The 72,089-nt window shown below is 41.6% G+C and overlaps 2 protein-coding genes across 5 annotated transcripts; one reads left to right on the top strand and one right to left on the bottom strand.

Moving 5' to 3' along the window:
* Positions 1-21,746: 21,746 nt before the first annotated feature.
* aar2 (AAR2 splicing factor) lies at positions 21,747-24,198 on the bottom strand. 3 transcript variants are annotated; one of them, XM_060937143.1, is made up of 4 exons: positions 24,149-24,198; positions 22,861-23,625; positions 22,476-22,705; positions 21,747-22,264 (listed from the first exon to the last, which is right to left on the bottom strand). In XM_060937143.1, the coding sequence occupies exons 2-4, from the start codon at positions 23,621-23,623 to the stop codon at positions 22,097-22,099; spliced, it is 1,161 nt and encodes a 386-aa protein (XP_060793126.1). In that variant the 5' UTR covers positions 23,624-23,625; positions 24,149-24,198; the 3' UTR covers positions 21,747-22,096. The 3 variants fall into 3 exon arrangements, with proteins under 3 accessions (XP_060793126.1, XP_060793128.1, XP_060793127.1); XM_060937145.1 differs by having other exon boundaries at positions 24,121-24,192; XM_060937144.1 differs by lacking the exon at positions 24,149-24,198 and adding an exon at positions 23,798-24,114.
* A 9,637-nt stretch (positions 24,199-33,835) lies between these two features.
* Positions 33,836-63,085, top strand: zgc:113278 (Translocating chain-associated membrane protein 1-like 1-like). 2 transcript variants are annotated; one of them, XM_060937142.1, is made up of 12 exons: positions 33,836-33,920; positions 34,603-34,889; positions 44,919-44,979; positions 45,080-45,198; positions 50,250-50,366; positions 50,457-50,515; positions 52,623-52,707; positions 53,525-53,595; positions 53,836-53,940; positions 54,487-54,630; positions 54,835-54,995; positions 62,244-63,085. In XM_060937142.1, the coding sequence occupies exons 2-12, from the start codon at positions 34,770-34,772 to the stop codon at positions 62,285-62,287; spliced, it is 1,086 nt and encodes a 361-aa protein (XP_060793125.1). In that variant the 5' UTR covers positions 33,836-33,920; positions 34,603-34,769; the 3' UTR covers positions 62,288-63,085. The 2 variants fall into 2 exon arrangements, with proteins under 2 accessions (XP_060793125.1, XP_060793124.1); XM_060937141.1 differs by having other exon boundaries at positions 33,838-33,920; positions 59,103-63,085.
* The last annotated feature ends 9,004 nt before the right edge of the window (positions 63,086-72,089 follow it).

The following is a 72,089-nucleotide window of genomic DNA, read 5'->3' as shown; positions in this document are numbered from 1 at the left end:
GTTCGATTCCGGCCCGAGGTCATTTCCCGATCCCTCTCTCTCTCTCTCTCCCGCTCATTTCCTGTCTCTACACTGTCCTATCCAATAAAGGTGCAAAAATCTTAAAAAAAGAATGTGATTTTTAGATTTATATTCTTTTCGCTTATTTAACCCATAAGGGGCTAAAGTAAACAATTGCGACATCCAGTACGCTTCCCTATTTAGAAGCACGTTGTCTAAACTATCTTGAGCAGCGTTAACTATTGTTTCTATACAAATTAATTCAAAATCATTCAAATTATGGGGAGACTGATTAAAATGTTTGGCTACTTCGCATGGTTTTTTGTTGTTTTTCATACTAGAACTAGTTTGAATTCATTTGTATAGAAACAATAGTTAACGCTGCTCAAGATAGTTTAGACAACGTGCTTCTAAATAGGGAAGCGTACTGGATGTCGCAATTGTTTACTTTAGCCCCTTATGGGTTAAAAAGTGAAAAGAATATAAATCTAAAAATCGCATCCTTTTTAATAATATTTAATTATTAAATTTTGTAATTAATAGTTTATTTTTGTCTTTGTCTTTTATTTTGAAGTGTTTAGAATTCACAATTGTATTGAGGTTTTTCACCCACGTGACCAAGTCATGTGATGCATCGTTAGGCTGCCATTGTGGACGTCAGGGCTCGAATCAGTTTGAATGCGAGGAAGGCGACAAACGAAAAACATAAAAGAAAAAGGAGCGAGATGCAGAAAACACCTTCACTATCCAGCGACGTAGGGCATTTACAGGGCGAGCAGAGGGAGAGGGATTTGCAAAAATTGAGGTTAGCAGGCTTAGAGAATGACGTTTACCTGCTTCCACCAGGATTGTTCACTGACGTACGGAAGTACACGAAGCCCTCGTCTTTACCTGACTTCGGCCCACATGATCTGTATACCTATGTCGTTAAAAACCCATCGCCATACACAGGTATTGATCTGAAAGCGTATAAGAGTTTGGATGCCTACAAATATTTTGTGTCAGGCTGGGTAACATGCCTACATCAGCGGGTCGTCCCTGGAGCCGGTGGTCGCCATCTTATTACAGCTAAGGTTTGTTCACATTTTCATTTACTTTCGGTCCTCAGGATAAACAAAATGTTATTAAATGTCATTGAAATAACTTCTTAGTCTGTTGAGACATGGCCCGTTATAAATTTGCTGTTACCAGGCAATGACCAAGAACTGTATTATTAGGGTCGGTGTCTGTGCTGTAGCAGTGTACTAGCAGCTAGCTGTTAGCACTAGCTAATGTCAACAACATAGTAGCTAGTATGTTACTGTAGCAATGTTTATGTTCAGTCATTTGGATGACTGTTAAAACCTTTCAGTCTCAAGTTTTTCCTTTACTGTATTTACTAGTTTACTGTAATTATGATCCGGCAGCTATTTACACCGGATCCAGTGTAAATAGCTGCCGGAGTGCGCTCTGGCTTGCTCCCCCTCAAATTAAGCAGCGCGCCCCGGCTTGCTCCCGGAGCACTCCGGGAGCAAGCCGGAGGGCGATGCTTAATTTGAGGGGGAGCAAGCCGGAGCACGCTCTGGAACCTTGGCCGGAGCACTCCGGGAGCAAGCCGGAGCGCGCTGCTCAATTTGAGGGGGAGCAAGCCGGAGCACGCTCCGGCAGCTATTTACACTGGATCCGGTGTAAATAGCTGCCGGATCATAATTACAGTAAACTAGTAAATACAGTAAAGGAAAAACTTGAGACTGAAAGGTTTTAACAGTCATCCAAATGACTGAACATAAACATTGCTACAGTAACATACTAGCTACTATGTTGTTGACATTAGCTAGCTTGACCTTCAAAATGGCAGACACCGGGGCGTCACGTGACCCTGTGATGTCAGGTGAAATACCTCAATATATAAGACCACACCCATAGCATTATGTAGTTTTTTATGACACTGAAAAAGGCCGAAGGCCGAAACGTTTGTCGAGAATAAATTTTTAATAATGTTCAAAAGTTGGGTGTCAGAGTGAAATTTTTCTATTCTACATTATCTATATCTACACTGCTGGGACCCGTGGTATCCTCTGGATCCTTTTGGACAGACTGGTTGTTGGCTGACAGAGACTTTTTACTCTACTTTATATATATATATATATATATATATATATATATATATATATATATATATATATATATATATAAAATCAGAAAAAATGAGACTGCAATTAATAAAATAGATGAGTGGTTGTCTTTCCCAGCCAAGGTCAGGGTCCTGAACCCCACACAAGCAGATCGTGATCACGCGCGGTCATGTCACATCATTTAGCGGGCATAGACAGACCGTTTAACAATTTCACCAAAACGCACCATGGCGAGTATGAAGAAGAGAAAGGTAGATGCGGAATGTTGCGCTTTTCAGGAAAAACGGACAAACGATTATTTTTTTGTAGAAGTAAAAGGCAAACCAGTTTGCTTAGTTTGTAGGGAAGCACTTGCAGTGATGAAAAAGGCTAATTTGGAGCATCATTACAACACCAAACACGCCAAACTGGACGAGTTGAAAGGACAAGTGCATGTGGATAAAATTAATGCTCTTCAGCGGAGTTTGGGCGCCCAACAAGCAACATTCACAAGACCTCAAGGTAACCAAGAAAACGTTACACAGGCTAGTTTTGTGGTAAGTGAGCTAATTGCTAAGAAACTGAAACCACATTCAGAAGGGGAGTTTGTGAAGGAGTGCCTTGTCGCTGCCGCGGAACTGCTCGCATTGGACAAAGTGAAACTTTTTCAAAGTGTCAGTTTGTCTCGAAGAACCGTCTCCAATTGGATTACTGACATGGCACAAGACATTGAGAAAACACTGAAGGATACCGTGAGGGATTTTCAGTTTTTATCATTAGCCTGCAGTGAGACAACAGACATCACAAATACCACCCAACTCACCAATTTTGTGCATAGGACTACAGCAGAGTTTAATACACGGGAGGAAATGCTGTCTTTGCAAGCCATGCATGGCACTACCAAAGGTGAGGACTTGTTTGAGCAAGTTGTTTTGGCTATGAACAAATTCGACCTGCAGTTTGACAAGCTAAGTGGACTGGCTACAGACGGAGCCCCAGCCATGGTTGGCACACAGAAAGGATTGACTGTGTTGGTTAAAAAAGAAATGAGTCATCTCAGTCTGGATCCAAATGAGTTGGTTGTGTGCCACTGTATCATACACCAACAGAGCCTGTGTGCACATTTCCTGAAGCTCAATAATGTGATGACTACTGTTGTTTCCACCATCAACTTCATTGAAAGCAGAGGACTTAACAGCCGCCAGTTTAAAGAGCTACTGAGTGAGCTTGAGTCAGAGTATGGAGACCTGGTTTACCATTGTGAGGTACGGTGGCTGAGTCGTGCAGATATGCTTGCACCCTTCTACAACTTGAGGGAAGAAGTAAAGTAGTTCTTGGAGATGAAGGGCAAACCAGTCGCTGAACTCAGTGATAGCAAGTGGCTGTGTGATTTGGGCTTCATGGTGGACCATACCAAGTACCTCTCAGAACTGAATGTTAAGCTCCAAGGTCCTAACCAGCTTTTCAGCTCACTGTTTTCAAATGTGAAATCATTTGAAGCTAAACTGAAGCTGTGGCGAGTACAACTGGAAAGGGGAAACACTATGCACTTTCCTACTTTGCAAGAACAAAAGCCTGCTGTGACATCTGAATATGCTGGGGAGTGTGCAAAACTACTCCAGGCCTTTGGAGAGAGGTTCCAGCTGATGAGAAGTTATGAGAAGGACCTGAACATATTTGCAACACCATTCAATGTGGAACCAGCTGATGTGCCTGACAACCTACAGCACGAAATCATTGAGCTGCAAAGCAACAGTGAGGTCAAAGCTAGGTACAACAACCTTCCTCTGCTTGAGCTCTACAAACTGTATGTGTGTCCTGAGGATTTTCCCACTCTGAGGAGACATACACTGAAGTTTGCATCACTGTTTGGGACAACCGGCTGCTGTGAGCAGTTCTTCTCAAAACTGACCCTTGCGAAGAATCGGTTCTGCTCAAGACTGACTGACCCAAACCTGGAAAACCAGCTGCGAGTAGCATCGTCATCTGTACCATCTGACATCAGACGCCTCGCCAAAGAGAAGCAGTTCCAGCCTTCACATTAGGTCGGCCAGATATAATAATAATAATTGGTAAAATATTATTATATTATAGCATCTTCATTACATAAAATGCTCAAAGTGCTTTACATCAGTACATATAAAATCAATAAGAACACAAGACTGTTAGGACTGGGACTGTTTTGGCCTCTAGAGGCCACTGTTATTTCCTTTACGTGTCATGTTTGTTTTGGCCTCTAGAGGCCGCCACTGTTCCTGTGTTTTGTGTTTGTGTTGATTGCCTGTTTAGTCCTGATTATTTTCACCTGTGTTCAATTTAGTTTGTGTATTTATACCCCCTGAGTTCAGTCCTCTTGTCATGGAGTCTTTGTGCTGTTATGTTTATCTCCAGTTTCCTCTGTACCGTGTTCTTTGTTTTGCACTTTGCTTTTCTTTTGGACCTAGTAGTGACTGTGTTTTTGGCTCTTCTGAGCTTTGGTATTTTTGCCTTTTCTTTTCTGGTTTTTTGGCTTTTGTTTTGTACTTTTGGATTTTTTTATTTTTTCCCTTATATCTTCTGAGCGTTTTTGGATTATTACTTTTTGGATTTTTTTGTGTATATATTGTAAATAAACCTTTTGATACTTTTTCTACTTCCGCCTCATGCCTCTGTATTTGAGTCATCCCCCTGGTGGCCTAGTCGGGGTTTGCTGGATTATCACACCAGCCAACCAGGTTTGAATTCCAGCAAAACCCTAACAAAGACTAAAAACAGAGCATTAAAACAATGAGGTGGATAAAATTTAAAAAGAAAATGGGAAGATTAAAAAAGGATAAAACAAAGTTACACCAATAAAGTTGCTTTATTTGAATAGCATGAAAGAAAGCTAGAATAAATGGACTGCATCTTAAAATTTTCAGCAGAGGTTATGGGTTAAAAAATTCAATTGGGCCCTCACAGGATGTTATAAAACTCAAAATGGCCCTTGATAGGAAAAAGGTTCCCCAACCCTGCTCTAGAAGAACCCTTGAAAGTTTCTATGTTCAACAGTTTTTCCCTATCAGCAACAGTTTTGATAGAATCCTTTTAGGAGGCTAAAAACCTTTAATTATTCTTAAAGAACCCTTTTTTAGTAAGACCGTGCCAAGTACCAAGAACCTAAATGTTAAGCTCCTGGCAAGTTCTAAATATTAAGAAGAAAATAATGAGCAATAATTAACCCCGCCGACAGTAGTCGGAGGGGTTATTTTCACCTGTGTCAGTCTGTGTGTGTGTGTATCTGTCTGTCTGTCTGTGTGTCTGCAAGATATCTCAAGAACCAATGGATCGATTTGGACCAAATTTTGTACATGTGTTGCCAATCACCCAGGAAGGAAACCATTAAATTTTGGAGGTCAAAGGTCAAGGTCATGGCAGAACTTCGAAATTTTCGCCCAATGTATTTTAATAGGGAACAGGCGGGGTTTGCACTCGTTAGAGTGTCCCTGTCTAGTTTGGAGTTTGTACCACATCCTTAGAAACAAAAGGTTCTTGAAGGGTTACTTAGCTAATTATGGGTTCTTAGCTTGCAAAATGGGATAACTTTGGGATAAAGTTCTATCAAGGACCTTTAAGGTTTTGCCCAGAGAGACAGACAAAGAACCCTTAAGGATGCTATGAGATTAAAGTAGCATTGGAGAACCCTTAGAAGTTATCTGTAGATTCACACAACAGCATTTTCCTATGAAAGAGTTCCAACACAGGGTAGAAGAACCTTTGGTCCTAAGATTTTACAAAGTTCCAAGAAGCTAAATGGTCCTGACAGGTTCTAGAGCAAATATTTGGAATTTGAACCACAGATTTTAAACAGTTAATGCATACACTCTTAGACAAACAGGTTCTTCAAGACTTCTTCATTTGTTCTCCTTGGACAACCATGAAAATATTTATGTAGAACCAGAAAACAGAATGTTTCTACATCAGAAAAGCTGTTAGGACTCTCAGAACCCTTACTTAGACAATGAGCCACTGAAGAACATAATTTTATGCCTGTTGGAACCACTTTCATAAATGTTCATGTAGGCTTAGATCAGTTGTCAGGAAGGGTTTATGTCAGTTTTATGTCGCCCGATGAACATGTGATCCAAGTAACACTGAGGAGACAAAAAAACTTGGTTTAGTTTCACGAGGCCAAGTATGAGCCCAGCCTCTTAAACCGTTGCGCCACTTTACTTTTCTTCTCCAAATGTAATAAAGAGACAAAGACAGATGGCGTCTCGTCCAGATGATCACATCCACATTCACAGAACATCAACATCATCCTCCAGATTGTCTGGAAAGTTGTCCAGAATTGTAATCTAAAAAAAACCCAAAAAACTGATGATCTTCTCTCCTTAAATCAGCTCCAGTGTAGAGTTTCGTGTCATCGTTTTTTACTCAGAAGGTGTGAACAGAGCTGAGGGTTGATTTATAATCCTGAAGATGAATTAGCTTTCCGTTCTAATGTCACTGTAGTGTGTGTATAGTATGACAGGATAATTAGCTCCAGGTGTTAAAGGAGCTCCATCAGTGTGTCTGCATGATGATGATGATGGACGTGATTCCTTCATATTGCAGAAATGAACTGTTAACCACTTAATCCCTTTTTCCAGTGTAGTTTTAAGTGCTTTATTTCAGCAGAAAAGTAAAGGAAGAACTTTAAGAGTAATGTTACTGCACCGATAATCTAAATAAAGGCTTCGACTCAGAAATATCACGATGAAAGCAGACAGTTGAGCCTCAGTTCGAAGTTCACTGTGAACAGCAGGAGCAGAATTTGAAGCAACACATCAAACAGTGTGTGCGTGGCAGCCATTTTGTGTTTGCGATGGTAGGATGAGAGAAATAAATGTGATTTTATGATCTACGCTGCTGCATAGCATAGCGTTCTCAACACCTGCCATGTTCACTCTTTACATTAGCGTGCAAAATCAAAGGACATGGTCAAAAAAGCTATCTCGGTGCTGGTGAGGGAAGTTTTGATCATGCTGCCCCTTAGTGGACACAACATTTAATCCTCCAGATGTACACAAGGTATGCAGGTGAGCATCTACATAATGAATGCTTACATAAAAAGTAAGAGCTCCTGATGAATTTATGAGCAAAATATATTTTGTGCAAGAGCACAGAATCCCCCTGAATAGAATAATAATATTACAGCACCATGAATGCATAGTTCGAATTATGGGGGGTACTGGGGGGTACTATACCCCCCAATGAAGACCCAGTACCCCCCAAAGAGACAAAAATATAAGTTTTGGGGGGGGTCCGATATTTTTTCTGATATTGTGAAAAGGAATATATAATTTAAACCAACTCCAATTCGGCATTCTTATTGTAGGAACATCTCATCTCATTATCTCTAGCCACTTTATCCTTCTACAGGGTAGTCAGCTATCCCAGCTGACTACGGGCGAAAGGCGGGGTTCACCCTGGACAAGTCGCCAGGTCATCACAGGGCTGACACATAGACACAGACAACCATTCACACTCACATTCACACCTACGCTCAATTTAGAGTCACCAGTTAACCTAACCTGCATGTCTTTGGACTGTGGGGGAAACCGGAGCACCCGGAGGAAACCCACGCGGACACGGGGAGAACATGCAAACTCCGCACAGAAAGGCCCTCGCCGGCCACGGGGCTCGAACCCAGGACCTTCTTGCTGTGAGGCGACAGAGCTAACCACTACACCACCGTGCCGCCCTTGTAGGAACATTTTAATGTAAATTGATTTCAGACAGACACCCCTATTGTGGACCGTACCATTTTTAGTCACCGCAGCGCTAGAACGCGCTAGAGCAGGGGTTCTCAAAGTGTGGGAGAGTCAGCCCCGCCCCCCCACAGAGAGCAAATAAACAACAGCGCCCCCCTTACAATTTTTGTTGTTGCTATACTTAATGTTCCATTCGTATTTAAAAAAATGGGTGCTGTACACATTTTTATTTTTTTCTTTTACACATTTTAAACATCTGTGCTTTTTGAAAGCATCTTTTTTTACACATTTAAAACATGAGCTTTATTAAAACATCTTTTTTTACACATTTTAAACATCTGTGCTTTTTGAAAACCTCTTTTTTTTTTTACATATTTTAAACATCTGTGCTTTTTTTAAACATCTTTTTTTACACATTTTAAACATCTCATAGCATCGTTAGCGAGCACCTCTTGGCAGACAACACACTGTGGCAGTGGAGCATCTTCAGATCCAGTCCATGAAAATCCAAACTTTAAATAATCGTGGTCAGACTTCCTTCTTTTTTTGCTTGGCCCAGACTCTGTCTCCTCACTCACTGTAGCTTTAGGTACTAAAAATCAATCCATTTTGTCTCTGGCAAAGGCTAGCTGAAGTTCGCTAAATGTCCGCAATAGTAACTTATTCTGCTTTATTTTTCCTCACGTTGCGCCCCCCCCTGAAGAACTCTGGCGCCCCCTAGGGGAGATGCGCCCCACACTTTGAAAAGCCCTGCGCTAGAAGCAATAGCTTCTAGTCCACACCGTATTCAGCTGATTCATCAGATACAGTCCATGGGTTTGCAGCAATTTATACAGTCTGTGGTTTGCAGCAGAAGACGTACATTGGTAATGTTAGTTGCTAACCAACTTTTAGCCTGTTGAAAGTGTTATTTTACAACTTTCATTTATTAAAGTGATTTGTTCTTTCAGCTCATGTCACATCTTTATACGTTGAATTACTTACCCACTGAGGCCAGAAGGCTACAGTGGACGGACATTAACGTTAGTTACCAATGTTAGTTAGCAAGATAAGCTAAGTCTCTATTTAAATCAAGCTTATTACAGTGTGGTACAGAAACGATTCTCATTTCAAAGGAGAAGAACTCCATATGTTTCCATTCTCATTTTATCATGAATAAATTGTGGCCTTCTGAAATTCATTTGGCACATAGGCCCATCCTGTGTGTGTGTGTGATTAGGCACAAGAAGTTCTGATGTAGGCCTCGCTAAGTCTATGTAAAATTACAATCAGAACCTCTGGGGACTGGGGGCAACATAAAAAGAGCCAGGTAGTAGGCTAGCCTAGGCAAAATAGCCTAGTACATGGATGTTTTCTATTGTTTTTACTTACATTCCTTTTGTATTATTTTTAAGATAGTAATAGTTTCATCTGAGTACCCTGTTTGAGTTTATTCACAGAGACAGTAGGCCAAACATGAGGAAAAGAAAAGGGCCAGACATCAGGCATTTTTTTGGTGCTAAAAGAGTAAGTAGTAAATATTAGCACTAAGATCTACAGACAATTACAGTACAAGTGTAGGTGCAGTTCGGTTTTATACACTGTTCATGTGAATAAAGAAAATGGGTTCCCAGCAGACAGGAGAGGCACAGCAGGACGAAAGAGAGCAAGACATTCAGCAGGACTGTTCCGCATGTGTCTATATACTGTATGTGACTCATTTGTAGTGTTGATACCCAGTTTGTTCTGACAAAGAAGGTTATCAGGTTGTACTGCTGTTTTTCTTCTGTGGTAGTACTGTATGGTTTGTCGTGCTTCTTAATGACATTAAAAATTATTGTTCAGAGTTATTGTGTTGAGTTACTGACACCGACTTCCATAGACGAGACGGGACAGGACTGGGGGGGGGGATTGATATGATAGTGGACCATGATGGTACCCCCCAATTATGGTGGGGTAATTCGCACTCTGCATGAATGAACCATTGAATTGTGTCGTGCCATGTTTTTCACCTCAATAAATCGCTGGATTGTCTTGTGACAGTGAGACCAATAATGAGAGACGCATCGCAGTTACGATAAATATTTATTCCTTTCTTTGACACTGCATGCCATGCACCAGAAACAGCACCAGCACATTTATTATGGTGAGACTCTGCTGGGTGCCTGGGGGACAGCAGTGAACCAGCGTTTTCACTTTACACCACTACTGTAGAGTTACCATCCAATATCACACTCTGTACGCCACACAGCTGTCTGGTTTCATCTCTCACATCCACACAGCACCATTAGGACTAATCCCCATGCACCTGTTCCTGATTAGAGCTCAATCACAGCGCAGACATTTATATAAGGACTCTGAGTAACACACAGACTTTGTGAAAGCCTTGTATTTTGTGTCTCTTTTCTGGTTTTGACCCTGTTTGTGTTTTTGGACTGTGAGTATTGTATCCCTCTGATATCCTGTCTGGGCCTCACTCCACCACTGCCTGGTTTTCCACTCGGCCTCGGTTTGTCTCCGTTTTGGATCTTTACACGACAAACTGTCAACTGTCCAACAAGTGAGTGGACTAATAAAATTGTTTTAACTCATTTTATATGAAACTGTCATTAATATTTTCCATAAAATGTGTTAGTAAATAAATAATCCCACGTTATTTTTCACAAAGCAAATTAAAAACAAGCACTGGATAAAAACCCATCTATCTTATGGAAATAAAGATACAAATTTCATTGTCTGATGGTCAAGTGTTTATGAGATACGTTGCCTTGCACTTACGATCGGGTTCCCTGTGATGGGAAACGTTCATATGGAAGTCGTATGGTCGCGAAAGCCATCAAAAATCAAGTTGATGCTTTACCATATTCTCTGAAGTATGAGCTCCTCTAATATGTAAACTTTAAAAACTTTCACCTATTGCTTGGTGCAACATTCAGCACCATGTATGGAGTTATAAGAGCTGTCGCATTGACACTAGTGCTTTTTTATTGTCTTTGCTCTCTTGCAAGCCAAATCTTTTGCATTTGCTAAAAGTTTCATCACCAAATATGGTTAAAACCCGCCTACTTTCACAGAAACATGTATCACGCGAGATTATCTTTACTTCTCCTTTACCAACTTCAAACAAAACTCTTTAAAATATTTTAAAGCAATTAATTTTGTCAACTTTTTTCTTTTTTTAAATACAGTCATATCATAGACTAAAAAAAAAATTGTCACAGTGTTGAAAAGTTTATTTTCCCCTGAAACCTGACATGTGGAGATCCAAATTCAGGTTGAGAACCTCAGGATGCTGAAGCTTGTGGGCCAGAAAAGTGAGCAAAGCATTTGGATGAAGCAAGTGTTCACCTTAATCCTGTGCTAATTTTACACACGGCTGCTTTAAGCATAATGATAATTAAGATGATTAATCTTCCTCAAGTGTTAACCTCAGCACTGTTGAGAAGATGTGCCGTACAATCGTAATCAGAGTGGAAGAGCATGGTCTATAATAATAATACGCTCGAATCGCTACGGTGACTCCACCGTCCCTCCTGTAGAAGCGTTTATTGATCCAGGCTTCATCGCAAAACCCTCCAGAGCTCAATAAGCCCCGTAACAGCAGCAGCAGCTGTCAATGTACGAAGGCAGACAAGAATACAGAACACTGAAACAAGTGAAAAACAAAATTTAGTCACATGGCCGTTCTGGAGTTCCACCACGGCAAATGTTTATAGTGTGTATTTATGATTTAATGACAAGCAGAACAAATCATTATTTAACTAAAACTGCATGAACGATCTGAAAAAAAAATAAAAATGACACAGTCACAGTGAGTTTACAACATAAAACCCTGCTGTGAAGGAAAATAAAATCAGCAGTTGTCCCACGGCGTCTCCATTTCCGTGACTCAAAGTATAATCACAGGGACATGGTCAATTAGGGTGAAAACGCTACATCCTGACAACACATTCGTTTTCATTACAAGCTGTGCTCTGTCTTAGGAAAAAACGCAGACAGACTCAGAGAGGGGACGCCGTCCGACTGAAAACACGCTGGTGCTGATGGATGTACATCACAAACACTCAAACACTCAACACAAAGCCAAAGCGGCATCTCAAGCCCTGATTCTTTTTCTCGCTTCTTTTCTTCGTGGTGTTTTGTGTCTTTTTTACGCTACCCATGTTTGCTTTGGCCATCTGTTCTCCTGCGAAACCTCGCAACCTCTGAACCGCAAGTGGAAATCTGATCGTGACTGACAAAGACGGGGAAAAAAACAAAAGTGAAGGAGATGAAAAGGAAAACTGACGTAATTCCACCATTTTGGATCGTAGCCAAGGGAATGTCGGAGCAGACCGAGGGTGGCTGTTTTTTGTTTTGCTGTTTTGTTTCTAAACTTAAAAAAGAAATCTTCATTCTCAAGATTAACGCACTACCGTAAACTGTAGCCTAAGATTTCAAGCAGAAAGGAATTCTGGGTAATTCATACTTTTCCAGGGGCGGATCTAGAAAAATATTTATGGGGTGGCAAGAGGGGGGCAGGAATTTTTGAGGGGTGGCAATGTATTACAGACGTATATATACTGAATTTAATCACAGTTATCACAGTTTGATGACAAATAGTATGTACCGTACACACTACAAAAGGGCACGGGCTGCCATTTACAAACTCATACAGACAAACTTAATCTCATGCTTTTATTGTTCATGAAGAACACACATTCTCAGATGAGGTCTATACCGTTTCTGGACAGTTTTATACTGTATATGCAAAAGAACAGACACTAAAAAACAACAACAATAACGACACTACTTCAAGTTCAGCATGATTTAAACCATTTACACCAGTGTCACATTTTATAGTTTTTTTTTTCTCACGCTTTGTAAAGGCTCACCAGTGAGCATAACATGAACTTGTCATGCCTACAACAGCTGAATGTGGCGATTTCCATGTTGCTCAGCAAAACGCTTCACAAATTCCTTGACAGACGTTGAATCAATATTAACTTTTGTGGCTGACTTTACACAAAACTAATGTCAGACCTAGCTAACATTACATGTATAGTTAGCTAAATAACCTTCTCCAACCTGATTTTTATCCTCTCAAAATCAGCATCGCAACTATGCTAGCACTGTTCATTCATTATAATTTCATTTCTTGATAGATAGTTAATCAGCTTTTACCTCTTTCCTCCCGTGTCTCCTTTCCTCGCGACTCCTGGCTCCCTCGCTTCGCGCTTCTCAATTTTCCAAAACAACTAATCTCTGGCGTTATCTCGTGCTGCGTTCGCCGCAGTCGGACATTGGAAATTCGCGCACGTAAATGTCAAATTGGCCGTAATTTTTCTTTGAATTCGTCGCTGCCAACTGGGGTGGCAGCAGGGGTGGCAAGGCTTTCTTTTAGGGTGGCATTTGCCACCCTATGCCACCCCGGTAGATCCGCCCATGTACTTTTCGCACACTTTTCACAGAGACTCAATTGAGACCAAATGCACGTGGATATAGACCTTTTTAAAGTTTTTTTTTGTCTACTGTCAAAATAAAGACAGCTTTTGGAGTCATTGTTTTTGTGTGGACGGGAAAAACAACAAAGCGTCAATGTGTTTATCGTATGTTATGAACATATTCGCTCAGTATCATCAAGTGGGTCAAGTCCGAGACCAGATCGAGACAGAAAAATATATTTTCTGTTTTCTAGAACAGCGTTTCTCAACCTTTTTCCAGTCACGGCACCCTTCAGAAGTATGCAAATTCTCAAGGCACCCCCATATAAAATATACGCAGTTGTGCTGACCATACGCTGACCCCGGCAGTGACGTTGTGACATGGGAAAGGGGGCCGTGAGACAAATTTTGATGATGCATGAGGCGGCGACGATCTGCATTAGTGTAACTATCGTTTTTTGGAATTTTAATTCATTTTATTTATTTCAATGTTAGAATATATAATTTTTTGACGGCACCCCTGTTGAGAAAGGCTGTTCTAGAAGAAGGAAAACAAATTCTCAGGTGAGATCATCGAGTGGGCAGCACGGTGGTGTAGTGGTTAGCGCTGTCGCCTCACAGCAAGAAGGTCCTGGGTTCGAGCCCCGGGGCCGGCGAGGGCCTTTCTGTGTGGAGTTTGCATGTTCTCCCCGTGTCCGCGTGGGTTTCCTCCGGGTGCTCCGGTTTCCCCCACAGTCCAAAGACATGCAGGTTAGGTTAACTGGTGACTCTAAATTGAGCGTAGGTGTGAATGTGAGTGTGAATGGTTGTCTGTGTCTATGTGTCAGCCCTGTGATGACCTGGCGACTTGTCCAGGGTGTACCCCGCCTTTCGCCCGTAGTCAGCTGGGATAGGCTCCAGCTTGCCTGCGACCCTGTAGAAGGATAAAGCGGCTAGAGATAATGAGATGAGATGAGATCATCGAGTGGACAAAACATGGACGTTGTGTCATTAAAAAAGTGAATCCACTGCAGGTCTAGCGCCCCTGCTGGCTGGCTGCAGTATAATCTTTAGCCCCGCCCACCCATGTGTTTCAATGACAAAACACATATAAGCAGGTGAGTTTACAGTGAGCTCGGAACAGCCACGTGTCCCAGATAAGGAGTGATGAACTCTCCGCTGATGATAAACGGGTGACGTCAGTCACATCAGTGTCAGAGAACTTACACTTCCTGTGATAAAAGTCCTGAGACGCATCTGTATGAATGAAATCTCTCCAGCTGAAACTGTTTCATCTCTCAGGATCGACGCAATAAAGAGAATGTGAGAATGCGCCCGTATTCATCTGATCATTTCAACCACTGTGTGTTGATTAAAAAAGGGGTGGGGCTAAGAAAAGAGTGGGTGGACCTGACTTCAGCTCTCGTCTCTACTGCGCAGACTCGGGCTCCGAAGTCGACACCACAGTGGAGGAATTTTAGCTTCATTCCTGTAGAATGAAGTCCATGTTTTCTCCAGTTGATGGTTGAAGTTCATGTGAACTTTCAGGGTAGAACATGATGAAATGGAGTTTCACGTGTTCTTCACGTGATCAAATATCACTCGGTGTGAAAAACGTATGATCAGATACAGGGTTAGGGTTCTTCAGGGGTTCTTTACTGATTCAGTGAATAATTAGCTAAGGGTTCTAACTGGAATGCTGTCTGATAGAGAAACACTCTGCTGTCACGGTTCACACCATGAGAACCTTGACGGGTTCCTCTACAGCAGGGGTTTTCAAAGTGTGGGAGAGTCAGACCCCCCTCAGAGAGCAAATAAACAACAGCGCCCCCCCTTACAATTTTTGTTGTTGCTATACTTAATGTTCCATTCGTATTTTTAAAAAATGGTTGTTGTACACATTTTTATTTTTTTCTTTTACACATTTTAAACATCCGTGCTTTTCTTTTTAAAACATCTTGTTTTACACATTTTAAACATCCCATAGCATCGTTAGCGAGCACCTCTTGGCAGACAACACACTGTAGCAGTGGAGCATCTTCAGATCCAGTCCATGAAAATCCAAACTTTAAATAATCGTGGTCAGACTTCCTTCTTTTTCCAGTCCCCCCAGGATTCCGCGGGCCTTTTTTGTGATTGTTGCGGGCTAAAATGTCTGATGTTGCGGGGGGGTTTCCAAAAAATTGTGATGAAAGTTGCGGTGTTTTTTAGGTTTTTGTTGCGATTACATTGCGGGAGGAAGTGAAAGTTGCGAGAAATTGTTGCGATTTTCTCTTTTTGTGATTAAAATTGAGTGATATGTTAAATATTAAGTTATTACTGAAAAACTATTGATTAAAAAAACAAAGACACTGAGAAATGGTCCTATAAACAACTTTACCAATATAAAAGATTACCAGGACTACAAAAATGCAGAAAAATAGGCTTTACTTATCCAAATGCACCTGTTGGTTCAAAAGTTAAAGTGCAGAGAACCTCACAGCACAACATGAAGTTACCTTAAAATATAATATAAATGCCTCAGCTTTCATGTAAGAAAAAAAACTATTAATACTAGTACTGTGTGCAGGCAGTCTCTCCTGAAGACTAAATTAAACAATAATTATAAACTAATAAAATAAATGGCTCAGGCTTCATAGAAGAAAAAAACAATTTGAACAGAATCTCACAGTATGATGCTGAAGCTGCCTAAACAATGGAAAATAAAATACCATTTTGGCAAAAATGTTGGCATCCATTAATTTCTTGTATTAAGTAAAAAAAAATAATGTAAAGTGCACACAGTCCTTCACTGTAAACATAACACACTTTCAGTAACAGAATTTAAGCCTATATAAACACTGACTCACACTGCGCGCATGCTGCTTCTCTTGAACGTATACACGGAAGTAAGGCGGAAGGTAGTTTGTCGACGTCACCTCAAGACGATGCCAATGATTGGTCAAATTTGCGGGAAGGTTGCGGTGATTGGATATAATTGCAACACCACCCTGAATTCGCGGGGTTTGGTTGAATTTGCAAATCGTGAAATCCTGGAGGCTTTGTTTTTTTGCTTGGCCCAGACTCTGTCTCCTCACTCACTGTAGCTTTAGGTACTAAAAGTCGATCCATTTTGTCTCTGGTAAAGGCTAGCTGAAGTTCGCTAAATGTTCGCAATAGTAACTTATTCTGGTTTATGTTTCCTCACGTTGCGCCCCCCCTGAAGAACTCTGGCGCCCCCTAGGGGAGGTGCGCCCCACACTTTGAAAAGCCCTGCTCTAGAGGGAGAACCGAAGAACCGTTCCTGCTTCATCTGAGACTTATATGAAAGTTGCAGGCATAAATATAAAGTGTGTAATTAATAAACTGCACATTTCTTGTCATTTAGGTTTCAGTTTAATTGTATTTTTGTGCTGGTATTTTACAGCGCTGATGATTTGTTGTTTTTCATTTTGTGTAAAGTTTCACAGACAATATGCTGGGGGTAACAGCAGGGGGCGCTGACACTGACACAGCATTTTCTCCATATTTTCTTTTTATTTATTTACTTTTAGTTAAAATTATACTTCATCCTGTTTCTTCTACAGTAATCACATATTCAGATGTGTTTATTTATCTGCCGTACTGTCATACTTCGTCGAGACCAAGATTATATTTAGCCACAAGTCCAAGACAATACAGAAAACGTCCTGAGACTGGACTTGAGTTCGACAGCCTTCTCGGCTCCGGACCAGGGTTTTAATGGTGGCATGGTGGTGTAGTGGTTCGCACTGTCACCTCACAGCAAGAAGGTTCTGGGTTCGAGCCCAGTGGCTGACAGGGGCTTTTCTGTGTGGAGTTTGCGTGTTCGCCCCGTGTCTGCATGGGTTTCCTCTGGTTTCCCCCACAGTCCAAAGACATGCAGGTTAGGTTAACTGGTGACTCTAAATTGACCGTGAGTGTGAATGTGAGTGTGAATGGTTGTGTATCTCTGTGTGTCACCCTGCGATGATCTGGCGACTTGTCCAGGGTGAACCCCGCCTTTCGCCTGTAGTCAGCTGGGATAGGCTCCAGCCCGCCTGCAACCCTGTACAGGATAAGCGCTTATGGATAATGGATGGATTGACATGCTTTCCATTTAATTTTTTGTTTGTGTGTGTGGAGGAATAGAATAGGATCTGTGCTGTACTGCTCCTGAATCCACTGCTCCGGCACTATAGACTGATAGATTTTGGATCAGAACCAGGAGGATGATCAGTCTAGTGAGATGATTTGAATAGTCTCATCTCATCTCATTATCTGTAGCCGCTTTATCCTGTTCTACAGGGTCGCAGGCGAGCTGGAGCCTATCCCAGCTGACTACGGGCGAAAGGCGGGGTACACCCTGGACAAGTCGCCAGGTCATCACAGGGCTGACACATAGACACAGACAACCATTCACATTCACACCTACGCTCAATTTAGAGTCACCAGTTAACCTAACCTGCATATCTTTGGACTGTGGGGGAAACCGGAGCACCCGGAGGAAACCCACGCGGACACGGGGAGAACATGCAAACTCCGCACAGAAAGGCCCTCGCCGGCCACGGGGTTCGAACCCAGAACCTTCTTGCTGTGAGGTGACAGCGCTAACCACTGCACCACCGTGCCACCCGATTTGAATAGTGTGTTACTGAAATTTTCCTTCTCTATCACACAACACACAGTTCTTAGTGCTATTTTTGAGGCATTTGATGTAACAGTGTATGACGCTCTGTACTATCACCCCCTGGTGTGCTCATGTGAGTGAGTTCAAATTGGGTTTGATGTTTTTGAAAAAGGGGAGGAATAAAAACTACAGTTTCAAAAATATCCATACATGTGGACGGAGCCTGAGTCCCTTACTAAGCTGATAGACGGTGTGTGTGTTACCATACAATCAGTTTGTTACTGTACTTCAGTCTGGTTTTTATTTTTCGCATCATTCATTTATTTTCACATTCATTTTTTACATGTAGGGCATTTAGTTTCATTTTCACATTTACTCACATTCTCATGAACTTCTTATTATAATATTATTCACTTTTTTCATGTTTTCCTCCTATCAGGAGTACTAACCTTCCACACCAGGCATGTCTGGACTGATCAATGAGATGGTGTTTATTTCATTTCTGACTGAACTGCTCCTTTAAACTTGGAGGACATGCCGCTCCATTTGCATCCATGAATTCCTGAAGCACAAAAGCTTCAGATGTCAATCCAATTTGCAAACCAAAACTGGACTATTCAGTGCTTCACACTGAAGGACATTGAGGCCGGAGCACAGAGAGCAGGATGAGGTGTCGGAAGTGGACATGAAAGGAGGGACACAATAGAAAAGTCTTTTGCTTTTCCTCATTTGCTCATTCATCAGGAATGAATTGAGAGTTTGGGGTAATTTAGCAGGCGGTGTGAGTTTCTCTTGCATACACACCGTGACGGAGCTCATGACAGCCGTTACGCTGCTGCTAAATCAATCCTGCGCGATAAGAAAAGGCATGAGGCTGATGGAGATGACATCTCTATTCATTCGAACACTCAGTGTGAGAATCAAGTGGTGGAAACGAGGCCTGATTTTAGGTTTAAAGACGGTTTTTGATCTCCTCGGATGCACTGAGGCCTTCATTCCCAGACACTCGTGTCAGGATGTGGGAACGGATGCAAATGAAGAAGGGTTTGGAAGGTCAAAGACGTGTCCAAGTTTCCCAAAAACACTCTTTATAACATATTTGTAAATACAAACAGTTTTGTTCAGATCATATTGTTTAAAATGCCATAAATTGAGTAATTCTAAATCTGCATACCCTTGTTAATGTATCTGCTCTGCCCTCTAGTGGACAAACGGTGTACTACCTTGTACAAGATATCAAATTTATTATTCAGAAATTGAATTTCTTTATACATTATATTTCTTTTATCTTTTTTTATTTAGTTTATGTTTGCAGTTGCTTCCTTCGCATTAACACATATTTACACACGTTAAACACAAACGCATTTAAATTTCTATGCTTTATTAGCGATTATAATTTATTAGTGAGCCCAAGTAATCGGGTAGTCACTGTTTCTTGTTTTTATTTTATTTTATTTTATTAGGTTAAATTCATTTTCCGGACTTTGGAACAGACTTGACTCGTTACTTCCTGTGTGCTGCTGTTTGTGTCCCGATGGTCAAACTGAGTGCCGCATTATAGTTCCGCCGACGATTCCACGGACTCCGTGTCATGGGGGAGGGGGTGGTGGATTTTCAATATTTATCTTGTAATAGTTTCTTGATTGTGTATTTTATCAACATTTTAACGTTAAAATTATAAAGAAATAATTTAATTATTTTGAAGCAGGGCAACATATCTTACGTGTGTGTGTGTGTGTGTGTGTGTTAATAGTGTCGTGATGTGTGTGTCGTCCCCCCCCGTATTCTGTTGGATTGATCTCCTGGTATAAATGTCTCGTGCATCATCATGTTGAGCTCATTTAGCTTGTTGCTAACGCGCCGCTCAGTTTGGTTTATTAAAACATGTTTCGGGAAATTACTCACTTAACACTTAAAATGTCATTTTTAAACACTGTCATTTTTTATTTAAACCTCCACTCCTGTGTAGTTGCTTTGTCCCCTCAGACACAGACACGAGGAATAATAATGAGGAACAACTTGACTTATTAACTGTTTAAAAAAAAGACTGAAAATATGTTTAGTTTGTAAAGTTAGTGTGGCCAAAAATAAAATTGACACTTTTAATCCCTTTTTTTTTTTTACCTCAAATACAGAAGATTCAATCAAACAACTTATGTCTAATGTCTGAATCTTGCATCTTTAACATGGCAGAAGCTAATGTGGCTAACAACTAGCTAGCAGTTTAGCATATCAAAATCCTCACACTTCATAACATTCATAATTAAAACTTTTCCACAAGTGTGCAGTACAAACTCCAAATTCTTGTTCATTATTTTCTTCTTAAGACCTGCTCAGAACCTGCCAGGTGTCCAACATCTAGCGGCTGGTAAACCCTTAGCGATCTTCTTGAAGACTTGGATTGGGTAATTACTGTAGAATGGTTAAAAATGGTTCTCTCTGGTATAGATAGTTTTCACATGACGTCACAGAGTCGGGGATTCCCTAGTGGCGGCCATCTTGCGGGTCAAGCTTACCGTACTGGTGACTGAGCACACATTGTAACGTGCGAGTACAAAGTCTTCAAAAGAACCCAAGCAGGCTATTTAAAGCTAGCAATGGTGCACACCTGTTGTATTCACGGCTGTCGTAATAGGTCAGATGATGACGTCAAGCGGAGCTTTTATGGAATTCCCACTGTACGGGAGCACGAAGGCGAGCAAACAAAGAAACTCAGCATACAAAGGAGAAATCTATGGCTTGCGAGAATCAACCGCAAGGATTATCAGTCTTCCAAACACAGCAAAGTCTGCTCCGATCATTTTATAAGTGGTAAGTTGTTTAAATAAACAATCAATTGTGTTTGTTTTTGGAAACCAAAACATCGTGTAAACAATCTCTGGAGAATGCCTAACTGGAACCGCTGAGTGTACGTTTACATTGTAATGTACACTTAATATCGCTCGTTTGTCACGTTTTCTATTTCTATTTCCAATGTTTACATACCTTGGCTGTAATTAGGACACGACTGTCACTTGTTTTTATATGGAGGACTTCACGGACCCAGCCACAGACAAAATAATTGTATGACTCCAGCGACTTGTATGCTTTGAGGTCGTCAAGTGTGTAGACACTTTTACTATTCATGAAATAGTTCACAATATCAGGGTACGATATGGATGGCAGCCCTGCATAGTCACTTGAAAATGCATCTTTGTCCACTTCATAGGGGTCAATTCCCCCAATCAAGGCCAGTTTGGCTGCATACCGTTGTCGTGAGATGTCGTCTAATGTATCTATATACTTCCGTTTGCTTGATTTTGCCGACATTGATCTTTATTTTAGAAAACTGACTATATAACTTTATAAATTCGTCCGAGCCGGTAATAGCGATGGTCCGTTTTGTTAGCCCCACAAGATGGCGGCTGGAGGGCGTTCCCCGGAATGCCGTGACGTCAGTGAAAACTATCTATTGGAACCATTTCTGAGAGAGAAACATGATTGTTGCGTTCTACAAAGAAACTTAAAGTTCTCCTCGTGCTTTCTCATAGCTGCGATTAAAACAAGCTACAATGCTAAGGGTTCTTCGGTCGTTCCTGTCAGGAGCCCTTAATGGTCTACGTAAAAAAACTATAACAAAAAGTGTATTCCTAGAGGAATGGATTCCGTGTACAGTAGAACCACTTTTGGAAGCTAAAAACCCTTAACTATATCAAGAACTCTTAAAGAACCCTTGCTTCTAACTGAGTATGTATTAATTGTGTAGGTGTACGATACAAACTCTAAATTATTGTCTTTTTGATACCTAGAATCTCTCAGGAGCTTAGCATTCTCTTAGAAAATAAATATTCTTCAAAAGTTCTTTCAGGGGTTTACTGGATACTTAAAGGTTTTTAGCCTCTTAAATGGGTTCTACCTGATACTGAACCCCTTTCTGAAAGGGAAACACTGTTGTAGGGTTTTAGGTTGAGTGTTTAAAGGACTGAAAATAACTTTTATTGTAATACAGAGTCAGAAACCACATCAACGAGCATGTCTAAGAGACTAATCAGCTCCATACAGCTGCTTGAGGAGATGTACGAAACTGATGGCTACACGCTCCCATTACTTGTTAGCCTCGAGGCTCCATTGTAAAGTAGGATGTTGCGTTATTTTATTCTTAGCCTTTCTGCTAAGTGTTTAAATTACAGGCACTGATTACAACGATGAAGGATAAACAGTTCAGTCATGTTCACGTATGAACCAGGGACCTTCATCGTCTCCTCAGCAGGAACTGAAGCACTTGACTGTCTCTCTGGTATTTTCCAGAACATCATGCCAGGCTCAGTCCAGTGTGACTCCTTCTGGAAGCTCCACTACCACCGGAGCACATTCGTCCAGGTCGACGTCAAAATCCCAGCGGAACTTCTTGGTCAGATGGGCTTTAAACTTCTCCGCTCTTTTGCGTAGAGTAGCGTTGACGCCTGGAGAGCCGGCAAACTGGAAGAAATCCTGAACAGCACGAAAAAAAGAGTGAATTAAACGGATCACGAACAAACATGTGTTGGTGCTACATTTGCATTTCAAGCTTTATATACACTGTGTGTAAATGTTTTTGTGGCCAAACTAAATAAAAACCTGCTGCCATCTAATTGTCCAATCTGTTCAACCTGACCACCAGTTTTAACTTGGTGATGGCAGAGCGTACGTCTCCTCTCCATACCTGTAACGTGGAGGTGAGGAAGTTGTTCTGGGACACGATATCGACGAAGAAGTCAGGGGGAATTTCTCCGAGCTGGTGGTAGAGGACGCTGATGAGGCCCAGGTAGAGATCGGAGCGCTCCCTCATGGCCTCCTCACTCCTGCAGAGGAGAAGCAGCAGCTGCTTCCAGTGTTCAAACGCTTCGTACACATTCCCGATGAGGAAACACACAAAGGCAAACTGCAGCTCACCTAACACACACACACACAGGAAATGTGACATAAACAATCCATTCTGTACATGAAACAGGACGAAAACTGTTTTAAATCTGTTCATCACCACTACTTTGATGATTTGCGTTGCTTAGCAACAGATACTTTACAGTGGAAGTGTAATGAGCGTGTACCGAGGACATTGAGTGGCTGTTCCTTGTAGTGGTTCTCGAGCAGGAGGTTGAGGGCGTAGCTGAGGTCCATGCTGTACTGTGTGATCTGAGCGGGCGTGGCACCTGGAGGATATGGGTGTTGAGGGATTTGTGAGAACCGGAATTCTGTTCCTTCTCTCTGCTTCATGCGCGGAAGTCTATCCAGTCCTTCCTTCATGCTCGTGCACTGTATGTCGTTCCACCTCAGGTTATGCTCGGTTCTGTCTTTGGTGTGTGTGAGCTGCAGCTCGGGAACCACGTCACAGAAGGCGCACACGCGTCCGTTCAGAGGCTGCAGCGCGCTCGCCACTTCCGGGCTCAGCTTATCCGTCAGAGACACCCATTTCCTCAGCGTGTCATACGGATACGGCCCCAGGAACGAGTCGAGCTCACGAAGGCCAGCTCTCACACGAGAAACCTCATCTGCGTTCTCCGACGCCGAGAAGTCCAAATCCTCCTCGTTTTTGTCCCAGTGAGCCAAAAGGATCTCGCGAGGCTTCAGCGAGAGGAACAAGCCCCGTTTAGGACCCAGTTCTCCTCCGTGACTCTTGGCATTCGCTGGGCTGTAATGGAGGAAGTGGATTCCTGGAGGGATCATTTTAATGCCACGGAAACGTGGACCCACCCCCCAGGTCTTGTAGTCCAGACCGAGCTCGGTTCCTTCAGGAACACCAAGGAGAACCAAGGTGGCTCCTTCTTCAAACAGTCCTAAAGCCACATCGGGGTCCATCTCAGCTCCAGCCATCGCTAAGGAAGAACACGATCCAGAGTTTATTAAGAGTTTACACAGTGATGTGGTTTATTTTCAGACAACATGAAGCAAAATCTATATTCTGCCAGCAGGAATGTCATTTTTATTTGAACAACTGGATGAATGTTCTTGTTGGTTAATTTGAAATAGCTGCAGGATGTTCCTTACTTTTATTTAGCTTTTTATGACTGTATGATTTATTATTTTTAACACATTTGCTGGTTGTTGTTTTTTAATGGCTGCATGAGAGCCTGATAATTTATCCAAACTGAGGAGCTTCTTATTTTACACTTTCATCACATGAGGAATAAAACACGAAGCTCACAACCGAGTCCCAGCTTCAGCTGAACCACAGCACCGACAGACCTGCTGTCTTCTGCCTGAGCTCAGGCTTTTACTAACAATCCACAAAGCGGAAGAAGAACGGCGTTTATATACTTTTATGAAAAAGTGAAATTATAAAATTCAGTGCAAAAATCCAAAATATATACTTTTAAAGCAGAAGATGAAGTTACATACGTCCAGAGATAGAACTGTGAAAACGACGTGTTCGTTAACGCGGACAAACATAAACTTCCGGTTCAAAAACCGGAAATATATCAAAATAAGAGTCCCATGGCGAGAAACTATTAATATTATTGTGACTTAATTTGAAATAGATGACAGTTATGAGTTTTTATTATTATTATTATTATTATTATTATTATTTACTTCTGCTAGGAAAACATTTTTAGTCTTCTTTTTTTTTAGTAATTTTGATTAAACAGGTAATGGGATCATTTTTAATACAACCCCAATTCCAAAAAAGTTGGGACAAAGTACAAATTGTAAATAAAAATGGAATGCAATGATGTGGAAGTTTCAAAATTCCATATTTTATTCAGAATAGAACATAGATGACATATCAAATGTTTAAACTGAGAAAATGTATCATTTAAAGAGAAAAATTAGGTGATTTTAAATTTCATGACAACACATCTCAAAAAAGTTGGGACAAGGCCATGTTTCCCACTGTGAGACATCCCCTTTTCTCTTTACAACAGTCTGTAAACGTCTGGGGACTGAGGAGACAAGTTGCTCAAGTTTAGGGATAGGAATGTTAACCCATTCTTGTCTAATGTAGGATTCTAGTTGCTCAACTGTCTTAGGTCTTTTTTGTCGTATCTTCCGTTTTATGATGCGCCAAATGTTTTCTATGGGTGAAAGATCTGGACTGCAGGCTGGCCAGTTCAGTACCCGGACCCTTCTTCTACGCAGCCATGATGCTGTAATTGATGCAGTATGTGGTTTGGCATTGTCATGATGGAAAATGCAAGGTCTTCCCTGAAAGAGACGTCGTCTGGATGGGAGCATATGTTGCTCTAGAACCTGGATATACCTTTCAGCATTGATGGTGTCTTTCCAGATGTGTAAGCTGCCCATGCCACACGCACTAATGCAACCCCATACCATCAGAGATGCAGGCTTCTGAACTGAGCGCTGATAACAACTCGGGTCATCCTTCTCCTCTTTAGTCCGAATGACACGGCGTCCCTGATTTCCATAAAGAACTTCACATTTTGATTCGTCTGACCACAGAACAGTTTTCCACTTTGCCACAGTCCATTTTAAATGAGCCTTGGCCCAGAGAAGACGTCTGCGCTTCTGGATCATGTTTAGATACGGCTTCTTCTTTGAACTATAGAGTTTTAGCTGGCAACGGCGGATGGCACGGTGAATTGTGTTCACAGATAATGTTCTCTGGAAATATTCCTGAGCCCATTTTGTGATTTCCAATACAGAAGCATGCCTGTATGTGATGCAGTGCCGTCTAAGGGCCCGAAGATCACAGGCACCCAGTATGGTTTTCCGGCCTTGACCCTTACGCACAGAGATTCTTCCAGATTCTCTGAATCTTTTGATGATATTATGCACTGTAGATGATGATATGTTCAAACTCTTTGCAATTTTACACTGTCGAACTCCTTTCTGATATTGCTCCACTATTTGTCGGCGCAGAATTAGGGGGATTGGTGATCCTCTTCCCATCTTTACTTCTGAGAGCCGCTGCCACTCCAAGATGCTCTTTTTATACCCAGTCATGTTAATGACCTATTGCCAATTGACCTAATGAGTTGCAATTTGTTCCTCCAGCTGTTCCTTTTTTGTACCTTTAACTTTTCCAGCCTCTTATTGCCCCTGTCCCAACTTTTTTGAGATGTGTTGCTGTCATGAAATTTCAAATGAGCCAATATTTGGCATGAAATTTCAAAATGTCTCACTTTCGACATTTGATATGTTGTCTATGTTCTATTGTGAATACAATATCAGTTTTTGAGATTTGTAAATTATTGCATTCCGTTTTTATTTACAATTTGTACTTTGTCCCAACTTTTTTGGAATCGGGGTTGTACTCTAACATTAGAAAATATAAATCAGGATCAGATATACACTGATCAGCCATAACATTAAAACCACTGAGAGGCGAAGTGAATCTTCTTCTTTTGGTTGCTCCCGATTAGGGGTCGCCACAGCGGATCTTTCATCTCCATTGCTCCCTGTCTTCCGCATCCTTCTCTACCACACCTGCCACTTTCATGTCCTCTCTCTCCACATCCATGTATCTCCTCTTTGGCCTTCCTCGTTTTCGTTTGCCTGGCAGCTCCATCCTCAACATTCTCCTTCCCACATGCTCTGCATCTCTTCTCAGGATGTGCCCAGACCATCTCAGTCTCATCTCTCTTAGCTTCATTCCCAAGCTCTCCACATGTGCTGTCCCTCTGATGTGCTCGTTCCTTATCCTGTACAACCTCATCACTCCCATCGCAAACCTTAACATCCTCAACTCCGCCACCTCCAACTTTGCTTCCTGTCTCTTCGTTAAGGGTCCGGTCTCCAATCCATACATCACAGCTGGTCTCACTGGGACCTTGACCTTGACCAGGACTGAGAGGTGAAGTGAATAACATTGATTATCTCATTACAATGGCACCTGTCAAGGGGTGGGATATATCAGGCAGCAAGAAAGAGACCAGTCTGGTCTTGAAGTTGATGTGTTGGAAGCAGGAAAAATGGGCAAGTATAAGGATCTGACACCTTCCTGTTTTAGCCACCATTCACTTTTTCAGCAGTTTGTGCTACTTCTGTGGGATTGGATCATATGGCCTTCGTGCCCAATGCGAATCAATGAGACTTTGACATCCATGACCCTGTTGCCGGTTCACTGGTTGTCCTTCAGATCCTCAGACCACTTTTGATAGGTACTAACCACTGTATACCAGGAACACCCCATGACATGTACCATTTCGAGATTCTCAGACCCAGTCATCTCACCATCACAATTTGGCCCTCGTCAAAGTCACTCAGATCCTTGCACTTGCCCATTTTTCCTTCTTCCAACACATCGACTTCAACAACTGACTGTTCTCTTTCTTGCTGCCGAATATATCCCACCCCTTGACAGGTGCCACTGTAATGAGATAATAATAATAATAATAATAATAATAATAATAATAATAATAATGGATTTTTTCATGGTATGCCAGATATACCACAAAAAAAGCCATTATTACCTCGCCCGGGACGGAGTCTACCAGGGGGCGAGGTATTGTTTTCGGCCAGGTTTCTTTCTTTCTTTCTTTGTTTTTTTGTTAACGGTATTACGGGAAAACGGCTGGATCAGTCTTCATGAAAGTTTTAGGATAGATGGGCATTGGTCTCAAATAGAACCTCCAACATCTTGAGGGTCATCCAGTCAAGGTCAAGGTCATGGTGACCAAAAAGGTAAAAAAAAAAAAAGCTCTGAGCTCAGACTGCAGGAGCACTGCTTCGGAAAAACTCCTCCCACAAATACGCTGATTGGATCACTACCTTGCATACACTGTGCTGTCATTGGATAATTTCTTGGTTTGTTTACATATACAAAGGAAGGGGGTTTGGCCACACCCACTTTTAAAACCCACTGATAAAAACTTCCCTGCTCTGCTGATTTATTATTATAAATATACAGTAAATTATAAATTATAAATAAATGGACTAGACTAAAGAAATGGCTTTCAGACATGTTTATGCTTATTACAGAGGGAAAGTGAGCTCTAGCGCCGGGCCATTTCCGGGAAATAAGAGTTTGGGTCATGGTGACAGCATGCGTGTGTCAGCCTCGGTTCGGAGGTTTCAGTTTGGAAAACTGTAAGAGGGAAGAGTTGAATAATATAAAGTACAGACACTTGGTATATTTTACTTCTGTGATTTTTAAATTGTTCATTTTTGGATTACGCTTTATTTTTGTGGCTACTGACTCATAGAGTAAATATATATGCTACATTTACTGTATTGACATGGGATTAGAAAACTATTTTATTTATAAGCAGGAGCCACATGGACCCATAGGGGACTGATTTTTTTCACGATATCTTCCTTCATATTCATCATACGTGCTACCAGGCAAGGTTTGTTTTGCCTGGCAACACTTGTTATTATTATTATTATTATTATTATACATACACACTCTCTTCATATCTTCATATCAGCTTTCTCGAAGGCCAACGTGAGCTTACCCATGAGTCAGCGCCATTAGCACAGCAGTGAAGTCACCTTCCAGCCAGTGTAGCACTCATCAGTTGTGTTAGTAAATGCTTATAAAGCGGTCAAGCCAGTGCTATTGAGAGCAAGTAGCACAGGCTAACGACCAATAAACTAAGATTTCTGTTTCCAGACTCTTCTTCCACGCTGCACGCTCACCACAGTATTTTTCACTCAGACTTAAGGATTCATTTCCCTGTGGAATTCACTGAGTTACTTTTAAATCCACATCGGCAGCTACACACAACGGCACACAGCGACCTGGCAGCCTGACACTAATCCCTTACAAAATCCTTTGCCCTGTTGCTTTTTTGGTGTCTGGCTCAGGTTTGGCTGAGATCAAGTCCCAGCTCTAATCGTAACGGTTCGCCACTGCTTGTAAATATACGTGAAGAATATCTAATGAAGTTTTGGAAGCCTTTCAGGTGTTCAACATGTCTTTCTCTTTCCCGGCGAACAAAGAAATGCTTCTGCACATGCACAGCAGAAAACTTTCTCATTGGATATTTGCATCAGCTCTGACATGTGACACCATGTTGTCTTGACAACCATGCAATATCATAAACCATATTCAACGCTCATTCTCCATTGGGTAGAGTGACATAATACATATAGGCTAAGCGATATGCTAACAATATTATATGCTATTGAACCAAATAAATGAAACCTGCTAGAAGGGAATAGAACACATGCTTTTATTCCATCGAAAAAGTGTCCTGTATGTATAATAATCCTGGAAAGAAGTTCAACATACACAGTACCCTGGGGATGGCTGAAACTCGCTCAATGTTCATTTGTTACCCGGGAATGAGGAGTAGAGTTTTACTGTAGAAGTCATCAGCTTTTTATATCATGACTTTAAAAATGGAAATGAATCTAGTATTTGGGAACTTGTTGATGTCTGTTGATGGATTCTGGTAGCAGGTGTAGCTTTCTCTCTGAGCTACATCCAACCAGCGTGAATACAAGTGTTCATCTCCTCTGGGTAAATCTCGGGTTCAGATACAGAAATAGCGTAAAACAATCACACCAACAATAAGTACCTTTTTATGGACTATTTTGAAGCAAAAATGTTCAGCTGAATAGTATAAATATTGTTTTGAGAAGCTGGAAATATTTGCCAATTAAAACCATAGGAGCTAAAAGAAGGCAATTGGACTTGTTTGAAACTCTTGAAGATGTTTCACCTCTCATCCAAAAGGCTTCTTCAGTTCTGTCTGACTAGTGTGGAGTTCCAGGTATTTATCCTCTAGTGGACCAAAAGCAACCCTAAGGAGAGTCGTTGCAATCACATGGGTCGTTGATCCTCTCAGTCATCCTGTAGGTGTTAGGGTCACTGGGGGCCAGGTGTGAATGGTGTTTGCAGCCTAGAGGGTTGTTAGGGTGATCTGTGGGTCGTTGGTTCTCTCTCTCTGTCATCCTGTGAGTCACTGACTACGTTTACATGCACATCCAAATCGAGCTGCTGTCGGTAATCGAGCTGAAGGTCCCAGCAGGGTGCCAGAGAAATCCAATCCTACATGCACACAATGAAATCGGGCTATTGTGTGAGGTGCATTGTGCACCCGAGCCACAGGTGGTGCAACACGCCCCATCGTGTTGGTACACTTCCGGTTGTCGTCATGAAGAAGAGCTATTCAAGAGTATAAACAAAGTTATCAGTTCCGTGTTCTCCATTGCGCGTTTTTCTCCCGTCCATGAATTTTAATATATTCAACTCCTTAAGCTGAATGAGCATGAACTCTGTCTCCTCATTGCTCCAGAAGTGCACGTTTCTGCTTGCCTGTGGCAGTGGGGGCGTGGTCAAGCGCCGGTCTGTGACAGGAGGGCGGAGCCAGGGAAGGTGAGTGGCAGAATCACTTCACCTGACGGTAATTAACCTGTGTTTGTGTGTCTTCCCAGTAACCGCGCCCTATTTAAGGAGGCAGAGGGAGCGCAGAGGGGAGAGCTCATCCCGGGACTAGAACACAGCGCGCGCGTGTGTGTGTGTTTTTCTCTCAAGAATAAAAGTAGGCTGTTAAACTGAAAAGTCTGACAATAAAAAGCCTATTAGTACCAGAAGCTTTGTCTTGCCGTCCTCTGTGCTCCACCCACACTTCAGAGAGCTCTACATCGCCATTTTCTCTTCTTCGTTTGTTCCTCCTGACCTCTTCTGCTGCTCGCTACTACTGTTGTCATGCCGACCGAGGCTGTTGTGTTTCCCGCTTGTGGTCTCGTCACTCGTCACTTCCGGAAGTAGCTCGACAACTAGCTCGATAGGGTATACATGCACAAAGTAGCTCGGCAGAAATCGCATAAACTAGGTCGTGTAGCTCGATTCCGAGAAATCAAGTTCGGTTCAATTTCAGCCGAATTAAGGTGTATACATGGCATTTTGAACTTCGATTTCAGTCGAGCAACGGCAGAAATTTGATTCTCTCTATGTGCATGTAAACGTAGTGAGTGAAGTCAGCTGAGTCTTGGTGTGGATGTGTACTCAGTTTTCTGAGAAGTGTGCCAAGGACTGCATTGTAGGTGGCTGATAAGTGGTGTCTCAGACCACCTTGTCTGTTCAGTGATGGTCGTTACAGGTTGCCCAAGATGACCTTTTTCAAACCACCAGTCTTCTCTGGCTAAAATGCATACATCGCAGTCCTGAAACGAGTGTCCTTTGTTATTGAGATGAAGATAGACTGCAGAGTCTTGGCCTGAGGAACTGGCTCTCCTGTGTTGAGCCATGCGCCTGTGAAGTGGTTGTTTAGTTTCTCCAATGTAAAGGTTCGTGCATTCCTCACTGCATTGAATTGCATACACTACATTGTCCTGTTTGTGTCTGGGTATTCTGTCCTTAGGGTGGACCAATTTCTGCCTCAGAGTGTTGCTGGGTCTGAAATGTACCAGAATGTTATGTTTGTAGAAGATCCTCCTGAGTTTCTCAGATAGTCCAGAAATGTAGGGAATGACAATGTTCTTGCGTTTGTTGCTGTTTTCTTCCCTGTCTGTTATATTTCTTTTTCTGGTCTTGACGAAAGCCCAGTTGGGATACCTGGACTTCTGAAGTGCTTCCTTGATGTGTTTTTGCTCCTCCTCTTTTCCCTCTACCCTTGTAGGAATGTTCTGAGCCCTGTGGTGTAAAGGCCAATTTATGCTGACAACGCAGTCCTCGCAGATGGCGTCGCAGATGGCGTCTGCGTAGCCCCCCCCCTTCGCAGACGCTCTGCGCACACCTCCCAAAAATTGTGACCACCGCAGAAGCCTCGCAGACAGCGTCGCAGACAAGAGGGCTCTGATTGGTCCACTCTACATCCGCTGTACACGCACTTCCGCTTCCCTACTTTCCCGGTTTGTTTTGTTTTCACGACCGCCATTTTTAAAAACACGAGCGAAGCTGGAGCAGCACGAAGAGCGGTTGATCGAGGAAGTGAGGAAGTACGTACATCTATACGACTCCAGTTCTAGCCATTATAAGTAACCGGAGGATAAACACTCCACTAACCACACCCACCAACTACTCCTAGCGATTTCGTGACTTCATGCCCCCTTGCGTTGTGGCGGTGAATAACATCGCGCACGCCTATTACTCCCCGCTCAACGATAAATAACAACTGTCTGCGAAAAGCTATCTGCGAAAGCCTTGTCGCAAGAGCATGCAGAGGCCCTAAGATCCTAATGACCCCCAATTTGTGTTCCAGTGGGTGGTGAGAGTCAAACAGTAAGTACTGGTCTGTGTGTGGGGGTTTTCAGTAGACCTCAATGCGAAGGCTTCTGTCTTGTTTGATGTGCACACTGCAGTCCAAAAAGGCTAGGTTGTTTCCCCTGACGTCCTCCTGAGTGAACTTGAGGTTGAGATCCACTGCATTGATGTGCTCTGTGAAGGCTTCCACCTCATGGGTTTTGATTTTAACCCAGGTGTCATCCACATCCCTGAACCAGTGGCTGGGAGTGACTCCTGAAAAAGTGGTCAAAGCTTTGTTTTCCACTTCCTCCATGTATAGATTGGCCACTATAGGGGACACCAGTGAGCCCACGGCGCATCCATGCTTCTGTCTGTAGAAACGTTCGTTGAACTGGAAATAGGTGGTGGTTAGGCAGAGGTCAAGCAAGGTGCAAATCTGGTCTGTGGTGAGGTTCATTCTATCCAGTAAGGTGCTGTCTTGAAGGAGTCGTTTCTTAACAGATTCAACTGCTTCTGTGGTGGGAATGCAGGTGAAAAGAGAAGTGACATCATAGGAAACCATGGTTTCATCTGAGTCTAACTTAAGGTCTGCAACTTTAGTGGCAAAATCCTGGGAGTTATTGATGTGATGTGGCGTGTTTCTGACAAGAGGAGCCAGGATGGTGGCTAGGTGTCTGGCAATGTTATAGGTGACCTACCCTAATGCGCAAAGTAGTTTCTGGTGTTACTGCCACTTAAGTACAAACTACCCCAAGAAACTTTGCATGTTGTAGCAGTGATAGAGATGTGTGTGGTTTTCATGCTTGAAACTGGTACAGGTTGTTCTGATTGCTACTTGTTGTGGTTAGTTAAATCCTCGAGATTTATCTTCACTCATACATCTGGTCTCTGTTTCCATTCTGACCAGTGATGTTATGCTCCATCACCCATTGATGTTACTCTGTCACACACAATCACTACAACAGAGCTACAACACACTCTTGAATGTGAATATATCCTCATGTTTGTCCAGTAATAAACTGAGAAACATCTGTAAGAAGCTGTGTCTGTGTCAGTGACTGTTTGCTCCTGGATCAATCCGTGTGGCAGAGTTCTACATTCCGAGATCATACTTTGTCAGTTTGACCTCCTTCAGCAGAGACAGATCAAAACCCAATAGTTTTGGGGGCTTGTCTGGGATCGTCTGCATTTAACCCATCTGAAGCAGTGAACACACACACACTCAGAGCAGTGGGCAGCCACACCAGAGCGCCCGGAGAGCAGTCAGGGGTTCGGTACCTCACTCAAGGGCACCTCAGCCCAAGGCCGCCCCACGTCAACCTAACTGCATGTCTTTGGACTGTGGGGGAAACTGGAGCACCCAGAGGAAACCCACGCGGACAACATGCAAATTCCACACATTTTATTTATTTCAATGTTAGAATATGTAATTTTTTGATGGCACCCCTAACGAAGCCAGACGGCACCCCAGGGGGTTGAGAAAGGCTGGACTAGTGTCTGAAAGTGTTTTTGTTTGTTTGTTTTATCAATGAGCTCACTATATCCCCTTTGGACACATGAGAAAAGGCGATGGAACTTCAACTGGACACATTATGTCCGAAGTAACTCCCTATATAGTGAGTAGTGGATGAGTGAGTGATTTCGGACACAGCATGTCATACATGTCAACCTATACGGAATGTCCGTATTTTATACGGATTTGATTCAATAAACATAGTATATGGGCATACAAATAAAGTTATACGGATTCTTTAAAAAAAACTTCAATATTTATTTAGAGCTATAATCAATTCCCACGATGATAAAAGAGCACATAACATTTACAAACGTACTGTACACCACAGACAGCCAGTAAAGAGTCTTATGAAATCGCGCGTTATCTTGTGGTAGCGAGACTTCATTCCACTTCTGATCATGTGCACACTGCATTGCAAGAATCCCGCCAAACAGGAAGTAACATTTTGTTTGAAACGCGTATTTCCACCTGAGCGACTTTCACTAGCGACTGAAAAGATTCTGAATGGGCACTCCGGCAAGATCAACACAGACACTTGCTGTGACATGCAGCCTCGTGAGGTATTGGTGCAGAGCGCTAAAAAAGCTGTCATGGAGTACAATTCAGAACATTAGAGTGACACTTTGTGTTTTTGTCAAACATTGGAGCTTTGTATTCATTCTGAAGGTTTATTGTTATTGATATTGAATAAAAAGTCTCATCTCATCTCATTATCTGTAGCCGCTTTATCCTGTTCTACAGGGTCGCAGGCGAGCTGGAGCCTATCCCAGCTGACTACGGGTGAAAGGCGGGGTTCACCCTGGACAAGTCGCCAGGTCATCACAGGGCTGACACATAGACACAGACAACCATTCACACTCACATTCACACCTACGGTCAATTTAGAGTCACCAGTTAACCTAACCTGCATGTCTTTGGACTGTGGGGGAAACCGGAGCACCCGGAGGAAACCCACGCGGACACGGGGAGAACATGCAAACTCCACACAGAAAGGCCCTCGCCGGCCACGGGGCTCGAACCCGGACAGCGCTAACCACTACACCACCATGCCACCCCTGAATAAAAAGTAACTGGGATATATCATTGTTAATTATCATTCAAATTTTAGGTAAATTATTTTAATTTGCATCTTATACGGATTTTATAAGGGAAATACGGATTTTGGAGGTTGGTTATACAGGTTTGATTGACCAAAGGCTGACATGTATGGCATGTCTTTTCTTTTTCTTTTGTGAATGCAAGGCACTTCCGGACTTTTAAAATGAAAGCGAGACTTTTGTTTTGGAAATCGTGACTACTGGTGGCTTCCGGTAGCGGGTGTCGAGTGCTCGTCTCCTCGGAGAGAAGTTGGAGTGTAAAGCTCGGCTGGTGCTGATTGTAGAGGAGCTCGGGTTGATTTCTGCACAGACATGGGCTTCAGGAAGAAGAACAAAAGTCCTCCGCTTCTGAGCCACGAGTTTGTGATCCAGAACCACGCAGATATGGTTTCCTGTGTGGCCATGATCATCCTGCTGGGGCTCATGTTCGAGGTAGAACACACTCACAGCACACCAGCAGCAGAACCTCCACAGGGGATGCGATCTACAGGCCTCAGGGCTTGTTTACTCACTCTGTTTACCTTCTGGAGGTTTGTTTGTTTGTTTGTGTCGTAAAATCATTGAGAGATCACAGTGTGCAAACTCCTAAAATCAACACCAAATATATCAAACATCCTGCACATCTCTCTCTCTCTCTCTGCAGAATAAATACATACACACAGGATAGGTCAAAAGTTTGTGAACGCTTTAGAATTTTCTATATTTCTGCATAATGACCTAAAACATCATCAGATTTCCACATAAGTCCTAAAAGTAGATAAAGAGAACCCAGTTAAACAAAGACAAAAATATTATACTCGGTCATTTATTTATTGAGGAAAATGATCCAATATTACATATCACTGAGCGGCAAAAGTATGTGAACCTTTGCTTTCAGTATCTGGTGTGACCCCCTTGTGCAGCAATAACTGCAACTAAACGTTTGCGGTAACTGTTGATCAGTCCTGCACACCGGCTTGGAGGAATTTTAGCCCGTTCCTCCGTACAGAACAGCTTCAGCTCTGGGATGTTGGTGGGTTTCCTCACATGAACTGCTCGCTTCAGGTCCTTCCACAACATTTCCATTGGATTAAGGTCAGGACTTTGACTTGGCCATTCCAAAACATTCACTTTATTCTTCTTTAACCATTCTTTGGTAGAACGACTTGTGTGCTTAGGGTCGTTGTCTTGCTGCATGACCCACCTTCTCTTGAGATTCAGTTCATGGACAGATGTCCTGATATTTTCCTTTAGAATTCGCTGGTATAATTCAGAATTCATCATTCTATCAATGATGGCAAGCCGTCCTGGCCCAGATGCAGCAAAACAGGCCCAAACCATGATACTACCACCACCATGTTTCACAGATGGGATAAGGTTCTTATGCTGGAATGCAGTGTTTTCCTTTCTCCAAACATAACACTTCTCATTTAAACCAAAAACGAAACATTTTCCAATAGCCTTCTGGCTTGTCCACGTGATCTTTAGCAAACTGCAGATGAGCAGCAATGTTCTTTTTGGAGAGCAGTGGCTTTCTCCTTGCAACCCTGCCATGCACACCATTGTTGTTCAGTGTTCTCCTGATGGTGGACTCATGTACATTAACATTAGCCAATGTGAGAGAGGCCTTCAGTTGCTTAGAAGTTACCCTGGGGTCCTTTGTGACCTCACTGACTATTACGTGCTTTGCTCTTGGAGTGATCTTTGCTGGTCGACCACTCCTGGGGAGGGTAACAATGGTCTTGAATTTCCTCCATTTGTACACAATCTGTCTGACTGTGGATTGGTGGAGTCCAAACTCTTTAGAGATGGTTTTGTAACCTTTTCCAGCCTGATGAGCATCAACAACACTTTTTTTTTTTCTGTGGTCCTCAGAAATCTCCTTTGTTCGTGCCATGATACACTTCCACAAACATGTGTTATGAAGATCAGACTTTGATAGATCCCTGTTCTTTAAATAAAACAGGGTGCCCACTCACACCTGATTGTCATCCCATTGACTGAAAACACCTGACTCTAATTTCACCTTCAAATTAACTGCTAATCCTAGAGGTTCACATACTTTTGCCACTCACAGATCTGTAATATTGGATCATTTTCCTCAATAAATAAATGACCAAGTATAATATTTTTGTCTCATTTGTTTAACTGGGTTCTCTTTATCTACTTTTAGGACTTGTGTGAAAATCTGATGATGTTTTAGGTCATATTTATGCAGAAATATAGAAAATTCTAAAGGGTTCACAAACTTCAGTCCAAGATATGCATAGAACCACTTGATTTTTTTGTCCCCCCCCCCCCCCCCAACTGAACATGTGTAACAAAAGAAAAAAAAAACACCACATCAGGGCTGTCCCTGTACATACATAATACTAAAGAAGAATAAGACAGAGACAAAATAATAATAAAATAAAATCAAGACAAAACAACAACACCAGGCTGACATAATTACATCTAAATTACTAAGACGTGCTGTAGTCAGGTCCCAGGTTACTAACTGGGTAAGACTAAGTTCAGTCCAGCAGGGTCCACTGTGTCCAAAACTGGTTGCCATGTCTTGATAAAACCCTCGACATTGACATGAAGGGTGTAAGTCAGTTTTTCCAGTGGAAGTACTCTCTCAGTACGTCCTTATACCAATCGTCCAGTGCAGGGGTGTCCTTAGAGATCCAGGAATTAAGAATGGTCTTCCTTGCTATGTAATGAAGTGACTTTTAATTCATAAAAATAAAAAAAAACCACTGAATTTGAATTGTCGGAAACTTTGTGTATATATCTCATCTCATTATCTGTAGCCGCTTTATCCTGTTCTACAGGGTCGCAGGCGAGCTGGATCCTATCCCAGCTGACTACGGGCGAAAGTCGGGGTTCACCCTGGACAAGTCGCCAGGTCATCACAGGGCTGACACATAGACACAGACAACCATTCACACTCACATTCACACCTACGCTCAATTTAGAGTCACCAGTTAACCTAACCTGCATGTCTTTGGACTGTGGGGGAAACCGGAGCACCCGGAGGAAACCCACGCGGACACGGGGAGAACATGCAAACTCCACACAGAAAGGCCCTCGCCGGCCACGGGGCTCGAACCCAGACCTTCTTGCTGTGAGGCGACAGCGCTAACCACTACACCACCGTGCCGCCCGTGTGTGTGTGTGTGTGTATGTATATATATATATATATGTGTGTGTGTGTGTGTAATATAAAATATTTATCTCATTTGTTTTTCAATGAATTATATTTAAAGTTCAAGAAAATCCACTGTTAGAGTTTTTTTTTTAACTCAATATATTTCCAAAGTCAATGAATAACCGTAATTGAGCAGCTCTACTTTTACATAATGTGCTGCTTTATTTTCTGACAAACATTTTTCTGTAACATTTAATTTTTTGCTTATATTTGGAATCTGAAATGTTTACGCGTGTGTATGTCGGATATTACACAGTGGTGTGAAGAAATGAAGTTTGTTCGAGTGGTGAATGTATTTTTCAACACGAGAAGATAAACTTCATACAGTAGCTTCACTCCACTGTGTAACGTTCTTTATATTATATGGACGCATCCACATCCACAAGTAAATGAAAAGAATTTTAATTCTGAACCTGTTCGCCATTTTGATAATGCGCATTTCGTCACTGGGAGTGACGTCATCAGAGTAAAATATCGGGAATTAGCTGTTATCCATACAGGACACTTGTTTCCGATGGAATAAAAACGTGTTCTATTCCCTTCTAGTGGGTTTCATTCATTTGGTTTGATAGCATGCAATATATCCTACGTGTATTACGTCACTCTACCCAGTGGAGAATGAGCGTTGGATATGGTTTACGATATTGCACGGTTGACAAGACAACATGACGTCACATGCTGGAGATGTAAAACTTCCGCGCTAGCAAGTGAGTGACTTGGACAATTTGTAAGCGAACGTTGTTTGTTGCCAGGTTTGCTTGGTTAAATACGGAAGATTTTGAGAGAATTTTGAAAGAGAAAGATGCGTTGAACACCCGAAAGAAGTGTGTATGAATAATAATAATAATAATATTGCCTGGCTTTTTTTCGTGGTCTATCAGATATATTCCATTCAGCTACTCGACTTTGACTCGTTCACTCTCATGCTCGCTGAATGGAATATATCTGATAGACCACGAAAAAAAGCCAGGCAATATTATTTAAATGTCACTCAGGTCCGTGATGTGTGTTTCAACACGAAAATATAAACTTCATATCTTCAAACCAACGTGTGATTTTTCTTTTTATTATTTCGACACATTCACAAACAAAGTCCTCAAATTTATTAAAACAATTTGCCGATTTCCTCGTGACTGACATCCTGAGATTTATGTCCTGGTTTTGGTTCTCCGTGTCCCGGATGGAGCTCGGATGAAAAATACCAGTGATGTATTTCCCACTACAACACTTGTGTCTGTATCATATATTCATATTTCAATATCCACTCGTATCACATGGTTTCTATTTAAACTTGATAAATCGTTCATCTGAGAAATATGGTAAAGATCTGCACTTTTTAATGTAAATGATCACATTTAAAAAAAAAAATCATCTTAAGATCTGTGAAGCTGGGTTTAGATTTCAGTGTAAAGATTTAGATAAATGATTTGTGTGAAAGATCTGCCCGAGGCCGTGTGTGTGTTCTGTGATGTATGCAAATAATTAAATAAACAAATAGTCGTTAATATTGATTCGAATGTTTGAGGTCCGGCTGATGATCCAAGACACACACATCTGTTCGACCTCGTGTTTGAGGTAAAATGAGGAGGTGGGTAGGGGGGGAAAAAGACTTGTGTATAAATATAATGCCATGTGCGTCCTGCGTAGGGAATGAAACAAACGTTAAATGTGTAGTGTAGTAAAAAATAAGTAAAGCTATCCAGGCGTTTTGCTCTGGTGTTGGAAATGACGTGGTGATATTTGGATCAGGAGTTGTGTTTTGTGGAATTATAAACGCTGTACATTCAGCTGGTCTGTAGTGAACCTGGAAGTGAAAGTGAAATGAGTGAGCGAGTTAGTTTGTGGCGTTTCTTTAGTGTTTATCAGCTCGGGATCTGTTTAGAGACTGAGTAACTGAGTGGTAAATGTGTGTGCGCGCGGATTAAAGTACGACACGTTTATTGTTGAACGTCTGTGAAATAAGTTACCTCCTGTTCTCACTCGTTATAGCAGCGATAAACACACACTCCTCCTCTCTTGAACTGAATAAGATTAATTTGAATACTTGATTCTGATTGGTCAATTATGACATTCTACGGTCTGTTCTGTCTGGAGTCTGAGACCCCGTCCACACGTAGCTGGGTATCTGCTAAATCGAAGATATTTTTCTACGTTTTGGCCTGTCATCCACATGAAAACACATCAAAAACGAATATTTAAAAAAACTCCGGGCAAAGTGAAGATTTTTGAAAACTCCGTGTATGCCTTTTCGTGTAGACAGAGATAACCGGAGTTTTGCGTTTTAGAACATCACAATCTGCGCCAAAAAATGACAAATCTGCCCTGACGTCAAACGTGCGACCTTTGTTTACTGCAGAAGCCAGATTAAGCATGGACAAAGAGTAATGGATCGGAGTAGTGCCTTGAAAGCGTTAATTATTGTGCAGGTGCTATTTACATGTTTAATTTTAGAAGCCCAACTAATCTTTGCTTTGACAAGATTCCCAATCAACGTTTTCTTGCGTCTTTTGAAGTTTATACTCAAATTGTGTTTAGAAGCAATTCTGTTTCCGAGTCTGTCCAGACGAACGAGCTTGGCGCCATGTTTTATGTTTAGGCGGAAGTGACGCCAACAGAGGGCTATTCTGATGTGATTAGGGGGTAGGATTTGGGGAAATAATGCCATCTACAGGTTTGGAATGCTTATGAATGTGATTGAAAACGCAGATGTTCGGTTATGTGTGGAAGGGATTTTTTTCGAAGATGAGGTGGTGTGGATAAAACATTTTTATAAACGGAGGGGGGGAAAATGTTCGGTTTTAAAAATACCCGGCTACGTGTGTACATGGCCTGAGGCCGTCGTGATGAATACAGTTCTGATCATAGACTCTGGAGGACCGCGTCCAATCAGATCACGCCACTAAATAAATTCTACTGTATATCAGGTGTGAGATTATTTACTGTTTTTATCGTATTTCCATATTTATCGCTTTGCATCCATTGCTGTAAATAATCCGGAGTTCATTATCAGTCATGGCGCAAATATTTTACGTGTGTTCGCCTGATTTATCTGTCAGGTCAGGGGTTCCCAAACTTTTCCATGCCAAGGCCCCCCAAACAGCATGAGCTTCTGGTCGGGGACCCCCTTTGCAAACCCACAGACAGTGCTACAAAATATGTAAAGAAACAACAACTTTTAGAATGTTTTCTCTTACTTTTATTCAATAATTGTTACATTTGTTTAGCATAAGAATATTATTAACTAACATGTTTTCAACACAAATATTTTCGCACTGAACAATAAACTTTTCAACAAACTGTGGATAAGAACAGCACAAAAGAAATCAAACCACTCTCAGTTGTGTGTGTGTGTGTGTGTGTGTGTGTGTGTGTGTGTGTGTGTGTGTGTGTGTGTGAGTGACAGACGGTTTACACTAGTGGGAGGGATGGGCTTGGTGGCTCCTATATAGTTTGTCAACCCTGGGCTTAATCTCCGTCAGTGCCATACGCATGTCGTTGTCCACATGTAGACGTGCTCTGTTTGGTTTTGAGTGACTTTAAAGTTGAAAAGCCAGACTCACACAAGTAGGTTGTTGCAGAAGGGAGAAGGCATTTCAGTGCCCTGTCAGCCAAGCTGGGATCGTCCTTTCTTACATGTAGCCGGTAGTTAGACAGGGGAAGAGCCTCAAAGTCCATTTTTAAATCCCCTGAGTTTGTCATCTCAATCAGCTCCTCCTGTGACTTTAAGTCCAGACTAGAACCGACCCCGGGGGCAAAGGGGTTCCTAACCCAGTTTAAATGTGTTTTCGAGGTCAGGGAAATAGTCTTTGAAATCTCCTTGGAGGTGCTCCAGGTGGGACTGGATCAGTGGAGAGACGGAGCCCAAATCACCACATGACAGCAGCTCCTGGTGAAGTAGTGGGAACATTTCTGTAACTCCCTCCTGGAGCTTGTTTGACCACAGCATGATCTTTCTGGAAAAAGCGCGCACTTCGTCTTGCACCTGGAGTATGTACGTGTCACGTCCTTGCATGCTTTGATTCAGTACATTTAGATGCTGGAAAATGTCTGACATGTACGGAGATGCCTACTAGTACGGATTGGCCGTATTTTGTACGGAAAAGTTACGTAAATACGATGTTACGGCAAACAGTGTTATTTTGTACAGAATTATTATAAAGTCTTAAATTCCAGTGAGTTGTTTTTAAATGTCCAAGCGACTTTTTCAATCCATGCGTGATTCACGGCTATTTATTTTTACGACAACCACACATGCTGTGTGTGACATGCGCAGATTCCGCACATTTGTTCGTGCTATTTTCGATACGGTAGAATGGCCGTGCGTTACACCCAGTCAAAAGGGCAATGGATACGCGCACTGCAAACTGTAGAACTGACATTAACATCACTCATGGTGGTTGCGATGACTGTACGCGGCATGTCAGCTACAAAAAACATATGGAGTATGCTGAAACGGCGAGTCAGGCGGAAAGTAAATCTGGGGGTATCCAGCAGTTTTTTACGAAATCTGTGGATGAAAAGACACGGAACGTGACGCGTGCTGAAGCGGTGATGGTTGACCTGTGCTTGGAGTTGAACTTGCCGATTAGTGCCATGAAATGCGAGTTAAACTTATTCAGTTTCTTTTTACATGTCTGATTTTTATTCACTGAAATATCAAACACTGGCTGGACTTCTTTAATTCAAAGTCTTTTCAGTGTTGCAAGTACAAATGTCCATGTAGTCTGATCAAAAACAGAATTTTATGATTAGTGCTGTTGGGATTGTGGCAAAAAATGGATCATTCCACTGTTTTAAATACAATTATAAATGTCATTTTATTCAATGTCTCTTCTGAAGCATTATGCTGAAGTATTTATATATTGGGACATTAAGATAACAATGTCGGACTCTCTTTGGCATGAAATAAGAATTTTTTTTTATTTTATTAGAATCCGTTAACAGGTAGAACATTTTGCCAGGCAATATAATATAATACTTTTGAGGAGTTACATTCAATACCAATGATTGGTCGTCAACCGTAATGTCTGCAAACAGGGAACACTATTGTATTTATAAAAATGTGATATATTGTATGCTCGAGAAATTTGTTGAGTGGAAATTCAGTTGAGATGGCTGCTCGCGTTTTGTTTATTCAATTCACACAAAACAGTTCTTTTTAATAATTTAAATGTTAAACATATTGGTATATACTAGTGCTGTCAAAAATGTCGCGTTATTAACGCGTTAACTTGACTCAATTTTAACGGCGATAATTTTTTTTTTATCGCGAGATTATGACATGATGTAGGTTTTTCATAAGCTTTTGAAACTGCTAGGAACTTGGAACAGAGACTTTGCTTAGAAAAACGATAGCAGCTAGACTGTAATGCCACGCCACGCACAGCCAGAGTCCTCTGCCCTCCCCCCAAAGAACCAGCGCGGGCAGGGCGCGCTAGTAGAGATGGGATTTATGGCTCTTTGATGGGATCCGCATCTTTGTGATCCGTTCTTTGAAAAGAGCCGTTCAAAAGACTGGGTCATTTGGCTCTTTTTAAATATTTATTCAGTTTTAAGAAGACAGCGTCTAAAGAAGCCAGATCCCTCTGAACTGTAAACTCAATGCTATCCCAGAAATCCTTCCTGTAATATGCAAATTTGGCCGCCTCTGATTGGACAGCGCGACGCATCAACAGGCAGAAAGTGTAAAAGTACAAAATGTGTTAAGTGAGCTGAAACAGTAAAGATCAGATTCAATGCAATATTTATCAACGAACAACTTAAAGTTAATATAATGGTGTACTTTATATTATAATCAAGCATGTCAAGCCTACCGTCACTGTGTAACCTGTCTCTCTGATTAGAGTTGTAAACTAACTCAAGCAGTAGATCACTTCACTCATGGTTTTCTTGCTGGCCTCGGGACGAAGAGCTACGGTGCTCGGCTTAGGTTTCACTTTGCAGTGGCTGTGGCAAGACGTGTTATGCTTTGCAATAAAAAAAAAACATTAGTACAAAGCAAGCCCATTTCACTTTTTTATGCTGATAAGAGAATTACAATGGTTTTTCATGTGACAGAAATATGCGATTAAATTGCAATTAATCACGAGTTAACTATGACAGTCGCGACATTAATCGCGATTAAATATTTTAATCGCTTGACAGCACTAATATATACACCTCTTTATAATGGGAATGCGCATAAATTAATGTTACTGAAAGTCATTCCAAAATACTGAAAAATGTTTTCAAGAATACTGAAATTCAAAATTTGGGGTCGGCATCTCTGCATGTATGCAAGTTTGCGGATCCAGGTTGCATCGGTGAACCGATCTGCCAGCTGATGCTTTTCAGATGAGAGGAACTCTGCGCCCCGTGACAGCCAGCGCACGTTCGAGTGAAGCAGCAGCCCCTCAAAACGAGCGCCCATCTCATTACAAAGCAGGGTAAACAGTGTGTTTCATGGGACTTTGGGGCTTTAATCAAATTCACCACTTGTATAACCTCCTGTAGTGCCTGATTCAACTCGTTATCCATCCTTTTTGTGACCAGTGCCTTGCGATGGAGCGTGCAGTGTGTGGCCCCTACATGCGGGGCCTTCTGCTTAATGAGCGCGGTCACTCCACTGATCTTCCCGGTCATTGCTGCGGCTCCGTCCGAACACACCCCCACACAACGGGTCCAGTCCAATCCGTTAGACTCGATGTAATCGTCCAAAACTTGTAAAATGTCTTTCCCAGTAGTTCTTCTTTCAAGTGCTTTACAAAATAGTATTTCCTCCACAATACGCTAGCTTGAGGAGCAAAGCAGCTTGATAAATGGCGCAAACCGCAACGTCACAGGCAATCGGAGAGATGAGCATGGCAAACAACGTTTCGATATGATGTATTATTATTAATAATTAGATTTTATAATAATAATTAAAAAACTAATTACAATATATTTAATAATAATTATTTTTTAAAAAAATTTTCCGCAATTTTTTATTGTCCCTCCAACTTTCTGAGGCCCCCCTGGTGGCCCCCACTTTGAAAACCACTGTCGGTGAATATCACGGTTCTACAGATTCATCAGCCTGATGGAACATCGTTTACATTCGGCGTGGCTATAAACGGATTAAAAAAGTACACTGTGACGTTCTGTAATAAATTAAAAACGTCAGTGGTGTGAGTGTGGCGTTAAAGGAATAAAACGCTGCCGAGTTTAGAAACGGTGTGATTAAAGAAACGCAGCGCTGTTGTGTGAAAATAAATTGATGTTCTGAGGTGAACTCATTCCAGCTGCTGTTGTGTTTACTTTAATCGTCGCAGGTTACGGCGAAGTTCGCCATCATGTTCATCACCGTGCAGTACAACGTCACTCAGACATCAGGTACCGCTCCTCCTCCTCCTCCTCCTCCTCCTCACGGTGTGTCCCTTCCTCCAGTGTGTTTGGTACTGAATGTGTGTAACCCTGTCTGTCCTGAACCCAGAGGAGAAGGCGGAGCCGGTGAACGTGTATCAGTACGGCCCCAGAGACATCGCCACCGTCTTCTTCTACCTGCTCATCGCCATCATCCTCCACGCTCTCATCCAGGAGTACGTACTCGACGTAAGTCTTGCTTTATTCTCTTGCTGTTCCCTCAGATCTGTCTGTCTGCCATCCATCCTGTCATCCGTTGTTTCCTTCAGTCCCGCTCTCTCTTTTCTATCAGCTGGAACTCTTTACCGGATCACGTTCACCGTCAACTATTAAGAAATTTAAAAGAGCGGTGAAAAGTTCCTTCATAGTAAATAATTAGGGTTTGTTTCTTTTTTAAATATTTATTTTATCGACATTATTTTTGTTATTATATTAGTTATTAGAATGACTGACTGTTTCTTTAAGTGTAGTTTTTAATGATTTTACTGTGTGTATATTTATTTTTTTCATTTTTTCTGGAGCCCTACTGAAAATCATACTGTATGATGGCGGTCTTCTGAATAAAGATTCTTCCTCTTCTTTCCTTCCTTCTTTTCCCTTTAGTTACTTCCTTTCTTCCTTCCTCTGTTTGCGTCCTTCCTTCTTCTGTTTCCTTCCTTCTATCCATCAGCGGTGGACAAAGAACCCAATTTCGTTACTGAAGTCAGAGTCCAGATCCCGCTGGCTAAATGTGACTCCGATAACAGTGAAAGTTGTCCAGTCAAATTTTTACTTAAGTCAAAGTCCTGCAGTGCTTGCTTTTAAAAATACTTAAGTATTAAACGTACATTTTCGGTCAACGCATTGTTGTGTTATTGCCAAGGACAGAAATGTGAATTCACAAAACGAACACACGCTGTGCATCATGATGGTTTAACGTTAAAGTGCATATTCTGGACCAATTTCGTTTTTTTTCTTTTTTTTTTATATGAAAGTCTGTCCCTTTACACACTCATCCAGAAGGGTAATTTTGCACAAGGCCATCTGTCTACAGCAGAAAAAAATAAAATAACAAAACGCGTCTGGAAAAACCCCAAGGGAGTCTGGAGCCAGATTCGTGACGTCACCTGCGGAAGCGCCAGCAGGCTGCGCGAGCTTTGCACGGTTTCAGTGCACAGCCTGTGTAGACCAAGCGCTCCCATTTCTCTCTCATTGTCCGGTCTTTTGGGAAACGATGAGCACTAATCCCATCAAGATTGGTGTTGCTACTGTACACCCTCCTACAATACATCTGTTAACCATTTTAATAATTACGCGATAACGTTGAAGAAATTTGCAAAAAAAAAACAAAACACCAGGTCGTTTTCTCATAAACAAACCAGCGCTGACGTAGGATTCAGAAGGAGGCGTCCCGCACGCGACGTCACAAAAATCAATGTTTGCCGGGAAATCCAAATGCCAAGTTTTTTCAGAGGCGGACCAATTCGCCTCAAGTTGCTTGATTTCAACTGAATTTTTCTGGTATTGCGCAAGGGAAAAAAATTGTAGAGAATGCAGAATGTGACAGATATTTGACCAAAGTTTAATATAAAATAGGAGAATTACATTGATCTTGTTCCTGAACTTACCCGTGATATGCACTTTAAGCTAGCTAGTCAGTGAAGCTCCACCTGACAAACTCTTTTCAAACTCGAAATCATATCGGGTAGCTAACGCTACTAGAAAAGAAAGATTTCTGCATTCTGTTTATTTGGCGAGATTATGCTAAAACATATTTCTGAAAGGACTTCAGATTAGGGTATTAGGCAGAAAAAGAAAATTACCAGTCAAAAATAATATTTTATATAATTCTGATGAGCGCCGCAGGCGCGAAGTCCCTCTAGGGGGGTCTGGGGGCATGCCCCCCCCAGAAAATTTTTGAAATTTAGACTTAATTTCCTGCATTCTAGGACATTTTCAGGGTGAAATGGCGTGTAATTTTTGATCAGAAATATTGCATATTTTTACTTTGTATTTTTTTCAGTTTCACTCCTGAATGTATCAGATGTATGTATGGTGTTTGATTTGGTAACAAAAGTGAAAAGAAAATAAACAACAATGAATTGTATATAATCTTTTGATCTAGTTACAGTATTGAATAAAAAACCCCCAACAGTATTCTATTTTACGTGGCACAAATTAAATCGCAGAATGTCTGTCACTGACTGTCATCCATAATATTTTGACCAAACTACTCAAAAATTAAAATTAACTTTGAGAGAACGGGAACTGAGTTTCTTTGGTTTACACAAAGATTACAGACGTCTAGGGGCCTGCAAGAATCGGTCTGCTGCTGCATCAAAGTCAAATTCCTGACGATCTAACTTTTCGTAGCTTTGTCTGATAAGCTGCTCCAGCCTAACTATACTTAATTTTGTTCTCAACTTGGTTTTGATCCTGTTCTGAACAGAAAAGACTCGCTCAGCCTCTGCATTGCCAACAAGCACACATATTGCCATTGACATGAGGTGAAACATGCTTGGATAGAGCCGCTGATTTGGCATGTTTGGACCTCCAAATATCTTCATCATGAGCTGAGTTGGTCTTGCAAAATGACCCTCTTCCTGCCATTCATCATCACCATCTGTTGAGAACCTGTTCTGGTATACTAGTCGCTTGAAGACAAGAAATTCTCCTCTTGCCTGTCTGAGGGTCGCTATCCCAATCGATCGGACGGCGACCCCACACACACACGTGTTGGCGGGGGGGGGGGGGCCGTCTCCGCGGCTGGAGGCTCGCAGGCGCCCGCTAGGCGCCTCTGTCCTCCTAAACCCAGATGCGCCTCGCGCCTCTCAAGGCTCTCTCCCCCGACCTCCCGACACGCGCCTCCTGCGTCACGCCGTGCGAACGCCTCGGCCCACCCCCCGCGGACGCGCGCGGCTGCTGGTGGATCCTTCCACTCTGGCTGCCCGCGCGCGCCCCGGACCGGGACGAGACGGGGTCGCGGCCACGGGCGCGAGAGGCTCAGGCTGAGGCCGGGGGTCGGAACGACGAGAGGCGAGGGGCCGCCTGAAGGGGAGGGCCCCCTCTCCCTTTTTCGAAAACCCCATCAGAACGCGACCTCCGATCAGACGAGACGACCCGCTGAATTTAAGCATATTACTAAGCGGAGGAAAAGAAACTAACCAGGATTCCCTCAGTAGTGAAGAGGGAAGCGATTAAATATTCTGATTTTTCATTTCAAGTTTTCAGTATTTTTCGTATTAAACTGTGTTTCTTACGATTTGTAAATGATGGCGGAACATAACTGGATTTATCGGATGACGTGGGAGTATTCATGTGCGAAAATTTTCGGCATTATCGTCCGTTTCAGTATCCGTCTGTGTGTATACTTGCCCGTTGAAATCGGCAATCGCCCGTCAAATTTACGGGTGGACGGGTCTCTGCCTAATACCTTACTTCAGATAAGTTAACGTCATTCATGTTAGCGTAACTCCGTTTTTACATGCTAACTAACAGTGCCCAAGGTAACTAGCTGTGTGTTAACGTTAGCCGTGGACAAGGCTACGGCAACTGGGCGGGCAAATCCATAGAAAGTCATTTGACGAACCAGACTGCAACGTTATCGCTAGCTCTAAAAGCACAGACAACTTCACTGCAAGCTTTCTCTTGGAATAAAACGTTTATATCCCTCAATATGCTTCCGCAGGTTGGACGGCGAGTTTTTGTAGGCCGTGATGTGGTTTGTTTTCGGCAAACAAAGCAAACGTTTAAAACAAAACGTATCTTTAATCCTTTCAGAAAACTGAAACGTGGGTTCTCAGTATAGCCATGGATGTGTGCGTTCGCCAGAAGAACCGCCCCCTTCCATTCTGCCATCAACTGATTGTGTGAAATAACGCTGCGGAGAAATCACTGATCTTATCCAGTCAATGGACGTGACGTGAACCTAGTGATTACTGATCGGCTCTCAGTGTCACCTGGGAAAAAAACAATCACGTTTTAGAAAAGAAAAAACATCCACTTTCAAAGCTGCTTCATAGTAACGAGGAGCCTGATAGAAATGTAGTGGAGCAAAAAGTACGATATTTGCCTTTCAAATGTAATGAAGTTAAAGTCATAAGTTTCCAACAAAGAAAAACAACCTCAGGTAAAGTACAGATACTCAGTGTTCTTCAGTACAGTACTCAAGTAAATGTACTTCGTTACTGTCCACCTCGGCTATCTATACATCATCCTTCACTTCTTTCAATCCATCTATCCGTTCAGCCGTTTTCACTCCTTCTCTCCATCCATCTTTTAGTTCCTTCTTTCCATCTATTGTATCCTTTCTTCCTTTCATTATTTTTCTTTATTGAACACTTTATAAACACAGATGTCGGATAAAACAGAATATAAATGTTGTGCAATTATTTAGTAAAATTAACTCTAAAATGTAAACGTACAATAATTAAAATAAAAGGTGACATGAAAATATAAACACAAGTGCGAAATCAAGGATACATAACATATTAGAAACAGAAATAAAAAAAAATTAGATTTAGGAATAATTCATTAATGAGTTAAAATTAAAGACCAAAAATAGAAACCATTTAACTGCCTGTGTGTGATTTCAGCAAAATTTAAACATCTCCGGGTCGAGTACAAACGTTTCAGCTCGGGATCTCGTCTCAGGAACGTGTGCAGTGGTTTCTCAGGGGTGGAGTCTGTTGGCCACGCCCAGTCGCTGGAATTTGACATGCTACATGAATTTCCCCCGAATCCTGTATATAAGATGAAGTTAGAGGTTATTAGATCACTCAGAACATGGTTTAACAGTCTGATTAAATGACCTCACAAAAAAAAAAAAAATCTCGTTTTAAAGCTGAGATGTTTGAGTTGTCATGGCAACAGAATAACGTCTCGGCTAATCAACTGATGTTGTAAAATGTAATATGTTTAGTCTTTTTACTTTGAAGATATTAGTAATGTACAAACCTCGATGAAACCATTGCTGTAAATTAATATTCCTTGTCTTTCTCTCTCCCCCTCCCCACACCTACGGGGGTATAAACTTTTGCTCTCGACTGTGTGTTTGTATTTCTAAACCTTTGGATGATTTGAATCTTTAGTTAATCTTTAGGGAAAATGTGAAGTGTGGGAGTCTTTATATTTTGGGATGGAAAGGAAATTTTCTAACCAGATATTAATCCGTGTGTGTGTGTGTGTGTGTGTGTGTGTGTGTGTGTGTGTGTGTGTATAAAATTAATCAGCACTAATCACTTTATCCTGAAACCCTGTAGAAAATAAATCGGCGGCTGCACTTGTCAAAAACGAAGCACAGCAAGTTTAACGAGTCGGGCCAGCTGGCGGCGTTTTACTTCTCGTCGTTCGTGTGGGGCTGCAGCATCCTGACAGCGGTGAGACGCCGAGCTCACACTCCATCATTTATCATCCTTCAGCCTGTGTGTATATGGAATAATTAAATGTTTGTTTTAACGATTCTACAGGAGGAGTTTGTGACCAATCCGACATTCCTGTGGGAAGGTTATCCTCACACACACATGGCGTAAGTCAGAGAGATAAAAGTTCCTCGTCGAGGTGTAAAATACTTTGTTGCTGACGTTTCAGTAATCAGCGGAAAGCTGATAAAGAGCAGTTTATTGCACCAGTGTGATTGAAAGCCGAAAGTCACTACACGTGATGAGAAAAGCATGTGACCTCTAGTGATGGAAATTCCACCTCTGGACATTTCAGTGAATCCGGTTATTTAATTCATGTCACCAATAAGAGTCAGTTCTCTCCAGGGAATCATTTTTGACTCAGCTGACTAGTAAGAGTCGAGTCATTTCAAAGAATCAGATTATTTGACTCGGTTCACCATCAAATGCCAACTCTTTTGAGGGAATCAGATTATTTGACTCAGCTCACCAATAAATGCTGACTCTTCATTGAATCAGATATTTGACTCTGCTATCCAATAAGAGTCGACTCTTTTGAGGGAATCAGATTATTTGACTCAGCTCACCAATAAATGTCATGTCTCTTTAGGGAATCAGGTTATTTGACTCACCTGTCCAATAAGAGTCGACTCTTTTGAGGGAATCGGATTATTTGACTCGGCTCACCAATAAATGCTGACTCTTCATTGAATCAGATATTTGACTCAGCTGTCCAATAAGAGTCGACTCTTTATAGGGAATCAGATTATTTGACTCAGTTTACCAATAAATGGCAGCTGTCTTTAGGGAATCAGATTATTTGACTCAGCTGTCCAGTAAGAGTCGACTCTTTTGAGGGAATCAGATTATTTGACTCAGTTCACCAATAAATGTCATGTCTCTTTAGGGAATCAGGTTATTTGACTCACTTGTCCAATAAGAGTCGACTCTTTTGAGGGAATCAGGTTATTTGACTCGGCTCACCAATAAATGCTGACTCTTCATTGAATCAGATATTTGACTCAGCTGTCCAATAAGAGTCGACTCTTTATAGGGAATCAGATTATTTGACTCAGCTCGCCAATAAATGCTGACTCTTCATTGAATCAGATATTTGACTCTGCTGTCCAATAAGAGTCGACTCTTTATAGGGAATCAGATTATTTGACTCAGTTTACCAATAAATGGCAGCTGTCTTTAGGGAATCAGATTATTTGACTCAGCTGTCCAGTAAGAGTCGACTCTTTTGAGGGAATCAGATTATTTGACTCAGTTCACCAATAAATGTCATGTCTCTTTAGGGAATCAGGTTATTTGACTCACCTGTCCAATAAGAGTCGACTCTTTTGAGGGAATCAGATTATTTGACTCGGCTCACCAGTAAATGCTGACTCTTCATTGAATCAGATATTTGACTCAGCTGTCCAATAAGAGTCGACTCTTTATAGGGAATCAGATTATTTGGCTCAGTTTACCAGTAAATGGCAGCTGTCTTTAGGGAATCAGATTATTTGACTCAGCTGTCCAATAAGAGTCGACTCTTTTTAGGGAGTCAAATGATTTTCCTTGGTTCATCAAAAAAAAAAAAGAGTCGAGTCTTAGATTATTTGACTCCTTTCACCAATGCGAGTCGACTGTTTTTAGTGAATCGTTTTATTTGACTCGGCTCAACAATAAGAAATGCTGAACATTTATGAACGGTTTGTGAAACTTTCACATTTGAAAGAAAGCAATTCCATAACTAATCTATAAATTAACAGAAATAAATGCTGTTCAGTCAGGGTGAAAGTAATGGCACCCTGTGAAAAGAGGAAGGGGGGGGTCTGTTTGTGGTAGCTGACGTGCTGCAACCGCTGAGCTGCTTTACTGAATGATTTCTTGTCCATAGTGTTCACGAGGCTCTCTGCTTATTGTTTAGTCACCAATTCGCCAGTTTCAGCTCCCTTTGCCTTTGAAGGGGTTTTGTGGGCGGGGCTAAATGTAAATTTAGCTGTGGAGGGGAATTTTTATTAACCACAATTTAGATACAGGATTGATAAATGAGGCTTATTAAGAAATTAAATGCTTTTTTTGTGCATTTAATTAAAAAAAATCAGTATTTGAAAATAAGAAACAAAAATATGAAGTATAATAGGTATTAATGACATTTTTATTCAGCTTTTTTTCCTTCATATAACGTAACACAAAGTCGTTCTACTTTTATTATTTTTACAGCGTTTCTCCTCTCTGTGTCAGTTTTCAGGTGAAGTTCTTCTACATCTGTCAGATGGCGTACTGGTTCCACGCCCTGCCAGAACTTTACTTCCAGAAAGTCCGAAAGGTAAAGCCCGCGAATGATCGTATGCGTTTTATTTCACATAGAAGCAAAGTAAAATGTATGAAATGCTTTATCCAGGCTGTGTGGTTTAAATCTCTGATCTTATATACACACGAGTGTTTTATATTTAATTTAATTTATACTGCATCACCACATCAGCCAGCGTTTAATCGGCGCTCGAGTGACGCACAAAGTTGATCCGTAGTTTAACAAGTGAAAGGAAGAAAAGTTGTTATTCAGTGTTCATTCGTTATCCAACACCACTGTGAGTCCGTAACACGGCTGTCGCAGCACCCTGTTGTCTTATCGGGATGGTTTCCGTAGTAACAGCTCATTCACGGGGACTTGTACAGCAGGAGACGTGCCGCGTAAACGGATTAAAAACGTGTAATCGTTGATACGAAGTTTTCTGTAAAGAGAAATTGTTTTAACGTTTTATCTGGAAAGAATCTCCAGTGTCGCTGTCGGGACTTTGGAGCTGTTTAAGTTTTCAGGTATCTTCAGGATAGAGGAGTTTACGGTTTCTTGGTAACTTGACCAGCTGCATTTTGGAGGTTTTTTTATTTTGGAGAGAGAGTAAAGAGAGGCCGGTGAGGGAACGACTGTTTATAGCTGCTATAATGTAAGTGAGAACAGGAACTAGCATTAAATGGATAAGAAGTACATGTCGTTTGTTATTAAATAAAACGTTGTCATTATTGCTAAATTGCTGTTGTACAAGAGGAATAAATGGTTTGCACGTGCACACACGTGTTTATTCTGTACACATCTGTTGCTCATAAGGGAGGATCATGTTTCAGTTTCATGTCTTTGTTTTCAGGAAGATATTCCTCGCCAGCTTTACTACATTTGCCTTTACATCTTCCACATCACCGGTGCCTACGTCCTCAAGTGAGTCTTTTACACACACACACACACACACACACACACACACACACACACACACACACACACACACCTCATCTGTAAAAGAGCCAGCTTGTGTTTAATAGATTTTCATGAATCAGCGTCTGGCATTAATTCTGTCAGGACATGAGGACGTTGAGGTTTTGTTGATGTTCACTGAATCTGAGACGAGCAGCACTGCAGGTGTTTGTGTATTTATATTCCTGTGTGTGTGTTCTCTCTCAGTCTGCACCGTTTAGGTTTGGTTCTCCTGGTTCCACACTACCTGGTGGAGCTGCTGTTCCACGCGTCTCGTCTCTTCTACTTCAGCAACGAGAACAAGCAGAAAGGGTGTGTGTTCTCTTCCTCTCCAGCGTTTACATTTTCACTCTTTAATGGGACTCGTTTGAACTCCCTCCCGGTGATGAGCAGGACCTCACTGAACGTCTCTCACTGCTCTGATGTCTGTGGTGATTAAATTTTTCCCCTGATGTTGCGTCATGCTTCTCAGGAAAATCATTTTCATTTATTTTATTAGCGACTTCTGAACATTTGAGTGGCGTTTGTTGTGACTGTTTGAATGCAAATAATGTTTTCTGTATCTTTAAAAAAAAAAAGAATAAGAAATGTATGTTTTGAATTCAGTAAATGGTAAAAATAATAATACGAATAACATTTTTACTAGAAGTAATCACCAGAATTATAAAAAGTGGTTTTTACTGTAAAATCTGTCTCTGTTCTCCTCTTGTTCTCTCTGTTGATCTCTCATTCTGTCCTCCCCTCTCCCCCTTGTTCTCTCTCTTTTATTCTGTCCTCCCCCATCCTCCTTCTCTCGTTCTCTGTCCTCTCCCTCCCCCCTCATTTTCTCTCTCTCTCTCTCTCTGTCTGTCTCCCCAGGTTCACGCTGTGGGCTCTGCTCTTTGTCGTCGCCCGTCTCCTGACCCTCACTCTGTCGGTGCTGACGTTTGGTTTCGGACTCTCCCGTACCGATAATCAGGGCTTTTCTCTGGCTGAGGGAAACTTCAACGTTCTCACTGTGAGGTAAAGTTCATCGTTTCACACTGGAGAGAATTTCATTTAAACAATCAGGACAAAAATGTAAAATCTAAATATAAAGGAGGAAGTGAGTGTTTTCTAACGGACACTGAGTCGAGATGCACTTCCTGTTTTAAGATTTGACGTGTGTGTGTGAGAGAGAGAGATAAATAAAATGTGTGTTCGTCTACACGTGTTGTCTGCGCTCAGGATGACGTGTCTCTCAGCCATTTGCTTGACCCAGGCCTGGATGATGTGGAAGTTCATCAACTTCCAGCTGAAGAAGTGGAGGGAGCAGACGCAGGTCCAGAGCAGCAAGAAGAAGACCGTCAGCCCCAAGAGCAAACCTGGCAAGAAGGAGTCCTCTCGGGGTGAGGGCGCCACCACAATCCCAGTCTCACATCACAAACCCTCACTGTTCATTCAGGAATATTTACTCCTCTAGAACATCCAGAAGGCTGCGACTCTCAGCAGAACGTTCAGTAGATTTATAGGCGACGGGAGAGATTTTAAAAACACTGTCGGTAATAAGAAACCCGAATCGCGTTCGTGCTCAAGAACATTCTGGAGTAAGTGTGTGGTTTGAGACACAGTGTCACATGGTGCTGCAATTTCTGAGAGTGCGTCCAAGCTACACGCCAAACGACCACATGATGCACGTTGCGGCCGTCTTGCGGGCGTACTGCACAAACATGGAGTTAAAAACCAGTTTAAACCAGTCTGTCGATTTGGCAGTTTGATGCATCTTCAGTACGGAGCAACATTTTGAACAAATAATTTCTGTAAAATTTCGTTCTGTGTTTTAAAGAGCAGCTCTGGCAAATTTCATGACAAACGTAGCAATTATAATAAATCTTTATTTCTTAAGATAAAGACGCATCTTAAGTTACAAACAAACAGCTAAAAATATTCAAATATAGACAAAATGGTTAAAAAAAATCCTATTTGCAATTTATACTTAAAAATGAGTCCATTTACATCAGAATTCTTATGCAGCAGCGTGAACTGTAGCTTCGCTCATTTACTTGCCACTTTAATAGTGTAAGAGTACAGGTTTGGGTCGTACAGAATGTTGGTAACAATAACGAGAGGAAGGTGATGGAATAATGCGAATGTGTGCTTTATAAAAATAGTGAAAAATAATAATTTAAAAAAGAATAAAAAAAGCTGTTAAAGTTTTTTATTATTATTTCAGTAAAATATTTAATTTTAATATTTTTAACTTGATGATTTTATCCATTTTATTGAAATTTATTTGTTTGTTTATTTCAATGTTCCATCCGACCTCGAGCCTGAAAGCTGTGTTCCATAAATAAGTGCTGGTAACAATTTGGTTCTTCAGTTTACGTCATATTGTCATTAACTTGGATTAATTTTACACCAAAGGCCTTGTGGCCAGTGAACGTTCCTGTGATTTGTTGCGCTCGTTGTTATGATTCAAATTATTTCTTACGCCGTTTTGATTGGCTGAGCAAACTGCAAATAACGCCTGCAGATGACCGTCTGCTCCTGCACACGCACTGCACACCTTTTTTTTTTTTTTTTCAACGTGGCTGGCTTCCTTAAACTGACAATGAATAATTGAAAGTGAAAACATGGGGGGGGGACTCATCACAGAAACTTTATAATCAGTGTTAAAAATAATAATTTGAACGATATTAAAACATGATTGAACGAGGTTGAGCAAAATATTGTGTTTTGTTAGTGTCTCCGTCCTCGGTGTCGGCAGATAGTTATTTGCTCAGCGCTAACAAATCACGATGTTTTGTTCAACCTTGTCCAATAATTGCTTCTTATTACCGCCGGATATGATCACATAAAGCTGGAGAATCCGACGAGTGCAACACCAAATGTTTCTAACTGGAACCATAACCATGTTGTACGAACATTAATATTTAAACTACAAATATACACTTAATTACATTTTAATAAGTAACAATAATCTGACTGATTTAATTATTAAACATTCCATAAATCAAGTTTATACGCCCGGAACTACAATATACTGTATGTAATGTGAATTATGAGCACTAGGGGGTGGTGTGGCACAAAACCAGGATGTGCAGGAATGGAAAGAAGTAGTAAAAGAAGAAAATCATAAACACTTGTTGCATGGCCGCAGTTTGTGTATTATATTTCACATTTTTTCCCCAGTGTCAGAGGCTCCAACTCTCCTGCTTTAGGGAACATTTAGAAAATCCTCCCGACCTCCCGCTGACAACATAAAAATCTCCCGCCCGCCCTTACTTACACGATTGGTTAAAAAAATATACAACTTGATTATGTTGATGAAAAGTAATAGCTGACTTTCCGCTTTTCGTGTGTCTGACATTGTATGGGTGGACTCGAGTGTGTACCCCGCGGTATATGCTGATTCCCGGTCGGTACACCGATCGGCGTAAGGGGGGGATTGGAGTGAATGCCGGAGGCATGCGCACGCAGATCAAGCACGCGTATGAATCGAGTGGAATTCCGTACACCGTGGGGTCACACTGAGCCACCCAATGTCTTAGCAGTTACCGATAAAGCATACAGATGGCGCTATTAATGATACGCGCGAGAGAACGAGAAAACCATTTTGTTTGTTTTTTTTGCGTCTGCATTTATCGCCTGCTTGTCTTTAACTTTATGTTCTCTTGAATGAGATAATGAAACAACGTTCTGTTGGTAGAAATGGCGAAAGCCAAACTACGAAGGAAAAATATCAGAAAATCACCAAGCTAAAGTTGGGATCGTCCGTCGCGATGGTCGCCAGGGACGAATGGCGGGCTATTTTGGACGGCAGCAAAACAACCCTATATCTGACAGGATTAGATCACCAGACCAGATGTTAGATTCTAACCAACTTGTCTGACTTTTACTAACTTAGACTTAGAAATGGAATATTATTAGAAGAATATTATCATCAGAGGGTCGACCATTGGCAATTTATCTCATCTCATTATCTGTAGCCGCTTTATCCTGTTCTACAGGGTCGCAGGCGAGCTGGATCCTATCCCAGCTGACTACGGGCGAAAGGCGGGGTTCACCCTGGACAAGTCGCCAGGTCATCACAGGGCTGACACATAGACACAGACAACCATTCACACTCACATTCACACCTACGCTCAATTTAGAGTCACCAGTTAACCTAACCTGCATGTCTTTGGACTGTGGGGGAAACCGGAGCACCCGGAGGAAACCCACGCGGACACGGGGAGAACATGCAAACTCCGCACAGAAAGGCCCTCGCCGGCCACGGGGCTCGAACCCGGACCTTCTTGCTGTGAGGCGACAGCGCTAACCACTACACCACCGTGCCGCCGTCTCTGCAGGTCATGAAAGAAAAATATTTCCTGTTTTTTCTCACTGTTTGTGTTTCCCTCTGCCTCAGAGTCGACTCGAGTATACAATGCATATGTTTTTTGAAAGAGGCTGCTGTGCTGTGCGACTGAGGAAATTAAGAGTTTAATAAAAACAATAACGAGCTGTATTAAGAGCAGCGATTGAGGGGGCCAAGCAGCTTCTGTCCCCATCCCTTAGTGACCGTGGAAGAGCAGAAGCCGAGCTCTCGCAGAGAGGAACTAACTTCACTTCCTGTTTTGAGTAGCTTTTCGAAGTTCCACATGATCTTGAAATCCTGTTTGTTACTATTGGGTCGTGTTGCGCCCCTCCCCCTCCCCAACAGGGTATGGTCACTCACTCACCTACAACATTCAGTCTAAATCATACATCATTTCAAAAATCAAAAGTCCGAGACACGTGTTTTGTTTTATTTGGTGATGATTGGACAAAATTTCGAGAGTAAAAGCAAAAAAAAAATAATTTATTCAGAATGTTGGAAAATCTGCGTTGTGGTATGTGGTAGCGACTGTAAGATTCATCGATCCACATCAGCGCAGTGATTCAAAAAAAAAGTGATAATTTTATATTTCAGTTGATTCCTGACTCATCTCCACTGCCGTCACTGGCCAGTTATTGTCTCACAAAACTTAGTGTGACGCTAACATAACTTCAAAATAAAAGTCTCTGACCTTTTTTACAGTTAAAACCAGATATAAAACTTTTTTTATTGTTCCTATAGAAACACCACCACTGCTTGCTTCATTGTTCATCCTCAACATCCTTAAATTGCTGAAAGAAATGAAATCAGACCATCTGTACTTGTATTCTTTCGCACTGAATTGAATCGCGCTACATCGCAATACGGCTGAATCGTATCGCGTTAGTCGTTGCTTCGTGTGTCTCTTGAATGCATCAGATCGTTGATTAAAGTATCGTGATGCGCATCACGTCGTCCTCAGTGATGCAGCTGCACATCCTTACTATCCAGTGAAGATATTATTGTGATCATATTATATATCCTACTTTGTCCTGTTGGTGGCGCTGTCATGCCTGACTAGCGTACACAGAAATTGCTGTCTGTAGCTGAGACTGTTTGCTCTTTACGCCATTTTTCTCTTCACGAATCCCATTACGTTCGTCTCGTGTCTTTTCAGGAGGCTCCGTCAACGGCGTGATGAAAGCAGAGGACAAAACATCACCACGAGCCAAAAAATCCAAGACCTCATAGAGCAGCGCAGATTGTCAACGATGGGTTTCTTCTCTTTCTTAACTCCAGCTGTAGAAAGAAAAGTTTCATACTGTCTCCTGAAAGAAGCGTTGAATCTCGGACACCTTCTAACTGTCCAGCATGGTGTGAGGGGTTTTTGTTTTTTTTTTGGTCTGGATTTGTTGCAGTTCCTTAAAATTCTGTACGTTTTAACGAATTAGTTGATTGGTCCTGGTGTTTGAGAAGGTGAAAAAAGTTTGGGACTGAAGAAGGGATGAAGGAAAAGTTCTGGTTTGTGCACCGAGTGATTTATTTGATGATTGGTGTTCCCCAGGGGTGTATATTAAGACCACTTTTTTCCCCTCTCTATCCTTCAGGGCTTGATGAGGTTCTTTGAAAATGAGTAGTCCGTCTCATCCTCAGCATCAGTCACTGTGTCTCTGTGTCTGCAGAGGCTTTATAAAAAGTGTCCTTTCTGCCGGTTTGTTTGAGTCTTTATGGATAAACTTCTGTTCAGAAAAAGAATCTGCGCAAAATGAGAGCTTTCTGTTTTTTTTCTTTTTTTTCTTCTCCAGAACTTCAGTCATGTAATTCCAGATTGCTTTATTTAAAGACTTTTTTTTTGTTTGTTTGTTTTGTTGTTTTTAATATCATGACTGGCTGATGTAAGAGCTCCCCCTAGAGGCCTGGAGGACACAATTCCTCACCCTTTTCCATTTGAACTTACTTTTTATTTCTTTTAAGTTTATTATTATTTTATGCTGTTTGCAAGCATGGTAGGTTTAAAATAATGCATTAATTTGTTTTCGTTTCAAGGTCACGTGATGCAGAATAAGAACATGGCCTTTCGTAGCACTTTTCCATCACACAGTGGAGTTCGGGAACAAACCCACCTTCCCCCACACACCTCCTTCTGTTCACTTCTCTTAGTGAAAGTAGGCATGTGGGCGGGGCCAGAACCTGATTGGTCAAACATGATAGAGGCAGAATTGTCCTGATTAATGTTTGTCGTCGCAGTGATCGTCAGTAGTGTTGTGAAAGTTTCAAGTCTTTCTGATAAAACTCCATTTTAAAGTTAAACCCAATTCAGAATGGCTTGTTCACTCTGTGCTCACTACTTGGTGCACTTCAGCACCATTTTGTTGGACCCCATGCACCCAATAATACAGTTTTAATTACTACAGAAAAATGCCTAATTCTGGATATGTACCTTTTTTTTTTTTTAATGAAATTTGGCAAACGGCGAGAAGTGTGAAAGTATTGGCACCCCAGTGTGTTTTGAATCTCTTACTGTAAAGGAAATAAACATGTCAGATTTTTATCCATTTACAGTTACATTTAACATTGTCAACAAAACAAGTTCGTTGTTTTCTTTCTCTCTCTGTGGTGGAAACGTGCTCAAGTGCAACAGAGTGGATTTGATTTAATATGCTAATGTCCTTGACTTACTTTCTGTCCTCTCCAGCTTGAGTGTTTTTTTTATTTATATAAATATTAATTTATTTTAATTTTTTATTCCATTTATGAAAGTGTTCTCCTCCGGTTTCTAAAACGATACAATCTTCTCTCAAGTGTCCTTAAGCTAATACGCGGTGGGTGGCTTTGGCATTTTCATTCACAATGAACGGCTGTCTGGGTGTTTTTCTTTCTGGAGCTGTGTGTGTGCACGTGCATTTGTGCATGTTTATGGGTTGTGAATGCATGAATCATTTTGCACCTTGATTTGTTTGAAAGGAAAAAAAAAGAAATGCGATCGGGCATGTATGTGGTTAAGTTTCTGGTTTTGACTCTTTGTACCAAATGAGTGAGTGAGTGTGTGTGTGTGAGAGAGAGAGAGAGAGAGAGAGCCATGATGAAGCTATTCTCATTCTGATTTTTTTTTTTTTGAGTGTATATAATCTCTCTCTCTCATCCGTCCAATACTGTACTTTTCTGAATTGCCAAATCGTGTAAAAGCGAGCTCTTGTTCTTTCCTGGTGATCGTGACGTCGCCGTTTCGTCTGTTTTCACCTCACACCTCATTCAGGACGCGTCTCTGTACTGCTTTTTTTTTTTTTTTTAATTTTTCATTATAACTTAATTTTGAGTAGCTGGTTTTCTGCTGCTGAGGAAAGAAAACATTCATTATTCATAATGGGGGGAGATTATTTAAAAATAAACAAAAAATACAAATTAATGAACTAAAAAAATTTTACAGAGTGGATTTGATTTAATATGCTAATATCCTTGACTGACTTTCTGTCCTTTTAATTTTAACTTTTAGTGCATTTTGCTCCATGCCTGTAATTCCAATACAAAATAATTTAATAATGTATTAAAATAAAATAGTTTTAAAAGTGCAATGACGGCACAGGAGGAAAAGGCAATTAAATTGTGGGGGTTTTTTTGAGAAGTGTTCTACTTTTAAATAAATAAAATTTGCAGACTTTAGGGTATGTTTGAAGGTGACACCAAAAGTATTGGTACCCATAATCACTTAATTTTGCTCATCACATGTGGTTGTTTATTATTAATAATATTATTTTCTTTAGTGCATTTTTTTTTTTTTCCTCTCAAAAACAATTATTGACCGGTCTCCTCTTGTAACGTTTTATTTAAAAAAATATTTTCGAAATTTGCTTAAGATGTGTATAACCTGATTGCTGACTCCTGAATTCTAGAGCTGCAGCATTGAAGAAAGTCTTTTAAACTTTTCTATAACGCGTCACATCATTGTTACCAGTGGATGAGGTTCGGGTTTTGTTTTTTTGTGTGTGTGTCGTTGTCGTAGAAACACCAGCATCACTGAAACGCCACTTCTTACCATTTCTGCCTTCATGTGGCGACGTCTCAGGAGGGAAGGAGCAAAGTCGAACTTTTCTTTCTTTTTTTTTTCTTTATAACGTTTGTACCGTCGACCTCGTCGCTGCCTGATGCGCGATCAGATGTTGTGTAGATGATTATATTGAGACACTGTTCCGAGTTCTTGTTAGATTTTTAAACTATTTTTATAGAGCTGAAAAACGACTGTAGAGAGATTAATCTTTATTTAGCACACCTTATTTTTTTATGCCTCGTTGATTTTCTGAGTTTTATTTTTGTACTGCAGGAGGCGGAGCTTTCTACCTTACAGGTGCAGGGTCCAAAACCTGATGGGAGGGGGGAGGAAAACAACAACAACAACAAAGTTCCCCATGTGCTGCCGAGAGGGTAGAAAAGCTCAGGCTTTAAATGAAGAGTGGATTTATTTTCAGTGTGTTGTGTATTATGAGTGTGTGTTTGTTTCCTTGACGCTTTTCCTTCTGCTTAATTATTCTGATTCATTTCCAGTGTTTGTTTGTTTGTTTGTTTTCTGATTATGCAAGAGGTGCTAAAATGCTGTTTGGTTGTTAATCGTCGTGTTTTTAAACTCCTCTTTGCCTGTAATCGTTGATCTTGTGAATGATTTCAGCGTGTAGTGAGTTTGTGTTTTACGCAGCAGAACAAAAACGTCTGTTTTTCCGGATCACCTTCTGTCTATTTGAGTACCGTATTTTCTGGATTATAAGACTCCTCTATAAAAATTATGTTGGATTAGAGAAATCAACATGCCATGTGATATATAAATATTAAAGTTTCATTTCTCATCATTATCCATACGACTACTGTGACATTTTATCCAATAATATCGTTTTGTTTTGTTTTTTCAAAGTGTCCAATAGTCTGGAAAATACGGTACGAAAAGCAAAAAAATCCTCTGAGAAGACTTTGATTAACTTGTTGCACCAAAGCTTTTTTTTTTCTTCTTAAATACACGCGTCACAAGCAGACAAACCTTAAAAAAAATCGCATAAATGCACTGTTCTTAATTTTACTTTTCAGATGCTCATCTGTATGTTGTATTGCTTTTATATAAAAGTTGTTCTTGATCTATGTATTTATGCAAATCTTCTGTGATTCTGTTTACTTGTTTGTTGGTTTTTTTTTTTTTTCGATTAAACCTTTGGCTTAACCCTACAGTCTAGCAGTCATTTCTGTCCTCTAGAGGTGCACAATGTGACAACAGTATTGTATCATGATATATGTAGGCATTTCTAAAATACATGATGCATATCAGGACTTTTTGGTTTGCAAATTTCCCAACAATACCAAAAATAGTGTTGCATTTTAAGAAAAAAAAATGTTTCGTGGTACTTCGTCTATAAAATTTAATTTAACTTGTTTATTTTTATTTTATGTATAGTGGCGCCCCCTAGTGCTTGGGCTCGGACACTCTCTGTAGAGAGAAGTGTGGTGGAAAAACAAGTGTTTTTTAAATATTCACACAAATGACGACAGAGTGACCCCACATCTAAGCAGTCCCCTGGGTCTTTGTCTGAACAGGAGCTCGAAAGGTGTGAACCCTGTAGAAACCTTGAGTCTCCCAGATGGCGAAGAGCACATAGGGCGAGAATAGGTCCCAGTCCCAGTTGTGGCCCTCTTCGTTGATCACTCATAATAGCAGCCTTTTCAGTGTTTTGGTTAAACCTCTTGATGAGTCTGTCTGTGGATAATAAACCAAAGTTTTCAGATGTTTCACCTGCAGCAGCTGGCAGAAGTTGAGTATTAGCTTAGACAGGAATGGGGTTCCTTGGTCAGTGAACAGGTCTGTGGGGACGGACAGGGCCATGAGCTCACAGGTGATGTTCTTTTGAGGTGGCTTTCTTTGAGGGGATCTGGTGGCATAATCCACGAGAACCAGGATGTACTCGTGACCACTGCAGGAGTGGGCATACCAGGTTCATACCCATCCACTTGAATGGGACCTCAATGATCATCAGGGGGATGATGGGTGCTGGAGGCAGCTTGTACAGTGTCATTTTTTGGCATTGTGGAGACATCTGACAGAAATTCTGTACCTCAGTCACCATGCCCAGCCAGTGGAACCAGTCCTAGATTTTCTTCAGTGTGTTCTGGGGTGTCAGGTGGACTCCTAGTGGGTGGGTGTGGACCAGGTGCATTAAAGCACCAATCTTCAACAGGGGCACAATGAGGAGATCGCAGGGTTTGCCCCAGTGGTTGCACCAGAAGTACCGTAGCCCATTTCTGAACAGGAAGTAGGTTGCAGGAAGCACCTGGTTGGGGTTTGAGTTCTTCCTGTCAAGCTGCAGCACCTGGCTCCAGCAGTGCCAGTCATCCTCTTTCTGTTCCCTGCCAAAGCTCCCCTCTCTGGTGATCTGGTCACACACAACAGAAAGAGGATTAGTGAGAGTGTGGGACTCACCTTCTGACCAGGCTTCAGCATCTGCCCCTGAGTGGCGTGCACAGGGACTGAAAATCGGTGCTGGTATTGGCATCTCTGTGGGGTTTGCTGTCTCCTTTCGGGTGCCAGCTGGTAGAGCCCAGGCCAATCTCTCCTTATGAGCAAGGACACAGGTAGATCTGGGACAAGCCTGATGGTTAGCAGTCACTCATGTCTTTGGCTGCCTGTGAGAACCTCTGCTGCAGGGACCTCCCTCATATCCCTGTGTATGCAGGTTACTGCCAGGCTCCCTGTTGGTTTGAGGGGATGAGGCAGCGGTGATGGTGCTTCCTGAGTCCAACAAGGCCAGAACTGGTCTCCCATTGAGCCTTAGGGTGATGGTGGGGCCCCTGGCTCAGAGAGTATTGTGCATGGCGCATCTGGCTATCCATGATTTGTAGACTTTTGGGAGGTGGGGGCCCTGTTGGTCTCAGTCAGCATTGGGCTCATTCTCAGGCGCTGGTTTGGATGGTGGCTGTTTGTGTTCTTCTCTGGTCTCTGTAGGCTGTAGTGGGGTAGTGACGGAGCTTGAGCCAGTTGTGGTCCTGTGTTGGCTCCTGTCCCTTCCCAATCTCCAGCGTAGAGAGGGTACATTCTAGGGCTGAGACCATGTCCTGCGGCGTTTTACCCGTTTTCATTCCCAAGGTTTTTTTTTTCCCTTTTTTTCCTTCCCTGGGAATGGCTTTTTTTTCCACTATTTCCAGTGGGGACAGCTGATGTGGCTGGAGCCACCTCCCAGTGATGTACAGGAGGGTGTCCATCTGCCCTCAAGGCTCTTTGCTGGTTTGATAGGCCCAGCTGTGAAATTCAGCATTGGCTCAAGTGGAAGAGAGCCTGCAGTGGGCCAGGATCTCATCTTTGAGTGTGGAGTAATCGTCTGCTTCTTCCTCAGAGATCACATAGTAGGCCTGCTGCGCCTCCGTAGAGGGGCCAGGACATGAGAGCAGTGGAGTGGGAGCCAGCCCTCCCTGGTAACGACCTTCTCAAACAATCCCAAGAATGCTTTGATGTCATCTTCCACTGTCAGTTTTGTGAGCAGGTGTTGAGCATCTGGGTCTGGGATGGGTATTGTAGCTGCTGGAGTAGCCTGCTTGAGGAGCAGGAGCTCTTGTGTGGCCACATAGATGCCCTGTGCCATCTCCTGGGAGAGCTGTAGTTGCTGAAGGCTGACCTCCAGGAGATGCCACAACACTGGATCCAGGATTGGGGTGAGGGTCTGTGTGTTCTGTCCTCATTCTCCACCAGTGTGGTACCCCCTAGTGCTCAGGCTTGGACACACACTGTAGACAAGTGTGGTGGAAAAACAAGTGCCCTTTTATTTGCACAGGTGGAAAAGGGAGAATGGGTGTGAGGTGATGGTGGTTCTTCCTATTCTGGAGTGAGGGCGTTCCCTCAGGACGGTGAGAGCACCGCTGTTCAGGGGAGGAGAGCCGCTTCAGTCCGAACACGGGTGAGTGTCGGAGCTTGAATCTGTTGACAAACACTGAGAGCAGCACATTCACTACTTCCTCTCACCATCCTTCTACTCACGCTACTTGTGAAGCAGCGTTCTTTTGTATCCTCCTCACGCTTCATGGAGGATGATTGTGCTATGATATCTCGGAGAAGTCTGTTGTGACATTTCATCAGTGTCAATATCATTGTCTTATTATTATACTGCCCAGCTTCATGGTAATTTTTTTTCTTTTAAAAGAGAACATTTTTGACAATATCTTCTTGGGTTGAAATGGAATTAGTTGATGGCGAGAATCAGTGACACCCTGTCATGCACCCTGCTGTACGGCAGTGAATCCTGGACACTCTACGCCAGACAGGAAAGCATGTTGAACACTTTCCACCTGTGGAGTTTGCAGCGCATTCTTGGCATCGTTTGGATCGACCGAATCACAAACAACGAAGTCCTTGCTCACGCTGACATTCCAGGAATTCTCACGATGCTTCAGCAGCATCTCCACTGCATGCAGGATGGGAGGATCCCCAAGGACCTGCTGTACAGCAAGTTGGCCACCAGAAAATGTGCAGAAGGATGCCTCTGCTTTAAAGATGTCTGGAAGCGTGACATGAAAATGTTTAATATGACCATTGAGAGGTAGGAGGAACTCGCTAGTGACTGCTGTTAAAGGAGGCAAGAGCTGGGCAGAGGCCTCCAGAGAGGGGAGGTCAAACTGAGACAGGCAGCGGAGGAGAAGAGTTCCCGGAGGAAGGCCAGTCACTTGGCGACCGACTGCTCTGACCCCGCCTTCAAGTGCGCCCACTGCAGCAGAGACGGTCACTCACGTGTGGGCTTATACAGCCACTGCTCCAGCGCCAACTGAACAGGCTTTCTGGACGCAACCCCTGGTCTCTGGAGATTGACCGCAGCCATCAACATAAGTAAGAACAGGAACTAAACTGTTTCACAAACATTAAATGTAACTATAATTGGATAAAAAGTATGATGCTTTGTTCTCTAATAATAAATCAATAATTCTAATTGTTGGAAAGATTCTGTAGTATCAGAGGAATAAAACACTTTACTTTGGAAGAATAACAGTAACTTCGTCACGCCATGCTGCTGTTGATTGTTTTCCTACAACACTGTTTCCTTAATAAATTGTTTTAAAATGTAAGGAAATGTGAATGATTAATTAAATTGCTAGCCAGGCAAATAAAAAAGATCTATCAATTGACCTTTTTGGTCTCTTATTTCAGTCTTTACTCGATAATTATTTACAGCAAATTGTTGCATTCTTGCAGTTTAGTGTGTCTCCACTAGAGGGCGATACTGACTTTATAAACTAATTGTTAATGATAAATCAGAGCTTCTCAGAAACAGTGAGGTTTTTCCACACAGCCCTGAGTGAAGAAATAGCAGAAGAGACCAAAAAAAAAACCTACAACACTTTGGTTAACCAATCGTGTTTCTGTAAGTAAGGAATAAACACTGTGTGTGTGGTGCTGTTCTAGTAAGATAATCAGCCGCAGGGTGTTTTCCTTTATCAGCACATCAGCAAGTGTTTTATTTCCTCTTCTATCCCAGCAATTCACCAACAATTACAATTTAAAATTTAACTAATCCTAGTCCGACTCCTCTATAATGAATAGTTGTAGATGACTCTTCTAAACAATTCTTAACGTTATTGATCAGTGCTCATATTAACTCCTCACTCTGGACTCTGATTGCTCAGAAGGTGTTGAGGTTTATATTAATGCACTCATTCTAATACATTATTGTTTCTATGGTAACAGCTCATTCAGAGGGACATGGACAGCGAACGCTCCAGTAATAATAAACAGAACGATTTTAAAAATCATAGATGCAGTGAAGTTCTCTGTCAGGAGAGCTGTGTTTGCGTAGCCTGTATGGAAGGAGTCTCCAGTGTCGGCGCTGTTTAATGGTCAGTAGGGTGCATCAGTTGCCCTCACTTTCATAAAATCTGATGCATTTTTGTTTGGGTGTTCCTTTTCACCAATAAAGACATCCTGTAAAATTTTCTGACCATATTCAAAAGTCTAATGGTGGCACCATGAGGTTCATTTTTTGCCAAAAAACGCTTATTTTATGTTTTCGCGTAAGGTTTGAATCACAATGTTGGACTCCGTTTATTGATTTCTTGTGAGCCAGAGATCATGTTAAGAACCTTTGCAAGGGATTGAGAAGCATTAATGTGATTCATAATACATTTGTATTGTTTAAAAGTATTTGAACAATGATTCAATGAACAGCTAAAACTCAAACTGTGCTTGATAATATATTTAGAATATGGACTAAAAATGTGTATCTAAGATATTTGGTATACTCTATAAGGTGCCATAATGTTTCATGAAAAGTGATCGAAATTTTGTCATAAAAGTCATAAAATAGCAGCTTTTTCCATAACGTTGAGCTCCTGGTGCCACCATTAAACTTTTGAATTTTGTCAAAATATTTCACCCAGTGTGCTTTCTTACCAAAAGGAACATAAAAACAAAAATGCATCATGATCGGAGGAAATTTTCAGTTTTAGGGGGCGACTGATGCACCCTAATGGTCAGAGGTGAAGCGTTTCTGGAACACGACTGTTTACAGCAGCTGAAATGTAACTTTAAGTGGATAAAAGTGACGCATTATGTATCGCACACAAAATGTGTTACACTTTCGCTTGTAGACGTGCTGTTTTCGGAAAAGAATCATGTTTGGTGTGATGAAAGTGAATCTGCTTCAAAACCACCATGTTGTTGATTTGTTTTTCTGTAACAATGCAACACACGGTGTGTTAATCCTTATCCATTACGTGTATGTAACGTGGTTAATAATAACTCCTTATTAAGCTCGCTTGCTCGATCTTGACGGGAAAATATCAGACCAAGATCTTGACCGTACAGACCGAACCGTAGGTGAGCAAGCGAGGATGATAAGGAGTTTATTATCTGGCTTTTTTTATTTCTAAGATTAAAATAGACGGTCATTTATAATGAGGCATGACGCTGCTTTCAGCCATGTCATATGTGACCCCTCACCGAATCCAGGGACGCATGTCGGCCGAAACGAATCCGAGATAATCGCAAAAGAAGCATTTTTTTTCTAAATTTGTGATTTTTGTTTTTTTCCATCATGTGCAAGTTGAGATCTTGAAGAATGCAATCAATATTTCAGATAATAGATTGTTTTGTTGGAAAAGCATACATTTTTTGTTGCAAATTGTCTCGTTTTTGTCAGGACTGTAGCCTGCTGGGGGGTGTGGGTAAATTACCATATGGGCCATTCACATGATGATTTAAGTCTTTTTTTTTTTTTTCACGAATCAGCTGTATGATACGAGCTGAGCTCGTGGCTACTTAAGCTGCATACAGGCGTTTAATTTCACTACGGAATGAGCAAGCTAAACAGAGCGCAGAGGAGCTGAAACACCGCGAAGCAAACAGACACACGGAATTTACATCGGAGATCACCATTTCTAGCAAAAAAAACCGCAACCTCGTTTTCCAGATTGAATGGAATACTTGAATGATCGGATGATACACGGACCGTTCTAGGATTACATTCCATTGGAGGCATTGGTGTGTGCAAGGCGCCGTTTCTCTTTCTGATGGAGTAAGTTTATTAATCTAACATGTAACGGAGAGTGTTGTGGTTTGGTTAAGCCTAGGTCACAACAGGATGTATGATTTTTTGGCCGTGTGATTTTTGGCGTTTCCCAAATCGCTGCGTTTTTTTTGTTGTTGTTGTTCACGGAGAAAGACGCGCGTTGGCTGTAAGTTTGTCTTGCAACCTGAAAAAAACGTAAGCGCCCGTAGAGTTTGTTTGACATGACAAAGAACCTCTGCGGCCGGTCTGCGGCTCGAAAATCAGCACGTCACACACGCGCTCTCGTGCTTTTCACACGCGCGCTCTCGTGCGTTTCATGCGCGGTCTCGTGCGTTTCTTGTGTTTTTTGCGTGTAGACCGGCCGTAGGAGCGCGTACTGTACGGCCGGTTGTGACCGAGGCTTTACATGAAACTAGTGTTGTGTTAGTTGTGTCATCATCGTGCTATCATTCTTTCTTACGGTGTGAGTAATTTTTCAACCACAAAACGTTAAAGTATACTTTAGGACTTATTTTTGTACTTCATAATTGTGTTGGGCATACTTTGCATGGAAGGAAAATTGACGTGGTGATCTTTGTTTACATGAAAGTAGTATCGTGCTAGCTCGTAGGGGGTGGGGCTTTCCTTAATGTCATGCAAATGAGCACCATTATGTGCCCGCCCTGCACCCAGAGTAGCTGAGATGGAAAACTTTGAGGGCGATTTTCTCCCTTTTCTGTTTTAAGAAGTATACACTTTCAAAAGGCCACACATTCTTCAAATATTGTCAGATCTCCACATGGAAGGCATCATTGGAAAGCTTAGAAACTGTACTTTCTGAATCTGTCAATAACTCAAAATGCCCCCGGGCCGACATGTGTCCCTGGATTCTGGATTTGGGCACATATTTGTAATGTAGTTGAGTCACATGCGCAGAATAAACGCCTCGTGGTTTCAAAACTGAATTGTGGTTAGCAGTTAGCGGTTTCTAAACGCTCTTCTTTGCTCATTTCTTGAATAACTCTTGTTTCTCTTTTGTGTTTTGGCCATTTTTTATTTCCAATTAATTTTTTTTTGTTTGTTTGTTTGCTCATTTCTTGAATAACTCTTGTTTCTCTTTTGTGTTTTGACCATTTTTTATTTCCAATTAATTTTGTCTGTTTGTTTGTTTGTTTGTTTGTTTGTTTTTTGCAACACTGAAAGCCAGCGCCTTGGAAAGAAAGTGCGTAATCGCTCACGGGCATTACAGGAAAATTCTGCCTGTCGAGAAACCGATCAGAGCGCACGATTTTACCGGAAGTTGCTCAAGCTGTATAATAAAGGAGAATAATAATTACAGTGAAGCTGATGCAAAAAAGAAAAATGATTACATAGCTTTCCTTTATCTTTTTTTCCCTTGTCATCCAGAAAATGCGGTAATTTAAACAAATTAAATCATTATATCGAGTCGTTAGTTTTGTCGCTACGTTAATTCGCTGCTACTAATGATGCGTCTTCATGAACCGCTCCTCATTAACTCGTGTGTGGAAAAAGTCTACGCAGACAAGTGAGAGATTCAGCGCTAATGACGTGACGAGTTTAACACACATCACGGCTCTGGTTTGGAGATAAATACAAAACACAAACACGCGTCGAACTTTTCCGTGCGTTAATTTGCTCAGCTACAGCCAGCGAGCATAAATAAATCTGCGTGCGATTTGTGGCCATCGTGCTCAATTTCCATATAAATGAGCTTCATTAAAAGGAGAGAAGTTTCTGATTTAACGCGCCTCATTTGGAATTCTCTGTTTAATACGACACGCCATTAGCTGGAGTGGAGACTAATAGCTCACAATTAGCTGTGTGTGTGTGTGTGCGCGCGCACCAGCTGTGCCCTGTGCCTTTTACTATTAATAATTATAATAAACTTATTTACACTCAGGCGCCGGTTTATTAGGTATATGATGTAGTCAATGAAAAACTCAAGGTTTTAAATGATCACCTTATGAACATCACATAGGAATAAAATAAAATCTCTTTGAGAAATCTATGGCATACATTTGCATACTGAAACATGATTGGATCTTCTATTTTATGATGCAACACCACGCAAAAATCCATATTAATGAAGCAAGACTTTGTTCTTTGTGCTCGGGCTGCAGCTCTGCACTCTCCATTCGAAAGTCGGTGTTTAATATCAACATAATTTAATCGTAAAACATGGTTTAAAACATTGAGAGTGAAATTTGTAGTGCTCTTACCAGTGCAGTGTATATATATATATTTTTTTTTTTAAAGATTTTTGGGGGGCTTTTTTCACCTTTATTAGATAGGACAGTGTAGAGACAGGACAGGAAATGAGTGGGAGAGAGAGATGGGGAGGGATCGGGAAATGACCTCGGGTCGGAATTGAACCCGGGTCCCCGGATTTATGGTATGGCGCCTGAGCCACGATGCCCCTGTGCAGTATATTTTTAATTACTATTTTTAAAATAATTCTCTGCATTTCTTAATGATAATCTTTATATAAATCTCTATAATTTAACAGTTGTATTTTAATTTATTTGAGTGGAATTCTTTCCCCTTTTCTTCCTCCTCATTTCATTTTTCTCCTCTCCTATCCGTCATTTCATTCCTTTTCTCTGTTTTCTCTTTCACCTGTCCATCCATCTGTTTTCCCTTTCCATTTA

This window comes from Neoarius graeffei, chromosome 13, assembly GCF_027579695.1.
Source record: "Neoarius graeffei isolate fNeoGra1 chromosome 13, fNeoGra1.pri, whole genome shotgun sequence".
Taxonomy (NCBI): Eukaryota; Metazoa; Chordata; class Actinopteri; order Siluriformes; family Ariidae; genus Neoarius; species Neoarius graeffei.
Note: the sequence above shows the minus strand (reverse complement) of the source record. Positions and strands in the feature narration are given on the sequence as shown.

What these genes read in the sequence shown, in the direction of transcription:
- zgc:113278 (XM_060937141.1), top strand. Translation starts at nt 34,770, where the DNA reads ATGGGCTTCAGGAAGAAGAACAAAAGTCCTCCGCTTCTGAGCCACGAG. An exon ending in GCTGCAGCATCCTGACAGCG is followed by an intron (nt 50,367 to 50,456) that starts GTGAGACGCCGA and finishes ACGATTCTACAG; the next exon opens with GAGGAGTTTGTGACCAATCC. An exon ending in ACTTCCAGAAAGTCCGAAAG is followed by an intron (nt 52,708 to 53,524) that starts GTAAAGCCCGCG and finishes CTTTGTTTTCAG; the next exon opens with GAAGATATTCCTCGCCAGCT.
- aar2 (XM_060937143.1), bottom strand. Translation starts at nt 23,623, where the DNA reads ATGGCTGGAGCTGAGATGGACCCCGATGTGGCTTTAGGACTGTTTGAA. An exon ending in ACAGCCACTCAATGTCCTCG is followed by an intron (nt 22,706 to 22,860) that starts GTACACGCTCAT and finishes TGTGTGTGTTAG; the next exon opens with GTGAGCTGCAGTTTGCCTTT. An exon ending in TCCTCACCTCCACGTTACAG is followed by an intron (nt 22,265 to 22,475) that starts GTATGGAGAGGA and finishes CGTGCTGTTCAG; the next exon opens with GATTTCTTCCAGTTTGCCGG.